We start from the raw sequence: 71,564 nt of genomic DNA on the forward strand, positions 1-71,564 counted from the left end.
GTATACATATCTGATGTACTTAGTAAGTATTTGTTGAGCAAGGGGGTCCCTTTAGATGGAGGAAGGCGAGTTCTCAAAGGGCCTCATGGAAGGAGAATGGCATTTGGGCTGGTCTGCAAGGAAAAGTATGACTTTTATAGAGAGAAGAGGGAAGGGAAGGGCCTCCAGGTGAAACGCATAGCACGAGCAAAGGCGAAGTGGCGGCAAACTGCTGGTTGAGGACAGTGGTTGCAACGCAAATCTTTGGAGACACCTGGGAAGACTCCCCAAGTACCTGCCCGACGCGGGAGGTGCGCCCCAACCAGTGAGTCGGCCCGGTGGGCGGGGCAGGCGCTGCGCGGGAGCCTCGGCTCCGCCCCCTGTGGCCCGGATCTCGCGCAGGCGCACTCGTGCTCGGGCCGGGGCGCCGGCCTATGCGGCCGGCTGCGGCCGCGTCGGGCAGGGTTCCCGGGTTTACGACGCGCGACAGGCGGCGGGGGCGGCCCTACCCTCCTGCCAAAACCTGTCATCGTTGCCCCGGAGCGGCTGCGCCGGGGCAAAAATGCTGCCGCCAGGCGGGGGCCTGCTCTGGCTTGGCCTGGTCCTGGGCTCCGTCGGATCCGCGGCGCTGGGCAGCTCGGCCACAGGTGCCTCCGGCGCCCTCGCCCACATTGCGGGGCTCCCTCCTTACTTCCCTGCCTACCTCCATCCTTAACTCCCTCGCTCCCTCCCTCCTACCATTCCTTCTTCCATCGATCCTTCCTCCCTTCCCTCCCTCCCACCCACCCACCATCCTTCCCTCCCGCCCTCTTTTTTCTCTCCCTCCCTCATCCAGGCTTGAGGCCATGGCCAAAGCCTAACCCTGCCACCCCGGACTGGGGCTTCTTCTGTGCACCCACTTCCACCCTCCCTGGCGTAGCTGGCTGGGTTGTCAAGGTGCTGGGGCCAGCCTTGGACCTCTGGGTACCCTAGCACCTACCCCGGATGGGGGTTGGGTGTCAGTGCAGGTGATCTCACTGAAGCCCCTCCTTCCTGTGCAGATGCTCTGAATGTCCTTTTAATCATCGTGGATGACCTACGCCCCTCCCTGGGTTGTTACGGGGACAAGCTCATAAGGTCCCCAAACATGGACCAGCTGGCCTCCCGCAGCCTCCTCTTCCAGAATGCCTTTGCCCAGGTATGTCTGGGCACCTCTGGGTGTGGGTGTGTGCCTCGTGCACTGAGGGCTGGGGCATGGTACTCATTGTGCCAGGCATCTCTTTAGTAGAGGGGAGCACAGTTTGGGAAATGGCGGCTGAACAAACCTGGTTGTCCACTGGCAAGGAAGCTTGTGCCTTTCAGGGGTGCTTCTCCTTGGGTGGAGGGTGTGCCCTGGTATACTGTGTTCAGGCTGGTCCTGCCCACCTTTCTTCCCCCAACTGGAGGTTGCCTGGTGCTGAGAAGGAGGGGATGCTGCCACAGCGGCCCTCCTTCCTGTGCCCCTTCATGGGGCCGCTCCCTAGACCTTTGCCTGCTCCGGGCACCCGTGAGATGCCATCATGCAGAACGACACAGTCATCTGCTGGATGGAGGGGCTGGGGCCTTCCTCTCTCGGGGAAGACTTCTTGCTGGCGGCTGGGTGAGGCCCAAATCCTGCTGGCTGGCTTTGAGATCTGCATGACTCAGCCGCCAAGCTGTTAGCCGAGGACCTGGGAGGTTGCCTGGTTACCTTTTAGCTCCCAGACTTTGTTTTCCTCTGAGGACGTGTCCCTCTGCTTCTGCTCCCTACCAGCAAGCCGTGTGCGCCCCGAGCCGCGTGTCCTTGCTCACCGGGAGGAGACCAGACACTACCCGCCTGTATGACTTCAACTCCTACTGGAGGGCACACTCTGGAAACTTCTCCACCATCCCCCAGTACTTCAAGGAGAATGGCTACGTGACCATGTCGGTTGGAAAAGTCTTTCATCCTGGTACTGCTTGCCCCTCCGAGTCTGGGCTCTCTCCATTTTCGTGTCTGAGGAAGGGGGTCCCCTCCTGGGGCTGGGGCTCGGTGGACACCTGGTTAGTCGCTGCCACCTTCGTGCAGGATATCACTTCTCAGCTTGGCTTTGTGTTCTCACCAAAAGTGAAAAAGGGTAGAAGGGCTTTTTCTTCCTTTTGGAAACTAGTCACGGTGCTGTTTGGTTCCTTTGGCTGCGTGGGGGGAAGGAAGGGCACTGGCTGCGGGGGAGGGGAGTGTTGGCTGGGCGTCCAGCTCTGCGCCTGACCCCCTGTAACCCGGGGTCCCTGGCAGTGAAGTGAGACCAGGGCAGCTCTGCTGACTTGCCCAGTGAAGAGGCTGTAAGCTGGCAGGGGTTGCCTGCCCGCTGTCTGTGAATTAGGTCAGAAAGAGGAGGGTAAGCTGGTACCCAGGGTCTCTAGGGTGCCAGGAGCCACCCAGTCCTGACCTTCAACACTGCCAGCTAAACTGGCTCTCTTTAATGCCAGAATGAGAATGCTGAAGCAGAGAGTTTAAAACTTTTTTGTTTTTAACTTGAAGTAAGGCATTATTATTTGACAGAAAGTTGTGGGACAAAAAGGGAAGTATGAACTAAAGAATATAAATTGGGAATTCCCTGGCAGTCCAGTGGTTAGGACTCAGCGCTTTCACGGCTGAGGGCCCGGGTTAAATCCCTGGTCGGGGACTAAGACCCCACAAGCTGCGCAGCGCGGCAGAAAAGAGAAAAAAAAAAAAGAACATAAATTGCTTGTATTTGCACCATTAAGGAGAGCTGTATTGTGATGACGTCCCCTGGTTCTGGGCATATTATTTTTCTGATTTGAGATTTTCCTGGATATACAACTTTATATTGTGGAAGGCAGCTGTGCTCGCCACTGTACCACCAGTGATGCACAGCTATATTGTGAGTGTTTTAGACATAAACATTTTCCTGCATGGTGACTTCGTGCCGTCACTTTTAATGGCAGGACAGTGGTCTAACAGAGACATGTACTGTAGTTTAGTCCCACTTGTTTTCAGGTCTCCTCTGTGCCGCATTCCGCCGGGATGAGCACCTCTGGAGGCAGAGTGAACCGCTGATGGGCAGTGGCACCGGGAATGCCGGCCCCTGGGTTCTAGTCCCAGTTCTGCCACTTCTTAGGTGTGCATTGGACCTGGGGCAAATCGTTCAACCTCTCCCAGCCTCCGATTCCTCCTCTGGGAAGCTGGAGGGCAGCGTGCGGTGGGGGAGCCTTGAGAGCCTGAGCTCTGCCCCGAGAAGCGCTTATCACGAGGGGCCGCAAAGTTGGGCCCAGTTTGGAAGATCTGTCAGGCTGTGTGGCCAAAAGGTCGCCAGCAAGTGCAAGTAGAACTTTCTGCAGTTGGTGCTCACACCTTGACACTGTGGCCTGAGCACAGCTTGAGAGAGAGACGAAAGGAGCAAACACAGCAGAGGGGAGATCGTGCCTCAGGAAGGGAGGCCTGACGGGGCCCGAGGGGTGGCGCCTGGCCTCCTTACCCCGGATAATTAGATTGTGGGGCTGTCTTAGCCCGAGAGCAAACACTTGGCCTGCAGCCCTCCTGGAGACACATTTTTCAAGCGGGTCTTTGTTCTCAAGACCCTGTTGTGTCGGGGAGGGGCCTGCTTGAGGCCTGCTGGGTGCAGCAGGCAAGGTGGGTTCTCCATCGGCGTCATTTCCCGCGGAGGAAATGGAGGCTCGCGGAGCGTGCCCGAGATTGCACGGGCACGTGGGGCAGCGCGGGGGTTTGGACCAGGTCTGTCAGCCCACTCTGCGCTTCCACTGTGCCTGTGGGGTTGAGAAGCCCTCCGCCCGCTGCCCCTTTGCCTCCAGTCCTGCCTGGCCAGGTGCTCGTCATTGGAGTCCCCGTGTGTCCCCGTACTGGTGACGCCCTTCTCCCGTGGCGCTGCCCACGCCACCCTCTCGGCTCCTCCCGGCTCATCTGCATAGGCGGTTCCTCCTTCCAGAGCCCTCGCCGCCAGCCCTCCCCGGACCTACGTCCCCTCTGTGCCCGGGGCTCCCTCACTCACACAGCACTTCTCCTCTCCAGACGGCTGGCAGTCCTTCCCCAGTGTCGCACGTTGTTATTTTGTCTTCCCAGGTAGACTGTAAACGGGTGGGTTTCTGCGTCATGAGAGAGCACTGAACCTGGCGTCCTAAGGCAGTGTCGGGGTTCGAACCCCAGCCCCCTTGTCTCGTGTCTGGTTGGCATCCGGCAAAGCACCCCCCTTCGCGGAGCCTCTCCTTGCCCAGCCAGCCATGGTTGTGCCCCTGCCTCTGCCGCCCCCTTTGTAGGGTGGGGCTCAGTACTCAGATAGAAGCCCAGAGGGTCGGTTTTCGTGGGCACTTCTCATCATCTGGCCTAGGCTCCTGATTTTATAGATGAGGAAACTGAGGCCAAAAGAAGGGGATGGCCCTTTCCCAGTTGTGTACAAAGTGTACATTTTGGTGGGGGAGGGCATTGAGGGACTCGCCATGCTTTATTTAATGACTTTCCTCCTTCTTCCCCCTCAAGGAGTGTCTTCCAATCATAGTGACGACTCTCCCTATAGCTGGTCTGTTCCACCTTATCATCCATCCTCTGAAAAGTACGAAAACACCAAGGTAAGGCCATGCAAGGGGTACTGGTCTGAAGAGGAGCCTCTTCTTCCCTGCCTAGCAAATTCAGGTTAACTACTGTGTGTGCAGCACGTGCGTCCTTTCCAGCTGGTTACGTGGTGGACTTTGTGGGTTTGGTTTGTGATCATGACCTGGCAGGGATGAGCGCTGGGATCTTGAGCATTAGGTCCAGTGGAGAGGTGGCTGCATTTTCGAAGCCGGCAGGGATGCCTTGCTCTAGAAGCTTATGCTGTAGTGTGCAAGACTCACTTAATGGCTCCTTCGTGCTCACTCTGGATAAGGCTCTGTGCAGAGGGTTCGTTATAGGAGATGCCGAGACATGGAAGGAAGAAGAGAGACCTGTGCTCTAAGCACCTCAGCCCAGATTGGGAGAAAGGCTTTCCGTCTATCTGTCTGTCTGTCTGTCTTGGGCCTAATGGATATGTTCAGGTGTTGAGACCTTTGATAGGGGCTTTAAAATTTTAAAGCATTACGAAAAAAAGGAATCTATAAGGAAACTTAATCTCGGTTCAGAAGAGCCCCCGATGTATAAATGCAACTAAAACTTACATTTAAGAAATTCAGGAAAACAGCTGGAGTGTTGAGAAATGACATGTTTCTCAGAGGATTTTAGAGCCATCGTGTGGAGAAGGGTGTGGATTTGCGGAGGTTGGTGGGGTGCAGAAAAGTGTTCTAAATTCATGACAACTTTCATTTCAGAATACAGTGAAAGCCAGCGGGCTCTGGCCCTTGGCTTGTGGCTTGAGTATTAAGAGAATGAGATCGGAAGACCCCATCTCAATGCGTCTGTTCCCTGAAGTCATCTTGCTACTTTTAGTAGTCTCACAAATGCCAGGTCCCTGTGCCCATGTCCCACGTCATTCTCAAGACGGTGGGTCTGACTGCACCAAATCCCTGGCGGTGCTGCAGACCATGTGAACGTGAGCAGGGGGGCAGATGGCGGCTGCCCTGCCCAGGGCGGTGTGGACAGGGCAGAGCTGTGAAAGGATGCTCCTCGGTGAGATGCCCCTGGGTATTTGTGAGGTAGAAGTCGTGGTCAAAACTGAAACTGGCCTTGTGGCCGACGTGGCCACTTTAAGAAACGAAGCGGTAGGTTCCATCCTGTGCATGGTGGAGTTGAGGATCTGGAAATTCCATGAACTGTCACTTTATCTAGTTAACTCTGACCCTGTCACTTATAAGCTTTAGTCTGTCATTGAAATTGAAAACAGATTTTTTTTTCCTTTCCCTAATGACTAATGATGTGAAGTATCTTTACATGTGCTTGTTGGCCATTTGTATATCTTCTTTGGGGAAATATCTATTCAAGTCCTTGGTCTACGTTTTTTTATTGTTGAATTAGAGACAGATTTTTTTTTTTTGATCGTGAGTTTACTTCGGTTTCCTTTAATTAATTATGACCTAGAGACAGAGAATGAACAACGAGAAGCGAACTAAGTTCTGCTGGATTTCTGGCCTCTGCCTGGAAAAGAAGAAACGCTTCTCTGTTTTACTTCTACTTCTATGTGCCCGTGTAGTCTGGATGACTAATACTTAATGTGCTCGAAATATAAACGTTAAATCCATTGTGGGGAACTTTCATGACTTCTATTTCTTGCACTTAAAAAGCTGACTTTGTATGTTTTGTTTTGGAAGACCTGCAGGGGACCAGACGGAGAACTCCATGCCAACCTGCTGTGCCCTGTGGATGTGGCAGATGTGCCCGAGGGCACCCTGCCTGACAAGCAGAGCACCGAGCAAGCCATACGGTTGTTGGGAAAGATGAAAACGTCTGGCAGTCCTTTCTTCCTGGCTGTGGGCTATCATAAGCCGCACATCCCCTTCAGATACCCCAAGGTGAAGAGCTGGCTGACGGCTGATCCAGCACAGCTGCGACAGCTGTGTCATAGTGAAGGTGGCCACGTCCTGCCATCCCTTGTCACCAGGGACGCCTGATGGCACTAGTATACTCAGTGGTATGAAGATGGGTTTCAGAGGTCAAGGCTAAGAAGTAGACTTAGGACACGTAGGAATCTTGTTAGAAACGCTTGGCTTCTACTTCCTCCACTGGAGGGTTTTTCGCTAGAAGTCAGTGAGTAATGTTGGGTTGGCTAGTGAGTCATCACGGAAAAGGGATGCAGAGCTGGCCACCGAAGCCTGCAGTAAGTGGCGGTCCTTGGTACAGAATTCCAGGAGATGTGAAGCCCTCTTCAGTAACTGCCTTTCCCCCTGAGCCCTGAAACACAGGGCAGCATGTGCCTCGTTGGAGGCTCGAATCCTGCACTTGCATGTGTATCAGTTAGAGTATGTAGTCTCTTCTTTTTCAGAATATTTTTCAGTTTTTTCCTATCATGTTTTCCCCGAGCCTGAGCAGCCCACCCTTTTGACTTTGCAAAGCATGCCCGTCACTTGCGATGGGCGTGGAGACCAGAGACGTGCTCTTTGATGCTGTGAGTGTCGCGCTTTGATTGGCCCAGGGGATCTCACCTTCCTAGCAGGAGCTGTCAGCCCCGCTTGATGGAGTGAGACCAACTTCTGTCTCTCGTGCAGAAGGAGTTAACCTACCAGGCCTGACTGTGATCCGTTGAAAGGCCTGCTCCTGAGGTTGACCCTTGGCCTGGCCTCTGGGAACCTGGATCTCGGGAGTGTTCCCACCATTCCCAGAGCTGCCAAGTGGCTCCCTAGGCCTGAGCTGTTCACGGAAACCCCTCCTTTCCTGCTTCGAGTCTGGGATTTTGATGTGTGCAGGCAGAGGGTGCCTGCGTGACCAGCCCCAGTAAAAATCCTGGGTGCTGAGGCTTTCACGAGCCTCTGCTTCCCTGGCAGCAGCGTTGTACACATGCTGTCACACAGCTTGTTGCTGGTGGAATTGCACGCATCCTGTGTGATTTCACCGGGGGAAGACTGGCAGCCTGTGCCTGGTTTCCCCCAGATACCCCCTGTGACAATCCCCTTTGCTGACTGTGGCTGGTATCCTTTCTCTGCAGTAATTGCAGCCGTGAGTAGGGCTGTGTGCGGACTCCTGTGTGCTCTCCCAGTGAATTTCTGAGCGTGAGGCTGATTTGGGGAACTGGCCACACCTCTGCACACCTTTTCTAGTTGGAGGGGAGGTGGCAACGGGAAGAAGAGGGCATCGGTCTCTATGAGGGAAGAGAGCTGTCGCTGCTCGGTTTGTAGGAAACCAGCCAACTCGTTTCATTACCACTGGCATCTCGTGAGAGTGCCTTTCAAGTGGGGGAGGTACTTGTGTAGACGCATCACAGGCTTAGAGGAGAGGCAGCGTAAACACCAGTAGGGGCCCAGCCTTGTGCCTTTGCCGGAAGAGTGACGGCCCGATGGCTTTGTGTGCTTTCCCCCCAAGGAATTTCAGAAGCTGTATCCCTTGGAGAACATCACCCTAGCTCCTGATCCCCAGGTCCCTGCCGGCCTCCCTCCTGTGGCCTACAACCCCTGGATGGATATCAGGCAGCGGGAGGATGTCCAAGCCTTAAACCTCAGTGTGCCCTACGGCCCGATTCCCGCCGACTTTCAGGTATCAAGGACGGATTTGGGGGAAGTATTGGGCACTTATGGCATGATGTCACGAGTGATGGTGCTTTTCTCGGTGGACATGCTCTGTCCCTTGTGTCTTGCTGAGAACTTTCTCTGTGTGAGGCGGCCTGTGGAGCACCGGGGTTGGGGCGAACGTGCTGGGTGGATAGAGAGTCTCCCCTTCAGCGTCTCCGCTTCCAAAGAAGGGGGTGTCTGGAGATCTGGGGACTTGCGGGCTGTGGGCCTGGCATGGGGAGAGGCCCTGGGTGACCCTCACTAACTGACAGGAGATGCTGTTGAATCCAGGTGACAGTCTGTCAGGTGTAGGGTGGTTGGCGACTCCCGTGCCACCCAGAACTCTCAGTTTGCTGGTCCTGGCGGGTCCCCTGTGGGAACGCCGACACGGGCATCCATTACTCTCAGGAGGTGGCTTGGTGAGCGGGGCCTTGGCACAGAGGGGGCTGGGGCACCAACACGGCCAGCCCTGTCCAGCTGCAGTGTCTGGGGTCCGTTTGCTGTGACGTGGGGGTGACTCGTCAACCCCACTCTCCCTGGCACGCAGAGCGCACGCTGAGCAACACTCTTTCTGGAATATTCCACACGCAGCCCTGCCTTTCTGTTAGCACGTGAATGCTCCCGCAGCCCGTCTACAGGGGAAGGAAGAGGGCAGCGTTTTCACAGTGCTTCCTGGGCCGCCTGCGTCAGAACCCCCACGAGGGCTCGTTAGAAGCACGGCATCCTGGTCCCACTCAGAGTCAGGGAGTTGGAGGCTGGGAGTGGGGCCCGAGAACCTGCATTTCCAAAAACACACACCTGGTGATTCTAATGCAGGCAGAAGTTTGAGAACCGCTGCCGTAGGCTACGTGTCGAGACAAAACAAAACCAGACAGACTGCCCAGGTGTCTCTTGCTCTCTGGCCCCTGTGTTTGGCCGGCAAGGGTTTGAGCGAGGAGGGCCGCGCCACCCTGCGTCTCGGGTGGCAGTGGTAAGAGTTTGAGAAGCAGCGGGCCCGTCGGTCTGTTGGGTTCCTACTTCCCCCCGCAGGGGTTCTGAGAGCGGGGTTTGCTGGAGTTGCAGCCCCGAGGCTGCGCCTGGACATCGCGTTAGCGGCAGTCGTTCCCGATGACCCTTTACATTTTGGACTGCACACCGGGAAGGGTGCTCAGCGTTTTGTGTGTGCTCTTTGGTCCCTGTGGGACCCTAGCGGGGGGCCTGCTGTCTCTGTTGTCCAGGTAAGGACACTAGAGACTTGCCCAGATCACGCAGTTACTGCGGAGGAGCGCCCCCTGGGAGGTGCGATGCCAGAGCTCCCACGTTTGTTTCGCTGGCTCTGACCAGTCTAGGTTCGAATTCCAGTTACCCCACACCGGCTGCATGGCTGCTGACGAGTCATCCTATCTCCCTGAGCCTCGGTGTCCTTATCTGCAAAGTCGACACAAGATGGGGGAAGGTTTTCCGTGATGACAGCTGCTCTGAAGGTTTTCAGTGGGGACCACAGTGAATGTGGGGGGGGGGTGTCTAGGGCAGTGTCGGCTGCACGGCGAGGGTGCCTTCCCGATTGTCTCAGCCCCTCCTCTCACCACGCCCGCTGGTGGTGTAGCTGCCCAGTTGGACACACAGATTCACAGTGACCCAGAGGACCTCCCTGGTGTACTCGTGTGCTGATCCCCGCCCCACATTCACCTCGCACTTGGCCCTGCTCATCATCCGCCTGTAGCTCTGGGTCTCGAGCCTCTGGGTCCTGTGCCCCCTTCAGCCGTCAGCCCTCTAACTCAGTGCCGCGTGCGTGAGCCTGGGGCCACGCGGGGATCACTGGTGTGTGGCCCCCTCTCCCCCGTGTCCAGCTCCCCTCTGGGCTTTGCTCCCTCCCTGGATAGCTGAGGCCCCGTGGCCGGTCACTTACTCTTCCCGCCAGCTCCTGAGCACGCGTGTCCCTCTATCCTCGTCCTGACTGTAATACCCTGACCACAGGACAGTCCGGCCACCCTGTCTGCTCTCAAGCCCGCGTCCTGAGGCAGGGACATGCTTGCATGCCCAGTCCTCTGCTCGGCTCCCTCTTGCCCTCTGCAGCTGCTCTGAACCCTCACCACTCCCCTCCAGCCCCTCCCGTCCCTCTGCCCCCACATCCTCCCACCCCCGCCCCCCCGCTCTTCTGCCCCGTCTCTCAGCAGATGACTATACTTCCTGTTTCAGAGGCAGAGGCTGGTTACCAGTCTGAGGAAGGGGAAGGCACAGGCTGAACGTGGGTACACATCCTGGCTGTGCCCCTTGCCAGCTGTGTGTCTCTAGGCAAGTTAATCAACCTCTCGGAGCCTCGGAGTCCTCCTGTGTAAGATGGAAGTGGTAATGCTCAGCTTCCGGGGTGGCTCGGAGGATCAGATGGCACCCAGCAGGTACTTGGTAAACGGGAGCTGGAAATAACCTCCCTCACTTGTAGCCAGAACTGTGCGTGCCTGTGTGCTGAGCTTGGGGCCTTCTCCCTGGTCTCAGGAGAAGAGCAGCAGGGACTCGGCCCCTCCCTACCCCGTTGCCCCTCCTTGCCAGTCTCCTCCCAACTTCCGTGCAGCCGTCCATCCCATCTTCAGAAGTACCGCCTCCCTGGGCCCTGCCTGTTTCTTCCCCTTCCTGCCCCTTCGCCCGCCCTCCACGGGAGAATGAGTGCGACGTGCTCTGTTCTGCTGCGTCTGTGGCCTCACTGCCCTTTCATTCTTCGTCCACCTCTGTGCGGCCTCCTGCCTCTGCATCCCACTAAGCGTTCTCTCATCTGGGTCAGCCCTGATCTCACTGGCAAATAAAATCCAGCCTCGGGGGTCCTGACCGTCCCTGAATCCCTGCTGCCCTCTCACTGTTGAGAGAGCTACGCCTTCTGGAAATGTCTGCTCCTGGGCTTCCTCGCCAAGCCTCCTGGGCCCCCTCCACTGCAGGCCCCAGGGCAGGCGCCTCGTCCTGTGTCAGCTGCTTAGGAGGTGCTGCCCTCCGGGCTCAAGCCCAGGGCCGCCCCCCGTGTTGTTTGTGCTCTTCGCCCCCAGCCCTGCCCGCCGAGCCTGCTGTGGATGAGCCCCGGGACAGCCTCTCCAGCCCCACGCTCCTGATTCCAGATGCGTCTATCTGTCCACTGGTTGGTAGAGGCCCCGTGTGGCTGCACCGCCGTTCCTGCTCTTCCTTTTCTCCTCCTCCTGCGCCCCCGCCCTCTCCGTGCCATTGAATCGTGCTGCCAGCCTAGCGAGAAACCTGGCGTTCCCTTTGGGGTCCTCAGCTCCTTTCCCTCCCCCGCTCCTACCCCATCTCCCTAAATTCCTCTTCGGCACCACTTCGTGGACCACCGCAGTGGTCTGGTCTTGGTTTGTCGCTTCAACGAGCGACCGTGGAGGTTGCCCCGTGCGCGCAGCGCTGATCTATTGCTGGTTCCCCTCGAGCCCCTGGCGTCTGCTTCTGGCTCTCGGTGGGGGACCCTCATTCGCCTGCAGCCCAGATTGTGTCACTTCCTCTCCTTGGGTGACCTCGGTGCCTTTGCTGGCCTCCAACCCGAGACCTCCACTCCGTGGATGGACCCTCTGGGTCCGTATCATCTGGCCGTGACCTGCCTTTCCAGTGTCCTGTCCTGCTCCCCGGCGCTCCCATGTGACTCTCCAGCCACACTGGTCAGCTTGCTGGCCCAAAACGTGCCCTGGCCTGCGGTGACTCCACACTGTTCCCCGCTCTGCAGCCCCTGCTTAGGGCATCCGACCCCGCTTGTCTGACTGCCAGCTCCTTTCCTCAAATGCTAACTCCTCTGTGAAGCCTCCCCCGATTTCCCCAGGCCGACTTGAGGGCTCATCCTCCAGGGTCGTCCCTGGGCCTCACCAGTAATGCACCTTTTCTTGTCTCCATTCCTGTCCTCAGTGGACGGGTGGCTCAGTGAGGTTGACGACCACATCTGTTGCTTCTCCTGTCTCCAGGGGCCCGCATAGGAAGGAAGGCGTACCCTTGACTAGTACACAGCCATCCTGACAGGTGTCTTTGGTCCCCAGGAGGACTGAAGTTCCCCAAGTTACAGACTGGAGACTTTTATCTACCAGAAGCTAGAAGTAGCCAGGGTTCAGCATAATCCTTCTAGAAGGTTAGATGGATATCCATTGTCTTCACCACCTGGGGAGAGGGGGCGAGTCTCATGACTGTTCTCACCGCGGGTCCGGCTGACAGGACCAGCTGGGACACACGGAAGCTGGGGCTGGTCTGATGGCTCGGCGGTTCCCTCGCTTCCCCCCTGTGGCAGGGGTAGAGGACTCATCTTTTTCTCTAAGATTTGTGGACAAGGCGGCGGAAGAGTCAGCCCAGCAGAGGCTGCGGCTCTTTCACGGAGCCTATCTGCTCCGGAAGCCGCTCTGGGGTGGGGGGTCCGTGGGGGGTGGGCTGCTCTCCCTCCTCCGCCACCGTTGTCCTGCCTGTGGGCAGTTTGTTGGGCCGGAAGCGCACGTGCCAGCCACAGGCTGTGAGGGAAGCGGCTGCCATCCACTGGGTTACGAAGAGCTCAGGGGAGAGGCCCACTCACGGCCGTTGTTAGAGTTGAGTTGCGTCCCTCAGGAAGATCCGTGGAGGTCCTGAGCCCCAGGGCCTCAGAATGTGGCCTTGTTTGGAAACAGGGTCATTGCAGGTATGACTGGTCAGGATGAGGTCATGCTGCCGTGGGCTGGCCCCTGACCCAGTATGGCTGGGGTCCTTGTGAGAAGCGCCAAGGATTGTGGCCACCGCCAGAAGCTAGAACGTTCCTCCCCTGGAGCCTTCAGAGAGGCTCTGCCGACACCTTGAGTTCAGACTGCTGGCTTCCAGAACTGGGAGGCGATCTGTTTCTGTTGTTTGAAGCCGCCAAGTCTGTCATACTTTGTTAGAGTGGCCCAGGAAATGAATACAGCTATATGGTACCTTTGGTGTGACCCTCAGCAGACTTTGGAAGGCTGAGGGGTCAGTTTCTGTGTACATGGGTGTCTCCTGGGACCCACAAGAGTATGTGAAGGAGACAGAAAGGAGTAGTAAGTGGTACATCCACGTGCTGTGATCTGTGCCCTAAAGTGAAAACTGATTTGCTTAGCAAAGAATCCTCCTTGTGGACGTGCGGGTTTCGCTGTGGCTGTATGGGGTGGCGGTGGGGGTGAGATGGCAGGGAATGGAGTGTTCCGTTTTGGCTAAGAAGGTCATCAAGGGCACCCGAGGGCTGGGGCCCGGGAGGGGTGCTCAGGCGAGCACTGTGGCTGGGTATGCCGTGCACTTTAACTTGCAGTCACTCTCACTATTCTTCTTCTTTAAATCGCAGCGGAAAATCCGCCAGAGCTACTTTGCCTGTGTTTCGTATTTGGATACGCAGGTTGGCCACCTTTTGAGTGCCCTGGACGATCTTCAGCTGGCGAGCAGCACGATCGTGGCGCTCACCTCGGATCACGGTAAGCCTTTTGAAATGCCCAGGTGAGTCGCTCAAAGCATTGGACCTTTTCTGTGGAAACTTTCCTAGGCTACCTGAAATAGGTGTGTATTCTCTTTTGTGAACCAGCAGTGCCCTGAGTCTGGAGTCTTGGGTGCCTTTATGGCCACCTTGTTAGTCCTGGGACTTCTCTCCATGGAGGCGGGCCCTCTTTTGGGTCAAAGAAGCATCTTGGGGCCTTGGGTGGTGGAGCTGGGTGGGTGGGGGGACCTCGTAGTAACTGTTGTTTCTTGGTGAGCTCAGCGGGAGCCGTCCATTTGTGTGGGGAGCCCCTTTGACCCATTTCTAACCTAGAGGGTTGGAGGAGTTTTAGTTTCTCTTACGAAGATCCAGAACAATCCTGGCAGAGCCCAACAAGGCCCTCAGACCCGACTTACCCCTTCCACCCCAGCCCCGCTGTCCGCTCTGCCAGGAGCCTGGGGTTCACAACTCTGTGTCTCTTCTAAGGCAGTTTCTCACTTTTTCCAAAAGTGGAAACATCTTAAAAAAATTCTTTTTAATTTTGGCCAGGGTGTGTTTGAGGCCAGTGAACCCCGGTTATCCTCCCTCACCCCCAAATTGTTTTGAAGCCAGTCTCAGGTGGTTTAGTTTTCTGAACAGTATTTCTAATAAATTTAGCTCTTTTTTTTTTTTTTTGCGGTACGTGGGCCTCTCACTGTCGTGGCCTCTCCCGTTGCGGAGCACAGGCTCCGGACGCGCAGGCTCAGAGGCCATGGCTCACGGGCCCAGCCGCTCCGCGGCATGTGGGATCCTCCCGGACTGGGGCATGAACCTGCGTCCCCTGCATCGGCAGGCGGACTCTCAACCACTGCGCCACCAGGGAAGCCCAAATTTGGCTCTTTTGAAGTTTAACTACACTGCCGTCATCCTACCTAGAAACAGGAAAACAGTTCTCTAATATCGTCAAATATGAAGTGGGACAGTGTTAGATCATAGCATGTGCTCACTGTAGCGAGAAAGAAGTATGCAGAGCACATCATGTAGGGCCAGAGCACCCTGCCCTTCATCCCACCTGCCCAGAGCTAACTGGTGCTGACGGATCGGGGGTCCGTCCACCTGCCTTCAGTCGTGCATATACATGGGGCTGTATGTCATGAGTGTGTATGTGCGTAACGTATCGTCGTGGGATGTGGCAGGATTGATTGTGCTTGTGTCCTGTTTCGTTGCCTGGCTTGTTTCTTCCACTTAATGTCATAGACAGTTCTCCGTGTCATTTCTCACAGGCCTACCTCGCACCTTGTAAAGACCCGTATTGTGAAGTGTGGAGGTGTAATTTTTCACCGTTTGCCTAATGATCTGCCATCCCCTTCCGGGCCGTCTTCTCAGCGCCCAGTTTTCTCCCCCGGTGCTTCCACAGTCCACTGCACCCCCGTGAAGGCAGGGTCACTCGAAGCTCGCTTTGGTTCGGAGGCAGCTGTAGCTGATTACAAATGGCCCTTCTCAAAAGGCCCTCCTGGGACTGCCTACATCCGAACCACAGAAGCCTTCTTGAACCCATGCACAGCAGCTTTTTGTAGTTTGGGTTACTTTTTAATACGAAATACTCAACATACAGTCTCTTTTATATTTTTCGTATCAAAAAGGGCACTCAAACGTGCAGTGATTGGAAAGTTCCATCTCGGGGTATTCAAACTATCTTTTGCTTTAAATGAGGGTTGGGGGTGGTTTTTAATCCAGGTTGAGGGTCTGGAATCAGAAGTTATGTTTCCTATTTTTAGAAGTTGAGCGGTTGTGCCACAGTCTCACAGCGGCCGTTTCGGTGGCACGCGCCCTCTAGGCGATCAGGTTTTGCTTCCTCTGGCTTTAACAACAGGGAATGAAATGGCGTCTAACTGAAACGAGCAAGCCACGAGGTGATTATTCTTTTTCTGTCATTCTGTGTGCTTTTTATGAACCAGGGTGGGCTCTAGGCGAACACGGAGAATGGGCCAAATACAGCAATTTTGACGTCACTACTCGCGTGCCCCTGCTGTTCTATGTTCCGGGAAGGACGGCTCCGCTTCCGGCGGCAGGCGACAGGCTTTTCCCATACCTCGACCCTTTTGATTCCATCTCAGAATCAGTGGAGCCAGGTATGAAAATTCAGGAGTAATGCTGCTTGACTTGGCCTTCCTGTGCGCGGAAGGGGAGTGGCAGGCCCAGAGCTAACGAGCATGGCCCCTGTCCACAGGGGCTTGGAGAGGGGGAGGGACAGAGGAGCAGCTGCCGCCCCCAGGATGGGGAGGGCTGTCGTAGAGGTGACGGCAGTGTGCTCTGAGCTCAGAGGAGGGGGTAGCAGACTCCACTGGGGCAGGGGCTGCCTGCTTACCGGTGAGCAGAACTCCGTCACCTGCTCACTCCTGGCCGGGCCTCAGCTCGGCAGCATCTCCAGCTGCTGAAGCACCGGCTCTGTCAAATCAGTGCTTCTGCTTTTGCCGTCCCCAGGAGCGAAGGGCAAGTTTACTTTGACCTCCCTGTCCCTCCTCCCAAGCTGGTCCTCTCCAGGTAGCGTCAGGCCCCTGGCTATCCTGGTCTTTGTCTTCCAAAAAGCTCCAGTTTGAGAAAGCACTTCTGGAAACATCACTTGGACAAGATGGCCGTCCCTGCCATGGGGGTCGACCTGTGTGGGTTCTCTGTGAGTTGTCTCCTGACTCGATCTGCTCAGCGCAGAGATGAGTCGTGTACTTCAGGTGGCATTTGCCCTTCTTGGAGCGCTTTTGCTGTGAACTCTGCTAAACCAGGTTGCTCCCTTTCAGGACTTCTGCATTTAATCCATCGTGTTAACGTCTAAATCCTGTACTTTCTATTGATTCTTGTTTAAATTTTTCCTGGTTCTGGCCCATCATTCTGGCCTTGCTGGATCTTCCCGAGTTTGTTTTCTACGGCCCAATTTTATTTTCCACACATTTAATTTCTATGTGCTGCATGCACTGTCTTCTTTCATGTCGTTGATAAAAATGTTAAACGGTTTCAGGGCATGATTATAGCCCTTTATTTGCTGGGAGAAATCTGACAGGTTGAGAATCCTTTCTGAAACTTCAGTTGGGAGGTGCTCAGGTTGTAAATTGATGTAACTGCACTGTCACCCTGCTTATTTCCAAATTTTACCTCTAGCCTGTATGTCTTCCCTGATCTTTGGACTTGGATCTCCAACAGCCTGTCCCAGTTGGCCAGTCTAACGTGCCCAAAGCTGACCATTTGACCTTTGACCTTAAGCCTTTCTTTTGACGCTCTTCCCCATCTCAGGAAGTGGCAGTGGTTGCCCAGGCCACAAAACCATGGGGCCATCGGCCCCCGTCTTTCTGTCATGGTCTGTATGCGGTTCGTGGTGTGTCAGCAATTGCGCCTGTCGCTCTCCATTCAGAATATGTCCACACCACTCCCCCACCGGCCGTCACCACCGTGGACCACACTGCCACCGCCTCTTGCTAAACCCTCCTTGCGTGCGCCCGTGGTCCCTGGAGTTTTTCCTCGGTGATCCTGACTTTAACAGCCACAGCGAGCCTGATAAAACCCAAGCCAGGTGGTGTCACAGCCCCGCCCTGGGGCCTCCTACACTCCTGTGTCAAGTCTGAGTAAAAAGTCCTTACGGTGGCCGACAAGACCTGTCGTCCTCTGGGACCCCGCATCTCCCTGGCCTTGTGTCTTTCAAGCGTCCGGGACGGCCGTCTTGTACACTTCATGGCGGCCTGTGCCACTATTAGTGATGCCAAGCTTGACGGCCTGGTTAAGGCGGTTGTGTCAGCCAGGTCTTGCCCTTGTAAAGGTATCTTTTAAAAAAGCTTTCTTCACCTTTTTTCTTTTTACTTTACTTACAAACCAAATGCGTCAGAAATAAAATTGAGCCGTATAGAGCAAGCGCTTAATGATCCAGAAAGGCTAGAATGATGGTCCAGGGTCACAATAAATTTTAACAGGAGTCAATGTAAAGACTTTAAAGATAAGTCACCCATAATGAGATACCATTTCACACCCATTAGAAGGGCTGCTATCAAAACAAACAGCAAACAACAGTACTGGCAAGGGTGTGGAGAAACTGGAGCCCTCGCACATTGCCGGTGGGAATGTAAAATGGTACAGTCGCTGTGGCAAAGAGTCTGGTGGTTCCTCAAAAGGTTAAACATAGAATGGTCGTGTGGCTCGGCGGTTCCACTCCTAGGTATATGGCTCACAGAATTGAAAACAGGCATTCAAAGAGAAACGTGCAGAAGAATGTTCATAGCGTTAATTAATAGCCAAAAGGTGGGAGCAACCTGAGTGTCTATTGACAGATGAATGAATAAGCAAAACGTGGCGCGTCCATACAATGGGATATCATTCAGCCTTAAAGGGAAGGAAACTCTGACATGGGTGGACTCTCTGAAGACATGCTGCTAAGTGAAAGAAGCCAGGCACAAAAGGACACATACTCTAGATGTGTCCACATACACATGCCTAGAGTAGTCAACACATAGAGACAGAAGGTAGCAGGTGGGTGCCAGGAGCTGGGGGTGGCGACGGGGAGTTGTGCAAGGTGAAGCGAGTTCTGTGATGGATGGTGGGGCTGTACTTAATGCCCCCGACCCAGACACTACAAAATGGTTAAGGTGGTAAACTTTATGTCGTGTGTATTTTACAATAATAAAAGGGCGATGGATCAAGTGCAGACTTCCAGAAAGGAGTGATCCGCGGGGTGATGCTACCGTGAGGCTCGGAATAGCCTGTCCTCAACAGACTTCTCCCCAACGGTCTGGGCCTCCACCGATGACCCTTGCCTGAATCACTTAAACACTGGTGGGTCCTAACTTCAAATCGTGTTTATAAAAGTGCCAGCAGGCTATCGGGTGAGGTGTTCCTGAAACTCTTGGGCTAAGAATAAATGCTGTAGGAGAACAGAAGTCGGCGTGTAGGGCCTGGGCGCGCGCTCTGCTCGTGCTGCCTGGCTGCAGCAGGCTTCTGCGCTGTAACCCCCTCCGCCGGGCTGCTTCCTCTTTCAGGCCGGCAAACCGGGGACCTCGTGGAACTGCTCTCTCTCTTCCCCACGCTTGCGGGACTTGCAGGGCTGCCTGTCCCTCCTCGCTGCCCCATCCCCTCGTTTCACGTGGAGCTGTGCCGAGAAGGCCGGAACCTTCTGAAGCATTTTCAGGTCCGTGACTCGGAAGAAGATCTGTACATCCGTGGTAATCCCCGTGAGTTGGTGGCCTATAGCCAGTACCCCCGGCCTGCGGACTCTCCTCAGTGGAATTCTGACAAGCCGAGTTTGAAAGATATAAAGGTCATGGGCTATTCCATACGCACAGTAGACTATAGGTATACTGTGTGGGTTGGCTTCAATCCCCGGGAATTTCTGGCTAACTTTTCAGACGTCCATGCAGGGGAACTGTATTTTGTAGCTTCTGACCCTTGGCAGGATCACAATATGTATAATGACTCCCAAGGTGGAGCCCCTCCCCGATCGTTGACGCCTTGAGTTTTGCCAACCGCAGAGGGCATATATAACGCTCTCCTGTCCAGCTGGTGAGAGAAGGAATTACACTGGTTATTTCGTGATTACCTGTAATATTGGAAGCAACCCCAGGGGTAGGCAGTCAAAACAGGCGTCAACAATTTGGCCTCAGAATACGTAACAGCCGAAACTTTTGATTTGTCTTTATAGTTGGTAATTGGACTGGGCTGAACCTCTTCTTTCCTTTTTTTTGGAACACTCATAGCTTATTTGTTGAATGAATAAGTACAGAGTGAGCAAACTAAAATTGTCATAAGTTTAGCTATCAAGACCGTAATAACTGAACATAACACTGTACTCAAGAAATACTTTAAGTATTTGTGAAATTTAGTGCATTTCAAAAAGTAACCACATGTCAAATTAGGTGTGACACAAAGTTCCTAGTTCTTTTGTTTATAATTTAATAATATATCTTATTTAGCCCAATATATTCAAAATATTATATCAACATGTAATCTAGGTTTCTTTTTAAAATGTAAAATAATAATGCTAGATGCCAGTGCCTTAAAGTCTAGCTTCAGTTTTTCTAAGATCACAAATTTTCAAATCTCAAAATAAAATATGCATGAAGTGATTAATATGGAATTTCTACATCAAATAATAAATAATCTCACTAAACTAGAGGCATGAGATGTATGAGAAATTCAGTTAAAACTTTTCAGAGACTTTATGGCCCAAATAATAATTTGTTAGCAAGTAATATGACCTTTGAACCCAAAGGCATCTATTAAAAGGTATCTTTATTCACAGTGGAAAATAGTTACAGGCATAACTGTATCCATGAATTGAGTCATTCAAAACCATTAATGTTCTCCTTCTCTAGAGATGGTTGGTTGCAAACATCCATTTATCCAGGAGACAGGAAATAGTCTACTTTTTAAGTGCTGATTAAAGACAACATTAATTTTGTTAAATTCTAAATTATTTTGAGAACTGTGAAAACTTTTCATTAATATAATATTAGGTGATTTCTAATCCCCCAGAATGTGGTTCTATATTCCCTAAATATGAAAGTAACCAGAAAGGCAGGTGGTAGTAATAAGCTTAGCCTACGTCATCTTAAAAATGATGGAGTATTCACAGGTCATATTCACAACACGTTGAAGTTGATTAATTATCAGTAGTCACCAGAAGAGTCAAGCACTCTCTTAATAAACATCTAATGTAGTCCTGTATCAAAGTAACCTTTAGTAATTCTTTGTTTACAAGTGCTGCTTTGGTATTTAAATATTTGTGAAACAAAGTACGGCAAATTAAGCTACTGCACTGTGTTAAATTGTAAACAAAAAGGCAAGATATTATAAGATTACTTCAAATCAGTAAAATTTCAAATACAGATTTTTTTTTACTAATTAGCCTACAGTGGAGGCATATATGGTAACACAACAATCTTCTAAGCGATTAAGTGACAGTGTTCTGGCAACAATTTCTGCTTGAGGAGTGGAGGGCCCTATTCCTCTCTCCTGATCCCGAAGCTCGAGTCTCTCCTGGGAAGCCTCAGCTTTGTAGATGGTTTCCTCCAGCCTTTTCTTTCTCCTTCTCCATCCTGTCTTCTTTGTCACTCACATCACTTCCACTAAGAATCTTACAATCAGGTCAAATTCCTCATGATGTATTTTCAGCGTACTTAGCTTCATCTCCTACTGCACGGTTACAACGAGAAGTTTTCACCCAGGCTTTTATTTTGCATTCATGGTTGACTATTATATGTACACGGCATCATTTTTTCTCTCTCTATTTTCTTGAAGCACAGTTTTAGTATCAAAAATCTCCAAATTAGGGCTTCCCTGGTGGCGCAGTGCTTGAGAGTCCACCTGCCGATGCAGGGGACGCGGGTTCGTGTCCCGGTCTGGGAAGATCCCACAGGCCGCGGAGCGGCTGGGCCCGTGAGCCATGGCCGCTGAGCCTGCGCGTCCGGAGCCTGTGCTCCGCAACGGGAGAGGCCACAGCAGTGGGAGGCCCGCGTACCGCAAAAAAAAAAAAAAAAAAAATCTCCAAATTCTACTCTTGCTGAAGGCGTAATTTGAACCGTGCCAAAGAGAGCAAAGTGACATGCATTCTGGCCATCACTCACCCACGTGACCAAAGCCACAGCTGGGGCTGGGTCTGCTTTGGGGTGTTTCGCGTGTAGATCTGGCTCTGCTGGAAGTGCTTCTGTGTCCTCTTTTCTCCGCGAGGGCGTAGCCTCAGAATGCTCCTTAGGTTTTCGCTTTTCTTGGCCTCCCTTTATGAATCTCTCCTTTTAGAAGCGCGGCTGCATTTCACATTCAGGGGCGTGCTCTTCTAACTCATCTCACGGGCGACGGTCGCTTTTTGTGTTTTTGACACTGAACCCAATTTAGAGCCGCTTGTGCACGTCTGCAGCGTTCACTGGGATGAGCGGCTGCTCTCTGGTTTTCACACTTCAAAGCCAACCACATTCCTTATCTTGAATCGGCTTTGAGAAACCATGTCTTCGTTGCATCACGTAACTTTTCTCTGATCCTGCTGAGCTGGACACGTTTTATTAATGGTTCTCAAGTCACTCTTTGTAGACTTGAGCCAGGGGTTCTTTTATGCAGTTTAGTTGAAACCCGGACCAGTAATCTCAGAAATTTTGAGTGGCCCTAAACCAGTGGCTCAGAAACACGAGGGTCCTGCCTGCAGAGCTTCCGCTTCAGGGTGTCTGGGCTGAGGCCTGAGAGTCTGCACTTGGACACATGACACTGCTCCTCCAGAGAGTGCACTTGAGGACCACTGCCCTAGGTATGTGCTGGCCACTAGCCACTAGGCACATGTGACTATTTAAATTTCAATTAATTCAAATGAAATAAGCATTTCAAAAGCACAGTCTCTGTCACACTTGCGATATTTCATGTGCTCAAGAGCCAGTGTGCGTCGTGGCTACCGTAGCGGATCTACAGCCTTTCCGTTGTGCCGGAAAGTGGACGAACGGAGCTGCCCCAGATTAACTCTGGGCCGATCCACCCGGCTGTTGGCGGGTTCCTCCTATGGGCTGATTCTCTACTCTGTTTGCCCACAGAGACTTGTCCGGTAGTGAACCACATACGTCTGGTTTAAGCTTAGCGCAGGGAGTTCCCTCTGGCAATCGGTCTCTTCCCCTCCACTCCCACCACCATCATCCTAGCCCTTCGCACCTCCTTCCCACGTAGTTTACCTCCCCCTCCTCTTTCCTCCCCTGCTCCCAAAGAATCCATGTGTCTTCCTGAAATCCTTCTTTGGTCCTGCCCTTTAAGAACACCGTTAGTGCCTACTACTGGGTCTACACAGACCTCCGCTGAGCAGTCAGAGTCTTCCCTGACTCCACAAAGCCCCTTTCCTCGGCTGACCAGTTTGCACACTGGTCCCTGACTGTCCCTTGCCGATCCCTGCCTCCCTGCCCACCCTTAGGTTGTCCCGTCCTCCCTTCACCACCCACCCATCCATCCATCCATCCATCCATCCATCCATCCATCCATCCATCCATCCATCCATGATCACTCTCCACCACCCGCTCCCATGCCCCCACTTCCAAGAGGCTGAGGGGTTTGAACTCTCTAGATTGCATCATGGGATGAAATAAACATCGCTGAGGAATCTTGTGGGCACCTTACTTTAAAAGTATTTTTTTCTGATTGTAAAATTAACATGTTAATTTTAGAAAAATTGGAAAATACGAATGTAGTAAAAGGTAAGAAGATGCATCAGTATTTTACACCAAGAGAGTCACTTAATATCTTGTCTTTTTTGGGATGTAAATTTTTTACACTGTTACGGTCATACCGTGTGCTGTATCGTGCAATTTTATATTCCTATTCTTTCACTGTTACATGTGGTTATTACAGGTTTTTGCAAAGATACTTTATACTGGTGGTAGTATATTTTATTGTGTAATTTCATCATTATTTACTTAACCTTTCAGTTATTGGGAATTTAGTCAATTTCCAAATTTTCAGTATTGTAAATAATGTTGTGATGAGCAACTTTGTGAATAAAATGATTTTGTGTACTTCACATTACTCCCATAGGACGGGCTCTCGGTGCCAAATTGCCAAAAGCATCTCGACTTCAGTCCTTGCCCCACTCTCCTGCTCCCTTAAGGTAGTAAAACTGAAAATAAAGCAAACAAGCATACAGAGTATACAAATCTTGAAAACAAACAAAACCCCTAACCCTCACGGTAACAGGTGAAAGTGGCATCCTGTACGAGCTTTGAATTCTTTGCTTATTAATGACCTCGATCCCCGTTCTCTCTGTACGATTGTTGGGCATTTGTATTTCTAGTTGTGTGAATTTGCCTTTAAATTTTAGGTTTCACTTTTATAAGTAATCAAACAAATTGCTCTTTTTCTTACGTGATTTTTTTCCTGTCTTTTCCTATTCAACATGGAGACCCTTGCCGATCTAGAGATTTAATAAATATTCATATTCCTTAGCTTTTCTTGTGGTTGGTTTTTATACTTAATTTACCCTGTCTCTCCGCCCCATTATCAGAATAGTATATGCTCATCTTGTAAAATTTGGAAGACGCAGGAAGTGGTGAGGATGAACAGAAGCGCGCATCCAGAGCGTGACCACTGCTGCCGTGGGGACATGGCTTTCTGCTCTTTCTCCTGCCCACGTCCACGTGCACAGATACGAACACGTTCACCTTGACATAGCTCACATCTACCACGTAGAATCCCTTGTCCAGCTGTTTTGGTCTAAAGTAACGTTAGCCTGCTTTTTCATGCTGTTGACAGTTCTTGGTTTGCAGTTGTCATGACTGCACCACCATTCCTACATTAATCTCTTTTTTTGACTGAAATTCTCAAATTTTTGTATGCATTTTAAAAAAATGGTGGTAAGATACACATAACATCAAATTTACCATCTCACACGTTATTAAGTGTACAGTTCTGTGGCGTTAAGCACAGTCACATCACAGCGTTATGCCGCTGTTGCCAGCATCCATCCTCAGAACTCTTCCTCTTGCAAAACCAAAACTCTGTCCCCGTCCAACAGTCACTCCCCATTCTTCCTCTCTCCCAGCCCCTGGTAGCTACCATTCTACTTTCTGTCTCTCTGAATTTGACTACAAACCTCATATAAGTGAAATCACACACTTATTTGCATTTTGTGTCTGGCTTCTTTCACTTAGAATATCCACTACGTTCACCCATGTCGTAGCAGGTGTCTGAATGTCCTTCCTTTCAAGACTGAATAATGTTCCATGGTGTGGATAGACTGCATTGTTTATTCATTCATCCCCGATGGGCACTTGGGGAGTTTCTGCCCTTAGGCTATTGCGAATAATGCTGCTCTGAACATGGGTGTACAAATACCTGTTCGAGTGTCTGCTTTTAATTCTTCTGGGCAGATACCCAGCCCATGCTCATCTCTAATCACTTAAAAATGGTGGGGAGGGGACTTCCCTGGTAGTGCAATGGTTAAGAATCCGCCTGCCAGTGCAGGGGACACGGGTTCGAACCCTGGTCTGGGAAGATCCCACATGCTGCAGAGCAACTAAGCCCGTGCGCCACAACTACTGAGCCTGCGCTCTAGAGCGCGTGAGCCACACCTACTGAAGCCCGTGTGCCACAACTACTGAAGTCTGCATGCCTAGAGCCCGTGCTCCGCAACAAGAGAAGCCACCGCAATGAGAAGCCCACACACTGCAACGAAGAGCAGCCCCCGCTCGCCGCAACTAGAGAAAGCCCGTGCACAGCAACAAAGACCCAATGTGACCAAAAATAAATAATAAATAATTTTTTAAAAAAATGATGGGGAGTGTGCTGAGAGATGAGCAAGGTTACACCCCGGCTACAGAGGGCAGGATTTCTCTGAACTCTAGCAAGGGCTGGCCCTTCCCCCTCAGGCCAACCTCAGTGATGCCGGCCAGGCGCCCCAGCTGTCATACCTCACTGTGTGAGAATTTGGGGGCACACTTTCCTAAATGAGGCTCAGCCCCTTCTTGCCCAAGTCCAACCTGCAGGTTATAGCTCCTCTGAGGAGTCTCAAGGTCTGGCCTGGGCTCGGGTGTTGGGCTAGAACCCAGCTGCTCCTTTCGGCCTCCACCCAGGGTCTCTTTGGGCCTTAGGTACAGCCCGTTGTGGTTGAACCTGCTCTCAGCCTAGCCCCTTCCCGCCCCGACGCACTCGGTGTCCCCTTGGCTCTTCTGTGAACGAGACCTTGAAGCTGAGAGGGCTGTCACTACTTGGGGCCCTCGGGTCACCCACACTGTTGCTGTGATGCTCAGAGCCCTCACTGCTGTCGGGACTTGCCCTCCACGTGCTAAGGAAGCTCCTGCTGGGGCAGGGGCTGCCTTCCTGTCGAGTGTCTGATGTGGTAGGGAGCCCACCTTCAAGGGCTTTTCTTTGGGACAGAGTTTCCTGCCCAAGATCCCTGGCAGCCAATGGCACCAGTCACCGGAGGATGTCCTTGTTTAGCACTGGATTCCGGACGATGGTTTTAGGCCTCTGATGGGGAAGAGTCCAGGCTGGAGGAAACCAACGTGGCTTGGGTTGGCTCTGACTGAGGTGTCTGGGAGACCACCTGCGGGTGCCCACACAGGATCACGGGCAGGGGAGCAGAGACCCCCTGCCGGGGGGAACAAAGCCACGAGGTCTAGTGTACTTGGCACTTGCTAGGAAGCAAGAGTTAGGATGCGGACAAAGGGAGGGGCAAAGGCCAAGGGTTAATAACCGCTTCTGCTTTTTCCTGCCTGTGACAGTCAGGGACTGTGATTTCTGCCGGTAAGATGGTTTGCAGCAGGACCGAGGCTGACATATACAAAACCCTTGTCCTAATTTATCGTCGTTTCGAGTGTGTTTTGGAAAGAACCTTTTGCAGGTGATTTGTATTCAAAACGCATTATTTACTTAACAGGTTTTATCAATTAATCTCTTCCACACTATTGAAAAGGTGGCCTTGTAGGTGTGTTAAGTGCAGCATGAGGTATTGTATGAATAAATCATATACATTTGCCATTATCAGTGTGTGAAATTCTTGCTGCTACTTCAGGACTGCTCGCTGCTGCCTTAAAATATCAATAAATGGAGGCTTTTAGCAGACCTTAGTGCCGCAGTCCAGGTGTGCAGCCGGGTGAGGGCAGTGCAGGTGCGCCGTGGGACGGGTGCAGGAGCTGGGTTCGTGGTGGTGAGGGTGAGTTGCACTAGAGCGTAGAAGCGCCTTTCGGCGTGGTGATCCTTGCCCTGCAGTTAGAGACTCCCCAGAAAGGAGGAGGTAGGGTGGCCAGTCAGGTGAGCCTGTGTTTAGGGAGACCAGATACGCAATAGCGACTGCTTAGAGGAGGGCTGACTTGTCTTCTCGAGGAAAATGGGTGAGTTCCTGGGGTCCCAACTGGAAAAGTCACCCTTCAGTACCTTGACTTAAAAGTGCCTTGGTGAGGCTTTCTCGTGGATGGCCTTCAGTGAAGATTTGGAAGGTCTTTGGGGATGAAAGTGAGGAGACTGGAAGACACGCCATCCATTTCCAAATGGGTCAGGACAGGCTGGATGGATTGGGTGACCCTAAGCAGGTGAAGTATGTCCCATGTATTTATTTGCTGGCTTGTTTACTGTGACCAGGTAATACACGTGTGTGGTACAAAGTTTAAAAGGCACAGACGTGTGCAATGAAGAGTCATTTTCTCTTCCATCCCGTCCCCAGCCTCTCCCCCCGACCCCGCGCTGTCCTCTGAGGCAAGCATGGTTACAGATTTCTTGTGAAATGGTGAAATTTGAGAAGGATGAACGTAGTTAGTCCTAACAGAGGGGGCGGGGGCCCAGATCCAAGGTGCTGGGTTGGGGGGTGACCCAAGAAAGCAGTCACACAGGCAAACCTTCAGCATTTTGGCCAGCAGCTTGGTATGGGGACCTCGTGTGACATAGCTGCGGGCTACATAAATGGGCGTCCAGGAAGAGGGAGGTGGTCACCCCACGGCCAGCCAGCACCTGGAGAATCGTGTTTAGCCGGGGACCTGCACCAACAAAAGACACAGCGTGTCCTGTGAGGCAAACAGCTGAAGGAGGAATGTTCAACTTGGGAGAGAAATGACTTGGGAGCAGGCGGAGGGGGGCGATGGGGACCAGTGCAGGGCACTGTCTTGAAATCTCTGCAGAAGCATCATACGAAAGTGAGACTGGACACGCTTGCTAAAGGAAGGGGCCCAAAGGAAGAAGCAGCACTGACGCTGGAGGGAGACAGATGGCGGCTCAGTGGAAGGCTGAACTCTCCAACAGCGACTCAGGGTTGGAAGAGCTTGCTCCTAGGTGTGGTGAGCTCTCTGTCACCTGAGGTATGTAAGCAACACCTAGGCCGGTGGTTCTCAACAGGGGCGATTCTGCCTTCGGTGACATTTGGCAATGTCTAGAGTCACCTTTGGTTGTCACAACTGGGGGCGGGGTGCTGGCATGGAGTGGGGAGAGGCCAGGGCTGATAGGACGCATGCGTAGGACAAAACCCAGCCGGCCCCCCAGGGCAGGAGTGTCGAGGTCCAGAGACCCTGGCAGGCAATCATTTGCCGGAGCAGGACAAACTCCCAAAACCCCTTCTGTCTCTGACACTTTTATGATTCGGGGAATACACACTCAATTATTAAAATAATGTGCTGACTATATAAGGGGAGTGGCCCTTTGCAAATAACCCTGAAAACAATCTTTCAGGAGGGCAAGGAGCTTTCAAATACAGATGAAGATTTTCAAACAACAAAAAAAGTTTCTCTGGTAGTAATTGATTGAATTTCTCCTTTCTTCCTGTCCAGAGAGATTTTTCCCATCTCAGTTTTCTCTCTGATCGCAGAGGAGTTATATATACTAGGTAATTTCTTTTAAAAAATAAGATTGGATTCCTCCCCTATTGCGAAAGTATTTACATATTCATCACAGAAAAATTAGAAAAATGTACAAAGCAAAGACAATCTAACTCCACCGTTAACTCGGCATAGCCCTCCCTTCCTGTGCACAATATATGCAACAATTGGACGCTGTTCTGCATCCTGTTTTCCTCCATACTGTTTTACAACCTGCTTTTCACGCTGCATGATTTCTAAGGTCTTCCCCAACCCCAAGTTTCTATGTATAACACGATGTGAGCACGTGATGCTGTCTCCTGGAGGACAAAGCCGGAAACCTCGGTGTGTCCTTCGTCTCCCGTGGCACCTAATCCATGTGAATATTTCTACAAAGGTTAACATCAAGACTGCTGCTCTTCCCAGCCTTGACATTCATACCGTCCATGCCACCATCTCCAGTCACTTGGACGCGCAGCCACTTCCTAAGGGATCTCCCCCTCCTGCTGCACTGCAGTCCAGTTCACACAGTTCTGATCTTTGCAAAATGCAAATCTGATCGTGTCACTCTTTTCACCTCCCTCACCTCCAAATGTTTCAGTGGCTTCCCAAGTGAAACAAGGACATTCAGAAAACACTTCAACCTGGCCTTCGTGTAGACCCTTCGTGGTTTGGCCCCTACAGACCTGCCATGTCTCCCCCATCCTGACTCCTCTGTCCTCAAGGCCAGCTGGACCCTCCCGTCCCAAGAGCATCCTTCCCTGCTGCATCATACCCACCCCACTCCCTCGTAGCCCTCAGCTCACTTGTACTTTCACACTCATTTCGGGAATGACTTCATTTGTATCTGTTTTCACGGGAAGCTCCATGGGGGTACAGAGTGTCCATTTTTGTGCCCTTATCTCCTAGTGCCTAGCACATGGTAGCACACACAACAAATGTTCGTGGGATAAATGAGCACCTGTGTAAGTATTAATGTAACACTAAAGGATTAACTTGTAGAAATGGAATTTCCAGGTCAAAGGCACGTGTGGAAGACATTTGTCATAATTTTGGCCACCAGCATAGTAAACGTCTTCCTCTGCTGCGGCAATTCCCCACGCTCTTTTTTTGGGGTGGGAGGCACAGCCCACTTGCCATCGGAGTAGCAGAAAATATCCTCACCTTCCCTGTGGCTTCCTTGTGGCTCGAGAGCGGGTATACAACGTCTACCCAGCTAAGCAGACACACTTCTCCCCACCTTGCCGTAGGAGACGAGGGTGGCATGGCCCAGCACACAGGCTCTGCGCTCACAGCCGGCAAGCAGCGGTCACCCGCGTCCCGCAGGGACAACGGCAGTGTCATTGCCAGACTGCTCTGTGGTGCGATTTTGGTTATGGTCATGGCAGCTGCCTGGTCACCTACGTCCCTACCTAAGCCTGAGACAGCAGTCTTCCCTGGGACTCAGTGAGTTACTCAATAACCTGGAAAAAAGAAAACAAGCCAGAATTTTTTCTGCTTAAGTTAACCAGAGCCAGCCAAGCAGCTGGGGCTCCTGACTCATGCAGTCTGTGCACGTGACAATCTGGAAGCTGGTGCCAAACTGGCCTCCAAAGAGGTGGCCCAAATTTACACTCCCATCAGCAGAGCAGGGTACCCGGGTTGATACCTCTCCCCTGGTACACCTTCTGTCACTTTGCAGTGACCTTGTTCTCAGGAAGGGGGCATTTCCTATTCACTTCTCTATGCTAAGCTTCTAACCCAGTGCCTGGCACATTTTAGGCACATACATGTTTGCGAAATGAATGAACGAAAGGAATTTCTAAAAAAGAATTTGAGGAAGACCGAAGGCGTCTTGAGGGCATTGAGAGAGACTCCGGGTTGGGAGGACGCCCAGGCAGCTCCTTATTCCACGAGGGGGCGCTGAAGCGCAGAGCCCGGAAGCCGCAGGGCCAAGGACTCGCAGGTACCCGAGCGGGCAGGCCTCAGACCTAGGTCCGCGCGTCTCTCCTCCCGCCACCTCCGATCCGGTTCTCCGTGGCCCCGCTGCAGGGGCTGCTGCGTGGGCATTGTTCCTCTCCTTGGGTCTCCCCACCCAGGAGGTAGATTTCAGCTGAAATAATGTGCAAACGAGCCAACTCAAAGCTGTGGAGCCGCCAGAATATCAACTTGCGAAAGGGGAAAGGCTGGTGACCCACCCGTTCGGAAAATTGCCTTTGTACGTACCTGGAAGGCGCACACGTGTGTGTGTGTGTGTGTGTGTGTGTGTGTGTGTGTGTGTGTGTGTGTGTGTGTGTGTAAGGATCAAGCGCCGGCCCCTCTATGGCCATATTTTTCGTTTCCCTTTATTCTTTGTATTGCTTTCAAATCAAAGGGAAGCTGTGGCAGAGAACCTCTTGCCCCGAGCTGCATATATGAAAATGAACAAGGTTCTGGGAGCCGTGTGTTTTCAATAATGGATCGGCCGTGCCGCCCTTGCTCGGAAATGAAGCGAGACTGTTGCTAGGTTGGAGGTAAGAGGCAAGGGCTGGGGGTGGGAGTACTAATTCCAGCGGTGTTACCACATCTCCCCAACTATCCGTTTAAGCATCACCACCTGGTAGAATAAGAATCAATTCCAAGCCCAACCTTCTCTCTATTTAAAGGATTTTTTTTGACGTTTTCATCATCACGGCTTGATAAAGAAAAATATTCACAAAGCCGAGTCCGTTTTGAAGAGAACGTCTGTAAAATTGGGTCAGCAGACACGTTGCACGTTGGCACACAAGATGAAATATAACCCTGGTCTGGTCGGAGCTTCACAGCCGCAGGGAAGAGCTTTGTTTCCACGTGGCGCGCTTGGATTTGTGCCTTTCGGCTGCGATCCTCCCACCCAGCCGGGGCCCCGGGGCCTCCGGCGCCGCTCCTCCCTGCAGCCGCCTGGGCCTGGCTCGGGCTCTGGCCGGCGGTGGAGACGGCGTGCGGTTCCTGGGGCGACCACTGGAGGCCGCTGTGGCACCAAGAACACGCGGAGGGCGCCCAGCTGGCGGAGAGGGCGTCTTCTAGAAGTAATGACTCTCACACTCGCACACCGACTGTTCTCGAATTCTAGTCCAGGATTTAAAAGACACTGTTATGAATTAACGAGAAGAAAAGACTCGGCAGATGAAGCGCGGGTCTCGGATTCCCTGGGGTTGTTTTCTAACTACTCTCTAACTCATTTTCCCCCCTCTGGGACTGGGTCTCATTTGCACGCCATGAGATGCAGGCTTTATATATGGTGAAAATCCCCCAATACTTTTGCAAAGCAGGATATCTTACTGTTTTCTCCCTCAACCAGTTTTGGCGGCAGGTGCCAGCCACCAAGTGGGCTGCAGGAATAGGGTTGCCTGATAAAATCCAGGACGCCTGGTTAAATACGAATTTCAGATGAACAATGAATACATTGCTTACTATCAGTACGTCCCAAATATCGCATGGGTCATACTTAACTAAACAATGATTTGTTGTTTATCGGAAATTCCAACTTAACTGGGAATCCGGGATTATGATTTGCCAATTCTGGCCACCCTCCACGGGCAGGGTGACTCGGGTCGGGTAGCAGTGAGCTGCCCCGAGGGGACTCAGAGCCTGGGAGCGGTTAGGGCTGAAGCCAGGCTCCAAGAGTTCTAGTCCAAGGTGAGCGGTGATAAGTCCATGTGTTCAGACAGAGAACAAATAGGTCCTTAGACCCGCCTAGCGGTTAGGAGTCTCAGAAGCAGCAACTGGAGGGAATACTCTACTTTTCTCTTTTTGTTTACTGCCCTCGCTCTAACACCTACACGGGCACACCGGTTTCGGGGGACTTTATTCCGAGCTCCATTGAGTTCAACCACTGGTCACCGGGTTTGGGCTCTGGGAGGCCCTGTGCATACAGGATGCATTGATACAGGCCCTGCCCCTGGCGTGGGCACCCAGACCCCTCAGTGGAAGGATCAGCAGTGATTTAACTCTGGGAAGCCCAAGAAGGAGGTGAAGCCTGCCAAGGGGCATTTGCCTGGTATTATAGGTGGCAACATAGGGCATTTTGAACGGGGGGCTCCTGAAATCACTGGGGTCCCAACACATTCATGTCCACATCTCCAGACTCTTCTCAAGGCTCTCCCACCTGGTTGGAGGGCTCCAGGGCTCAGTGGGGATGCACAGCCATGGAATTTCTATCTTCTGGTCTTGACAACTAAATCAGATTTCCCAATGAGCCCCCCACCTCTGGTCCCCTTTTTCGGGTCAGCTTGGACCTTCAGGTGGCCAAGCAGAATTCCCAGGAGGGTCCGAGAGAGCCCACACAGATCCGAGTTGATCCTATTCTGCCGCCTGAAGGCTGGATGACCTTGTGCAAGCCACGCCCCCTCTCGGGCCTGAGAACGTGTCACGCCCGGGCAGTGTCTGGCATCTGTTCCAGAAGTATGTCCCCTCTTTTTTTCCAAGCTCCATGAGATGAGGGACCTTCTGATGAATCTGCACACTCCAAGCTGCCACTGCTGGAGTAGAAACATTAAGAGGGAAGGGGGTCGCTGGTCAGGGAATACTTCTGCTAAAAAGAAGCTACTTAATGGAATAATGACTTTGTAAGTATTAAGGTCTCTGACATATTTATAACATTTCTTCATTGTTTGCCTGGAGGTTAGGGACTATGTTCCCATCTCTGTCCTCCCAGTCCTGAGATTGAAGCCTTGACCCTTATCCTGCCCGTGACCCATGGGGTGACCTGGGACAGATCTCCTTCCTGGGCCTGGGTCTCCCCATCTGGGGCCAGTCCTTCCCAGCTGTCACACTCAGGAGTCCTGCAAAAGGCCTGCTCTTGTCCGCGTGGGAGCTGTGTTCGCTATAAGCAGCAACGTAATCTCCTGGGTTTATTTTCCTTCTTTCTTTATAAACTAGACTTGGATGAGTTGAACTTCAAACCAAACTCACACACACACATTTCCCGACTTCCTGGGGCATATCTTCCTTGTCATATCTTCTTTACCACTGCCCTCTCACACTCAGCACTCAGATCAGGGCCTCACGAGTGCTTGAAAAAGTATTTGTTGCATCACTTTTTTGTTTGTTTGTTTGTTTGCGGTACGCGGGCCTCTCACTGTTGCGGCCTCTCCCGTTGCAGAGCACAGGCTCCGGACGCGCAGGCTCAGCGGCCATGGCTCACGGGCCCGGCCGCTCCACGGCATGTGGGATCTTCCCGGACCGGGGCATGAACCCGCGTCCCCTGCATCGGCAGGCGGACTCTCAACCACTGCGCCACCAGGGAAGCCCTGCATCACTTTTTGATCACTCTCTGAGAGCTTGTAAGAGAAACCATGGCAGGTAAGAATGGGCCCAGATTTGAGAGTGTGAATTCTGACTCCACCGCTGACTAGCTTTGTGGCCTTAGGTAAGTGCATTAACCTCTCTGAGTCTTAGTCGCGTCATGTGTAAAATGGGATGATACACCTGCCTGTCTCACTGGGTTGTTTTCAGGATTTGCTCAGACCAGTGAACTGTACAGACAACTGTCCAAACACAAAGCCTCAGAGTGGTTATGCTACCGCAATATCACCCTGCGTGTGGACGGCCCTTGACCTTGGGTGTGTCACCTTGGGGGTCGGTGGTCATGCTGACACTTGGACCCTGGTCTCCTAATCTCTGATCCAGATGGCTTTTGGTTCACTAGTTGTGGTCTCATCAACGTGACCTTGACAAACTATGTACGCACGTAGGAGAAAAGGTAGACTGTTTTCCCGCTAGGAATTGGGAGCCTCGGCTTTGCTGGTTCCCAGCATCCTCGCTTTTGCCACTGGCCTGTGCTGATCAAAGCAGGCCAAAGGTGGGGGTGAGGGCTCAGAGGCCAGGCCCTGTTTGCTAAAGCATTTCCTCTCGTGGAAGGTTCCTGCTGTCTTCGTCGTCGTGTCCCGCTCAACCTGCAGCCTAGAGCCCTTTCATTTTCTCCCTTTTGTCTTGATGCGCTGCAGCTGTGTGTGCTGCAGACCCGCAGCCTGGAGGGGGGAGGGGCCCGCTCTTTCCACGCCTCCACCTTCCAGGAGCCGCCCAGACCAACATGGGCAGCTTTGTCTCCGGGGACAGTCGGAAGATTCCCAGCTGGGCCGGGGTCCCTGCCCCAGCCCCCTTTGCTGCTCTTAACCCACTAGGGTTTGCCATCTCTGCTGCGTTTATCTTGCGAATCCACTTTCCCAAATCTGTGGCCTTAGATTCCATAAGAAGAGAAGCTGCAGCATCTGCAAGCACTTTGGCAAATATGTGAACGAGCTCTAGGCTCATGTGTGAGGACTCGTGAAGAACAGGATCGGCTCTGGGACACTTTTTTGTTCTTTTCTTAGCCAGCCGCTCCCCCAAAGGCCACTGGAAGGAGAGACCGAAATAACTCCCTGTGTCTAGAGGAGTTCATTCCCTCCTGAGTTGCTTTTCTCAGCCCATCAGCAGAGAGTACCACCTCTTCCTGGCCAGGCCCATGCTAGCCTCAGCTCTGGCTGGGCCATCAGATCTGGGCTCTGGGAGTGCCACAGTTCCCAGCTCAGTGCCTGGGCGTGGGTGTTTGGGGCGTCAAAGGTGGGAAGAGCTAGTCAGATTCTGCCAGCTGCTACCGAAGTCAGAAAGCATGGCGATGTGTTTCAGAGAGGTTCTCCATGCGGTCCAGAACACGGGTGGTGAACGGGTCTCTTCTTGTATACCAGGCCCTACTGGCTGCAAAAGGCTGCCCAGAGTGAGGCTTGAGAACGTTTCTGAGGATGCGACTGGGCCCAGAGGAAAAGATCAACTCACCACGTCTGCGTGGACGTGGGAAGAGGAGGGCAAAGCAAGTGTTTGCCAAATCACATGCCAGTGAGGAGATGGGGCTTCTCGGCTGAACTCTATCTATCTATCCAAATATATGCATCCAAAGATATATATACACATACACGTATGTTCTACTTATAGTGCATATATGTATATATTTGTGTATGTATTTGTTTATGTATGCATTTCTATATGTATATTTGCATGTATATATTTGCATAGATATAGCTATAGATTTGGGGGGCTGGCCAGGGCAGGCCAGCAGGCTGGAGATGCAGGGAAGAATTGACGGTGCAGCTCAAGTCTGAAGGCCATCCAGAGCAGAATTGCTTCCTCTTTGGGGGAACCTCAGTCTTTTTCTTTTAACACCTTCAACTGATTGGATGAGGCCCACCCACGCAATGGAGGGCAACCTGCTTTACTCAAAGTATACTGATTTCAGTGTTAATTACATCTAAACAATACCGTCACAGAAAATGTAGAGCAACAGCTGAGCACCATGGCCTAGCCAAGTTGACATATAAAATTAACCATTAGAGAGGTGATCTCAGGAAACACCTGCAGAGGAATACAGAAATGCCACAAGGCAGAAAGCAACCACCAAAGTGTGTGTTATGAAGTCAGTTACCACTGTGGACAATGGCCGCTTAATCCCTCTGGAGATCTCTAGGTACCAGAGTAGAATACCTGCCTCCAAGTTGTCCTGCCTAAGGGATGAAGGTCTAGGTCGTTCATATACTGACTCCCACCAGTCATTGGTTCAGAGCTGCTTCCAGCACAGGGTTAGTTCCTCATCCTTCAGGCCTGCCACGTGGGCAGGGGAAGCAGACGCTTGTGTTCAGAGATAGCACTCAGGCAAAGAGATGCAGATGCTGGCAGCAGGAAGCAGGGCCAGCGTGCATGGAAATGCTAAGGGCTGAGGGACGTGGATGGGACACAGAAAATATCTACAAAACCAGAGAGAATGATACGTTCTCAATCTCTCTCATTGAGGGTTTATAACAGTAAAGTGAGAAAATAGAAATGAAAGGACTGGAATTTTAGTCTTTATAAATGAGGTATAATTATTTAATTAAAAAGCTAGAAATTTCAATGAACCTAAATACCGTATTTCTTGAATATTCCATTTAACCAAGATCCTACTGACAGGTGCCATGTCAGGGTAATTCCTATTCATCTTTCTGGTCTCAGAGAGAATGTCATATTTTCTCTGTCCCCTCTGGCTAGGTCAGGTCCCATGTTATACACTCTCAAAGCACCCTGTTCTTTTCCTTCAGAACACTTCCCAGCTCCTTAAAGGAAGGAACCATATCTTTCTTTTTTACTATTGATACCCCATCACCTAGCAGAGTACCTGAAACATAGTAGGTGCTCAATAAATATTTGACCAAAAAAATGAAGGGGATATAACAGAAAGCCTTTCTTGGAATCCATTACGCATTGGCAAATGCTGTAAAATAAATTCATACAGTGACTCGAACCGGGATCAAAAGGTATCCTTGAGAACCCGCTTTATGAAGAGACAATAATGGGGCTTCCCTGGTGGTGCAGTGGTTAAGAATCCGCCTACTAAGGCAGGGGACACGGGTTCGAGCCCTGCCCCGGGAGGATCCCACATGCCGCGGAGCACCTAAGCCCATGCACCACAACTACTGAGCCTGTGCTCTAGAGCCCACGAGCCACAACTACTGAAGCCCGTGCACCTAGAGCCCGTGCTCCGCAACAAGAGAAGCCACCGCAGTGAGAAGCCCGCGCACCGCAACGAAGAGTAGGCCCCACTCGCCGCACCTAGAGAAGACCCAACGCAGCCAAAAATACAGAAATAAATTTAATAAATAAATAAATGTATAAAATAAAAACAAGAGAGACAATAATGACTTCTCAACATGGCAGTTCTTGGTTAGTAAGTGGGTGTTTTTAAAGTACTTGAGTGAAGTCCAAAGCTTAGAATTCTTAATTCCAAAGAATTAAAGTCCAAAATTTCTTCTCTCTAATTTCTTAGTCCGCTCAGTCTCAGTCACAGGTACCCTCCACGTCTGGGTAGAGTAGGGCTTTCTTCAGCAGCCGCCACCTGGGCTGCCTTCGCCCGGAACGGATATCGTTCCTCGGAAGTTGGATTGGCCTCTTGTGTGCTCTGCCTTTAGGAGTCCCGTCACTGCGGCCATGCTGGTCTTCTCAGCACACATTTAATCGGCCACACCATGGTAAGGAGTTGGTCTTTATCCCAAGTGTGCATTGGATCCACCGAAATATTTTAAGAAGGAGGCCGTCGCGATGCTTGGGTATGAATTTTAAATAGATTCTTTTGACTGCGGAGTGGAGTGTGATTGGAAGGGGAGTTGAGATAGGTGGAAGAAAGGCCAGTTACGAGACTTGAAGAGGCCAGGTTAGAGTGCGTGACAAGATGGTGGCCTCGGCGATAGAGGAAGTGGAGGAATGGCTTTAAAGATGTTGGGAAGTAGGGCTTCCCTGGTGGTGCAGTGGTTGAGAGTCCGCCTGCCGATGCGGGGGGCGCGGGTTCGTGCCCCGGTCCGGGAGGATCTCACATGCCGCGGAGCGGCTGGGCCCGTGAGCCATGGCCGCTGAGCCTGCGCGTCCGGAGCCTGTGCTCTGCAACGGGAGAGGCCGCAACAGTGAGAGGCCCACGTACCACAAAAAAATAAATAAATAAAATAAAGATGTTGGGAAGTAAAATCAGAAGTACTAATCTGCTGTGGAGGATGAGAGAAAGTTCTTTTTTTCATGCAATGACTATGTAGCGCTTTTTCTTTCTTCTTCCTCCCTTCCTCCCTCCCTCCCTTCCTCCCTCCCTCCCTCCCTCTTTCCCTCCTTCTCTCCCTCCCTCCCTTCCACCTTCCCTCCCTCCCTCCCTCCCTCCCTCCCTCCCTCCCTCCTTCCCTCCCTCCTTCCCTCCCTCCTTCCCTCCTTCCCTCCCTCCCTGCCTCCCTCCCTCCCTCCCTCCCTCCCTCCTTCCCTCCCTCCCTCCCTCCCTCCATCCCTCCCTTCCTTCCTTCCTTCCTTTCTTCCTTCCATTCAGTCATTGAAAAACATTTACTGAATGCTGCCTACATTGACTCTATCTTTCAGAAACTGTGCTCTGTACAGCAGGGAGATAACAAGAGGCATCTGCTCTCAAGGAACTCAGTCCAGTTGGAGAAGCTGGGAACAGTTTCAAACAACTATGTGATCATAACAATTTCTTCCATGTGCTGACTCCTCTACGCTGTGCCAGGCACTTGACAAATTGAGGAGTCTTTTGACCTTTGGGTGTGTATTTATTTTATGTGGTTTCAGTGACTGTTTCAGAACATGTAGCCATTTGTAACTCTGATGGAGGCACTGGGAGGTTGGTACACAGGAAGGAATCTAGCCCAGCATCTAGCATCTGCAGATTCACATGGTTTTGCCCTTCTCTACCCATTCCTGCCCACAGAAAAGCTCTAATTAAGGATTCGAACGTGCCCATTAAATTTCCCAGTGATACATCTTTTTTGTGGGAGCCCTTCTCTGAACCCCAATTCTATAATGGCAAGTATTCTGGGAATCATAGGTGTCCATCATCACCTCTGACTTTCTACTCGTCCCGAGTGGGAGACCAGGATCCTGAAAAAACTCTTGAGCAGAGCGTGACTATGATTCACTGGGCAGGAGGAGAGGACCTGTTCCCCTTCTTTATCCCAAGAACGTCCTGCAGATATTTCAACAGTGGAAACAAAGAATAAGGAGGGTTCATTCCCGCAAGCTCCTCATGGACCCCCGTTGGCCCAGCCGCTGAGAGTTCCGGTGCCCCCATCTTTCCCCCAGCTTCCTCTCAGCCCCCCTTTCTCCCCTCATCTCTCGATGCCCTGAAACCTTGATATTTAGAACTTAAGTCTGAGTAATGAACTTTGGTAACAACCAGTCGAGGGTGGACTCAACCCAGTGACCTCGAGGGGAAAGAAGTTTTTCTAAGTGACTTTTTTCTTTTAGGTTTTCAAAGGAACGGGTACTGGACTTTTCATTTCACACGTCACAAATTTGCATCTTCAAAAGCTGGGAAACGTCAACACCTTGGGAAAGTAGAGTGGAAAATCTGTGGACATCTGCTCTCATGGACCAGGCCATCACTAGGCTTTAGGGCCCACGACCCGACTTAGGGCCACCTTCAACCTTCTTAGCTTCGCATAACACACAAGGCCAGGCAGCACATTCCCTGAATTAGGCTGCCAGTAAAACCAGAACCTTGTTTCCACAGAAAGTCAACAATGAGGCCTTTGTGTTTTACTGGAGCGAGACAGGCTTGGAGGAGCTCGGCTTCCCACGGTGGGCTAACACCTTCGCTGGGGCCTTCGTCTCCAGCCCAGGCCCACAGAGATGGGCGTCAGCATTCCTCAGGTATTTCCTGAGGGCCCCTCTCACAGTTCCCTCTCAACGTGTGCATTCATGGCCAGGTCATTTATCCTGCCTGCCACCTTGGGCTGATGAAAATGTTGCTTTGACTTATGGCTTGAGCACTTCCTCAGAAAGTTGGGGACCCCAAGTGAGTTCCACTCCTAACTTTCTTCATGGAAAGGTTTTCATTGTTTATAGCCTGTGAATTTTGGCTGGCAGCCAATGCCGAAGCCAAGAGGAAGACTTCCTCTGTGGGTTTCTGCCTGCGTCCACCACCATGATAAATATGTGATGTTATTGTCAGTATATTTGACTTTCTATAAATCCTTTCTTTGTCTGGGAGGACATCTGTGTGGTTTGCAAGTTCATACATTGTCCTCTGCTGTTCATTGGCAATCATGGATTCATTTAATTATTAGGAGATTAATGCCACCTCTTTTTGAGCTCTAATACATCACGTGGTAAAGAAAGCCCAGGCATTTTTGGATTAAGAAGGACTACCCTTCCACCAGACCTCCCTTATAATTCCTGGGGAATATGAGTCAATTACACTAAGACTTAGAAGTACAGAAAAGACGAACTTTCTGTGGGGTGGGGCTTGGTAGCAAATAATAGAATTATTATTTTACTTTGAGGACAGTTGTCTTTTGGATTATAACTGAGAGGCGTTGTAAAATCTTTTCTGACAATCTTTAGAAATAATAGAAATGGTCCTGCCTGGTATGGTTTAAGCATTGCACTGTTGCAATTTAAGGGGATGCAGTGATGCTGTCTAGATACCTAGGTACCATCTCAGGGTTTCCCAAGAGCAGCTTCTTGGTTGGGTCACCACATTCTAGAGAAGTGAGTAAAAACAGAAACTTGCTATTACTGGTTTATTATAAAGGGCACAACTGAGGAAGAGCCAAACGAAAGAGGTGCATAGGGCAGGGTATTGTGGGTGGATAGGGGGTGGCACGGAGCTTCCGTGACTTCTCTGGGCGTGCCACCCTCCCAGCACCTATGTGTGTTCACCAACCAGGAAGCTAGAGAAGTGGTTTTTAACCTTTTTTGAGTCACGGGCCACTTCGGGAATCTGAATTTTTTTTACTTCATAGCCCCACATGGTCATACATACCAGTGCACACATTTATACATATAACTTCGTGGAATTCCTTGAACTCCTAAAGACCTATCCTAAAAGGCCATGAACCCCAGGTGAAGAACTCCACTTCTGCAGGCTGGTTCTCAGTCTTAAGCTGTGTCATGTCGGGTGCCAGAAGTGAGGACAGACTCGTGCCAACTGAAATACTAGGCAGTGACATTGCGAGCAACGAGTCGGAGAATCTGTAACAGTACTTCCCTCTTTCCAGTAGCCAGAATGTTTGTGTGTCTCCTTCTTGGTATCCAGAGACCTGGCAAGCAGAATCATTAAGCCAGCTGTTGCTTGGAGAGGTGGGTGGCCTGGGGGTGGGCATTTTTTACTCCAGCACTGAGGGAGCTCGGTGCTCTGTTCCTGTCTTGAGCAAGGATCATCTCCTTAGCAACCCCAGATCCAGGATTTCTCTCCTTCAGATGGTGCTGGCTATGCATGACAACTTGCACTTCTCTGAACTTGGTTTTCCAGGCTGGTCATCCCCCTTGATGGACTCACTCTTTCTTTAGACAGCACCTGTGCTCTGGAACCCTGGAGCCATGTCTGACTGTGAAACGGTGCTCACAGTCTTAGCTTAAAACTCACAGGTATGGAGCGTTCGTGAGAGCAGGGGATGGACCCAATCCCTGGTTCACAGCTAGAGGTTCACAGCTAGAGGTTCACAGCCTCTAGCTGTCCTAGGAGCTTGCAAGAAAACTGGAAGGAACTCCTGACAGTTGGATGTGGTCTGTGGCCTTCATGTTTCCTTTGTGTCTACCTCAGCCCTGCGGTAGAGTTGCACTTGAGACAGGAGAGGACGGCAGTCTTGTATAGTCAGAGAGCCTGTGATCCACCATGTCTCTCAAATGACTGATTCAGAGCATATATATGCATATTCTAATATGGTGTGTTTGTACTGCAGACCATAGTTCCAGCCACTTTGCCAAAAATCCATCTGTACAGTGTGCCCCATTGGCTTCCATATTTGAAGATCCAAGGTAGCCTGCAGAATGAAGTGGTTGAGTGCCAACTTGGGGGAGCGGTTCCATGGTGTCTTGAAACATTGATATTTGGGTACTCTCTGATATCCAAAAACATCTTCATTGACTAATGTAACCTAAGATGGTAGAAGGATACCTTCCTAAGCCAACATGAAGACTCCGTTGGCCTTTTCTGAACCCTAATGGGGCAATGTTATTTTGGCACGCAGGGAAACCTGAGAGAATTGGTATAGTAGCGATGCCTGAGAAGGGAACCTGCAGCCCAGGCTTTTATTCACCAGTAGGGTGAACTGGACATCTGGAAAGATGAGTATCTCAGAACAGTTATTACCTCCCTGTCAAAAGTTTGATAGTTGAGCTGAGGCCTAATATTTCTAACAATAAGAGCAAAATGTTGCAAACTAATGACTGACTTGTCCTGGAGGAAAAGGAGTGTCTGTGCCACAGAGCACTCGTCCCTGGGGCACTGCCTTGTATGTTCATTCTTTAGACTAGCCTTACACCTCATAAATCTGTCAGTCATTTCAAATAAAATTTCTGTTTGTGTCGGGCGAACCATTTCCAGCATTTTATCAGAACGATCTGGCAAACTGGTAAGGCAATGAAGACTGTATTCCACATTGAAATAAGGAGAGAAAGTGAGTTTTTATCTTAGCTGATCATTTCTTTGCTACCTCTAATGCTGCACACCTATTAAAAAGCTAGTGTCACAGTTCCTTCAGTTTGGAGAATTTAAGTTGAATCTTCTCATTTGGGTTGCCATCTGGTGTGCTACTAACAGTCTCAGAGAGTAAGAGGCCATCTGTTAATACTTTTTCCAGGAAGCTTTTTATAGAGCAGTGAAGTGGCAACTCTCAAAAACACATTGTAATGACTTACAAGATCTTGGGTATCTGTACAAGTTGAGGCTGATGTCTTATTTCTACCAACGGTATTTTCTTCCATGGAGGAGAGACAGAGGAATCAATAAATATGGCGTATTTGCATGCAAAAAAATGCTTATCCCTAGTATGTGGAGAGCCATGAGGCTACCAAGTTATTGGTCTTATGGTATTTCAAAAGGAGGATTGTAAATATATACTGAGAAGTAATAACAATGATGATGGTGTTGGTCATCATTGACTGAACAGTCACCGTCTTCCGCCCACTGGGCCAAGTACTTTATGTTCATTATCTTATTTTCTCAACCATGTTTAAAATTTTTGCTCTTAGAAGATTCCCAGTATATTCAAAATAGACTTTCTTTTTTGCATTTGAGGTAAGCCAGTGGTGGAGATATCAACGTCACGACAAAGTTTAAAAACTGACTTGAAGAGCAGTTGGGACAAGGCTCAGGTGTCCCTCTGTGTTCATTCAGGCCACGGGAGGAGATGTACACAGGGACACATTTTAGGTAAGTCAGCTTGTCCTTGTTAGACAGTATGATTTTTGGAGGATTGGCTAAAGTAAGCAGTAATATTTAAAATATCTGTTTTATTTTTGTTATGTTTTCTTTTACATTTACTGTTTATGTCTTTTTAAAAAAAAACCACTTCGTTAAAGCTGTACATATTCAATATAAACAACTTGATGAGTTTGGAGACAAGTATACACCCATGAAACCAACACCACAATCTATGTCATAAACACACCCAGTACCTCCAAAAACTTTTTACCACCATCTTTATTTACTATTATTTTTTATGATAAGAACACTTAACAACAGATCTATCTTCTTAGCAGATTTTTAAGTATACAACACAGTACCGTTAGCCTCTGGAACTGGGGAAATCAATGTTTGTTGTTTAAGCCATTCAGTTTATGGTACTTTGTCATAGCATCCCAAACTAAGACAACCACCTTTTCTTTGTCCATTCATCTGATAATGAACATTTAGGTTGCTTCCATGTCCTGGCTATTGTAAATAATGTTGCAATGAACATGGGATTACAGATATCTCTTTGAGATCCTGATTTCAATTCCTTTGGATATATACCTAGCAGTAGGATAGCTGGATCATATGGTAGCTCTATTTAGTTTATTGAGGAACCTTGGGACTTCCCTGGTGGTGCAGTGGTTAAGAATCTGCCTGCCATCCAGGGGACACGGATTTGAGCCCTGGTCCGGGAAGATCCCACATGCCGTGGACCAATTAAGCCCGTGAGCCACAACTACTGAGCCCACGTGCCACAACTACTGAAACCCATGCACCTAGAGCCTATGCTCCGCAACAAGAGAAGCCACCGCAATGAGCAGCCCGCGCACCGCAATGAAGAGTAGCCCCCGCTCGCCGCAACTAGAGAAAGCCCGCACACAGCAATGAAGACCCAACGCAGCCGAAAAATAAAATAAGTTTATTAAAAAAATAATTTATTGAGGAACCTCAAAACTGGTTTCTATAGTGGCTGCACCAAATTACACTCCCTCTGACAGTATGGAAGGGTTCCCTTTTCTCCACATCCTTGAAAACACTTGCTATCTTTTTTCTTTTTTTTTTTTTTTAATAATAGCCATCCTAACAGGTGTGAGGTGATATATCATTGTGGTTTTGATTTGCTTTTCCCTGGTGATTAGTGATGTTGAGCACCTCTTCATGTCCCTGTTGACCATTTGTATGTCTTCTTTGGAGAAATGTCTATTTAAGTCCTTTGCCCAGTTTTTAATTGAATTATTTCTGGTTTTTTTGCTGTTGAGTTTTAAGAGGTCCTTATACATTTTGGGTATTAACTCTTTATCATATACATGGTTTGCAAACATTTTCTCCCATTCTGTAGGTTGTCTTTTCATTTTATCGATTGTTTCCTTTGCTGTGCAAAGACTTTCTAGTTTGATGTAATCCTCCTTGTTTATTTTTGCTTTTGCTGCATATGCTTTTGATGTCATATCCAAGAAATCATTGCCAAAACCGATGTCAAGAAGCTCTTTTAGGAGTTTTACAGTCTCAGGTCTTACATTTAAGTTTTTAATCCATTTTGACTTTACTTCTGTGTATGGTGCAAGATAAGGGTCTAATTTCATTCTTTTGCATGCAGATATCCAGTTTCCCCAACATTATTTATTAAAGACACTATCCTTTCTCCATTGTGTATTCTTGGCATTCTTTGGAAGATCCGTTGACTGTATATGTGTGGGTTTATATCTGGGCTCTTTATTCTGTTCCATTGGTTTATATATCTGTTTTTATGCCAGTATCATACTGTTTTGATTACTGTAGCTTGTAATATATTATGAAATCAGGAAGTGTGATGCCTCTAGCTTTGTCCTTGCTCAAAATTGTTCTGGCTATGTGGAGTCTTTTGTAGTTCCATATGAATTTTAGGGTTGTTTTTTCTATCTCTGTAAAAAATGCCACTGGGATTTTGATAGGGATTGCCCTGAATCTGTATATTGCTTTGGGTAGTATGGACATTTTAACAATATTGATTCTCCTAATCCATGAACACGAGGTAGCTTTCCATTTACTTGTGTCTGCTTTAATTTCCATCATCAGTATTTTATAGTTTTCAGTGTACAAGCCTTTCACCTCCCTGGTTAAGCATGCTCCTAAGTATTTTCTTCTCTTTTGATTATAAAAGTAATACAGGTTCATTGCTGAAATTTAGGGAAATATAGCAAAAGTTATAAAAAGGAAAAATCACTAATGGTCCTATTAAAATCATCATCACTTTTAACGTTTGAAAGACAACTTTTAGTTCTTTTTCTATGCTCTTCACACCATGCCCACCCTCCTAACAAATGAGTCCCTCTTTATGTGCCATTGTAGTAACCTGCAATATTTCTTCAAGACACTTACTGAAATCTGTAGTTATATATTTATTTGTGTATTTGTATGCTGAATACATGTGCTGTACCGGAGTGTAAATGCCACAGGTCAAGTTTGTGTTCTTGTTCATGACTGTATCCCTAGAACCTACTAGAGTGATTGTTACATAATCGGTGCCTGATAAATATTTATTGAATAAATGAACTTATATATATGTGATTTAAAATCATATAATTAAATTTTCTTTTATTAAAATATCACAGTTTCAATTTCAATTATGTTTAAAATTTTTGTACTCTTAGTGGCTTCCCGATACATTCAAAACAGACTTTCTTGTTATATTTGAAGTAAGCCAAATGGTGGAGGTACTTATATACTTAAAATATATAATATAAATATATATATATTTAAATTGAGATTATACTTTAATACTACTTTATAACATGTTTTTATTACTTTACCCTGTATTGTATTTTACTTGACAATATATTGTATTTTGTAACTATTTTTATAATTCTGATATTTTTGTCAGATAATTTTTGATGTGTGGTACTTTATCGTATAAGATAAATGGACCAGGATTTTTGACACTGTTTTTAATATTTTGTTCCTGTAAGTACTGTTGTATGTTTTTTTCACTTTTTGAAAATTGAAGTATAGTTGGCTTACAGTATTGTGTTAGTTTCAGGTGTACAGCATAATGATTCAGTATTTTTGCATATTATATTCCATTATAGGTTATTACAAGATAATGGGTATAATTCCCTGTGCTATACAGTACATCCTTGTTGCTTATCTGTTTTGTTTTGTTTTGTTTTTGTGGTATGTGGGCCTCTCACTGTTGTGGCCTTTCCCATTGCGGAGCACAGGCTCCGGACGCGCAGGCTCAGCGGCCATGGCTCACGGGCCCAGCCGCTCCCCGGCATGTGGGATCTTCCCGGACCGGGGTACGAACCCGTGTCCCCTGCATCGGCAGGCGGACTCTCAACCACTGCACCACCAGGGAAGCTCGCTTATCTGTTTTATATATGATAGCTTGTATCTGTTAATCCCATACCCCTAATCTGTCCCTCCCCTTTTCCCTCTCCCATTTGGTAACAACAAGTTTTTTTTTCTATGTCTGTGAGTCTGTTTCTGTTTTGTATACACATTTGCTTGTTTTATTTTTTAGATTCCACACATAAGTGATATCATATAATATTTGTCTTTGTCTGACTTTTTTCACTAAGCATAATACTCTCTAGGTTCATCCATGTTGCTGCAAATGGCAGTATTTCATTCTTTTTTGTGTCTGAGTAATGTTCCATTGTGTTCCATATATATACCATATCTTCTTAATCCAACTGTCTTGTTTTTGGTTTCATTTTTTAGTATATTTTTTATTGACGTGTAGTTGATTTACAATGTTTCAGGTGTACAGCAAAGTGATTCAGTTATACATACATATATGTGTTCTTTTTCAGATTCTTTTCCATTATAGGTTATTACAAGATATTGAATATGGTTCCCTGTGTTATACAGTAGGTCCTTGTTGTTTACCTATTTTGTATATAATAGTGTGTATCTGTTAATCCCCAATTTCCAATTTATCCCTCTTCCCCTTCCCCTTTGGTAACCATAAGTTTGTTTTCTATGTCTGTGAGTCTGTTTCTGTTTTGTAAATAAGTTCATTTGTATCATATTTTTAGGTTCCACATATAGGTGATATCATCTGATATTTGTCTTTCTCTGTCTGATTTACTTCACTTAGCATGATAATCTCTAGTTTCATCCATATTGCTGCAAATGGCATTTCATTCTTCTTTATGGCTGTGTAGTATTCCATTGTGTATATATATATATATATATATATATATATATATATATATATATATATACACACACACACACACCACATCTTCTTTATCCATTCATCTGTCAATGGACAGTTAGGTGGCTTCCATGTCTTGGCTATTGTAAATAGTGCTGCTATGAACATTGCAGTGCATGTATCTTTTTGAATTAGGGTTTTTGTCTTTTCTGGATATATGCCCAGGAGTGGGATTGCTGGATCATATGGTAGCTCTGTTTTTACTTTTTTAAGGAACCTCCATACTGTTCTCCATAGTGGCTGAACCAATTTACATTCCCACCATCAGTGTAAGAGGGTTCCCTTTTCTCCACACCCTCTCCACCATTTATTCTTTGTAGACTTTTTGATAATGGCCATTCTGACCAGTGTGAGGTGGTATCTCATTGTAGTTTTGATTTGCATTTCTCTAATAATGAGCGACATTGAGCATCTTTTCATGTGCCTGTTGGCCATCTGTATGTCTTTTTTGGAGAAGTGACTACTTAGGTCTTCTGCCCATTTTTTGGTTTTTTGATATTGAGCTGTGTAAGCTGTTTGTATATTTTGAAAATCCCTTGTTGGTTGCATAGTTTGCAAATATTTTCTCCCATTCCTTAGGTTGTCTTTTCATTTTGTTTATGGTTTTCTTTGCTGTGCAAAAGCTTTTAAGTTTAATTAGGTCCCCTTTGTTTATTTTTGCTTTTGTTTCCATTACTGTAGGAGAAGGATCCAAAAAGATACTGCTGTGATTTATGTCAAAGAATGTTCTGCCAATGTGTTCCTCTAGGAGTTTTATTGTATCTGGTCTAACATTTAGGTCTTTAATCCATTTTGAATTTATTTTTGTATATGGTGTGAAGGACTGTTCTAATTTTGCTCTTTTACATGTAGCTGTCCAGTTTTCCTGGCACCACTTATTGAAGGACTATCTTTTCTCCATTGCATATTCTTGCCTTGTTTGTTAATGGACCGTGGATGTGTGGGTTTATTTCTGGGCTCTCTATTCTGTTCCATTGATCTATGTGTCTACTTTTGTGCCAATACCATGCTGTTTTGATTAGTGTAGCTTTGTAGTATTATCTGAAGTCTGGGAGGGTTAAACTTCCAACTTTGTTCTTTTTTCTCAGGATTGCTTTGGCAATTTGGGGTCTTTTGTGGGTCCATATACATTTTAGGACTATTTGTTCTAGTTCTGTGAAAAATGTCATGGATATTCTGATAGAGATTGTATCAAATCTGTGGATTTCCTTGGGTAGTATGGCCATTTTAAGAATATTGATTCTTCCAATCCAAGAACATGGGATATCTTTCCATTTCTTTGAATTATCTTCAATTTCCTTCATTAATGCTTTATAGTTTTAAGTGTATAATTCTTTCACCTCCTCAGTTAGGTTTATTACTAGGTGTTTTACTTTATTTTTTGATGTGATTTTAAATGGGATTTTTTTTTTACTTTCTCTTTCTGATATTTCATTATAAATGTATAAAAAATGCAACAGATTTCTGTATATTATGCTTGTATCCTGCAATCTTTGCTGAATTTATTTATTAGTTCTAATAGTTTTGGGGTAGAGACTCTAGGATTCTCTTTTTTTCTGTGTGAGTTTTTTTCTTGCTTATTTGTAAGCACTCTTTGCATATTGAGGTTACTGACCCTTGTCTGTCAAATATATTACAATTTTTTTCCAAATTTGTTATTTCTCTTATTCTTTTTTTTTTTTTTTTTTGCGGTATGCGGGCCTCTCACTGCCGTGGCCCCTCCCGCCACGGAGCACAGGCTCCAGATGCACAGGCTCAGTGGCCATGGCTCATGGGCCCAGCCACTCTGCGGCACATGGGATCCTCCCAGACCGGGGCACGAACCCGTGTCCCCTGCATCGGCAGGTGGACTCCCAACCACTGCGCCACCAGGGAAGCTCTCTTATTCTTATTTATGGTCTTGTTGAAGTAAATAAATTTAAAACTTTTATGTAGTCAAAACTAGCAGTCTTTTCCTTTATATCTTCTACCTACTTATGCTTAAAGAATTATTCCTTCCCCTGGGATTAAATATTCACCTCAATGATGTCTAGCTTATTTTCCCCCAATGGTTAAACATTTCACATTTAACTATTTATTTCATAAGGTATTTATAATGGTGTAGAGGAGGAAAAATAATTTTGCCTCTGCCCTTCTAGATTCTTGGATGAGACGCTCCTGTAATAAGAAACAGATTAAAAGGAGGAAAATGATTTTAATTATGTATGCACATATGTAGGTACAGGAACCCCACAAAGATATGAGTCTCAAAAAGGCAGCCAGGCAATTCAGGCTTATATACCATCCTGGGCTAAGGAAAGGGACAGGGCTCTGGGGTTTCAAAGGGGAAGAAGGCCACTCACAGGAGGGTGAGAAGAGGAAATATACGGTAAACAGAATTTTCCCTGCCATGTAGGTAAGCGTCTCAGATGAAAAAAAAAAGATCTCTAGTAATAGCTCCCTTCCTGGTACAGACCCCTTTCTAATGTAAATGTCTCTTACAAAACGGTAGCTTCTACTCTGTTTTTAGAGCTTCTCCTGTGTCTGCAGTTTCTCAAAATAATCAGCTCAAAATAATCCTTAACAAAGAGTCATATTTTGGGGTGGCATATTCTGCTACTCTTCAATGGCCTATAGTGCAAGAATACTGATTCACTTTATTTTTCCCCATATTGAACCAATTCTACCAGCTCTATCCAAACTCTTTACTAGCTTAGATTTCAAATCCCTCTTGCTAAAATCTTAGTCTACCCTTAATATTCTAAAGGTTTTATTTGTGAATGGGATTTTCTTTTAAAATTGTATTTTCCAACTTGTTATTGCTGGCATACAGAATACTCTAAATCCTGTACATTTATTTTATAACCACCTAATTGAATTATCTTAAGAGTTCTTATAGTTGATTCTCTTGTATTTCTAAGTAGAAGCGGAGTGTGATAACATCTGAAAATATGATCATCTTGTCCTCTCCTTCGCAGTATTACCTTCATTTTTCTTGCTTTGCTATGTGTATATCTATGAATAATTATACAGAATTGGGATCATATAGAACATAAAATTTACATACAAAGTATATCTTCATTTAATATAGTGTGAGCATTTCCTCATTGGTACCTTATTACTTTAAGAAAACCCTAAATTTAATATTTGCATAAAATTCCATTGCATGATATACACTAGGATTTTAAAAATTTGAGAGGCGCTTCTTTAAATTTAACTTTTGACTTTGAAATAATTTCAAATTGACAAAAATTTGCAAAATAGTACAAAGGAGTCTCATATTTCCTTCATCCAGTTTCCTCAAAAGTTAACATCTTACATAACCATAGTATAAGTATCAAAACCAGAAAATTAACATTGATACAATATTATTAACCAATCTACAGATGTTACACAGATGTTAACAATTGTTCCACTGATATCTGTTCTTTTTTGGTCCAGGATCACGCATGGCATGTAGTTGTCATGTCCCCTGCATCTTTTACGATCTGGGATGGTCCTTTAGTCTTTATCTTTACCGATTCTGAAATTTTGAAGAGAACTGGCCACTTATTTTGTAGAATGTCATTCAAGCTGGGTTTGTCTGACATTTCCTTGATTAAATTCATATTTTGCATTTGGGGCAAGAATGCCTCAGAAGTGATTCTGTGTGCTTCTTAGGGCATGATATCAGGAGGTGCGTGACGGTGATACGTCCCATGCTGATCATGTTAACTTTGATCATTTTTTGCCGGCTTTCTTCACTGTAAAGTTAGTATGCTTCCCTTAGTAATAATAAATATCTTGTGGTAAAATATTTTGAGACTATGTAAATATCCTGTTGCTCATCATAGTTTCATGCACCAATTTTAGCATCTGCTATTGATTCTTCTTAAAAACGGTGGCGTTTGCCAAAGGGTGATTTTCTATGTCCATTATTCTGCCTATATTTATGAATTGAAAGAGCTTTTCTTTCTACCTCATTTATTTATTCAATCAAGTATGTATATGTCAGTATGAACTCATGTATATTTATTTTATACTTCGGGTTATACTACTTTATTTTGTTGCTCGAATTGGTCCAACTTTAACCGTTGACTGCTCTTTCAGGTTGGCTCCTAAATTCCTTTGACATATCCTCATCCTTTTATTCTTCGAGCATTTCCTACTTTCTGGTATACAAGATGCTTCAGGCGCATCTTGTACATTTACCGCCCCAGTCCATTTCTCCAAGGAGAATGGTATTCAGAAATCAGGATCTGGGCACTAGGTGTGGTCATTGCCATTGGGGTCATTGCTTCTAGGTCCTCTCAGTAGATAGAGCTAGGAAGAACATGTGTGTATACACAGACACACAACATACACACATTCAGATGCATATTGTATGTCCTGCTAAGGAAATATGTTCATGATCACATGTTATTAAGAACGATTATTAGGAACTCATGTGGATTTTAACAAATGCCCTCTTAACACCTATTAAGATGGTCATATGGCTTTGATTCTGATGTGATGAATACTAATCATAGATTTTTCTAATAAACATGTAAAATAAAACCTGCCTGGTCCTAGTAAACAAGTCTTAAAAAGTTATTATTTTTCAGGAATTGCTTTGCTGATATGTTATTTGGAGTTTATACTTCTATATTCACAAATCAGGTGGCGTATTAGTTCTCAGTTTTGATGCTTTGTCAAGTTTGGATATAGAAGTTAAGGTGGTTGGTTGTATTTGTTTCCGATGGCTGCTGGACCAATGATCACAAACTGGGTGGCTTAAAACAACAGAAATGTGTTGTCTTACAGTTCAGAAGGCCAGAAGTCTGAAATAAAGGTGTAGAGATGGTTGATTCCTTCTAGAGGCTCTGAGGGGAAATCAGTTCCATGCCTCTCTCTCCTAGCTTCTGGTGGTTGTGGGCAATTCTTGGCATTTCCTGACTTGCAGATGCATCACTCTAATTTCTGCCTTCCTCTTCACATGGCTTTCCCCTGTTTGTCTCTCTGTGTCCTCTTGTCTTCTCATAAGGACACCAGCCATTGGATTTAAGACTCACCCTAAATCCTGAATGATTTCATCTTGAGATTCTTAACTAATTGTAACTGCAAAAACTCTATTTCCAAAGAAGATCACAGTCTGAGGTTCCAGGTGGACATGAATTGGGGGGTGAAGGGTGGCGCTATTCAACCTGCTACAGTGGCTCAGTGAAATTCAGTGGATAAAATTTTTATTTTATTTTTTTGCAATTTGGAACCAGTAATCTGAAAGCTAAGTGTGAGGTCTTTATACACAGCATTTCTCACTTTAAATCACTGATGCTTGAATGTACCATAGTCTAATCTTTGGCATTCCTTTGTTGTTTAGGCTGTTTAGTGCCTCAACCATCTTTATAGTTTTTTCCTTGGTTAATTGTGGTTTCTCATATATAAACCTATACACCACATGTAATTCAAAAGTGTTTATATGTTAATCAATGCAGCAGGGTATATGTATGATATAGATGGATAAGGTTATAAATATTGGCATCTGGCAATAAGCTGACATCTGGTGTGTAGTACCACCAGATACTTTTTATTAATTGATTTATGTTCATAATTGGTTTATGCGTACTACATAAATATCACTCTTATTTTTATTGAAAAATTAACCATACATTTGTAATGGCTTTAATAGGGATTAAATTCCTCTCATCAGCTCATATCATACTAAAGAGCTGCCGTTCTCACCATATGTCATAGAAAGGTGGCCTCAAATGTCAGTCCTGATAGTGTCCCCAGAGGGGCCATTCAAACTCGTAAGATGAGTTGAATTTCAATGGGCATATAAGTCTCCTGCCAGACCCAGGGAATAACCTGAAGATGCCAAGAAGATCAAAGAGTGGGAGTCTGGCAAGGTCTGCATGGAGCATGTGCGACAGACGGGGATGTGGGAGGGAGAGTCAGTGGACCAGGGCCAACTCGGGGAAAGGCCATTCTGTTCAGGAGGGAGTGCAAGCCCCTGGCTTCTCTTGCAGAGACCACTTGAATGGCCCAAATCTTTTCCGCCTCTGCTTTGGTTTCTATCCAGCCTCATCAGCAATGCCAGGGATGCTTCCTCCACAACCCCACCCCCACCAGAGGATCAAATCCCAGTTTGTGGCCCTGAGCTCTGAACTAGGAAATACGGGAGAGAAACCTATGACACTTGGAGGCTATCTGGCCAGTAGGGGTATTTAATCCAACCTCATCCAAACCCTTCCTAACAGAAGACCACCAGTCAAGATTGAGAAACTGAGTTGTGTACTTTCTCTGAACATTCTCCCTCTACTTTTAAAATGAATACATGGTAGGTGCTCAATTCATGTTTAGTGAGTAAATACTTCTTGACTTCCTCTATCGTACCTGGCACAAAGCTGAGCGCACGGAGGTAACTGGTCACCATTTTCTTGAGCACCCTACTGCGTGCTGGTTGCCTACCTGAGTTATCTCACTTAATCCTCACAGTAAAGGCAGATGACGGCCACCTCAGAAGCTACTGTGAGCATTAAGGGATAGAATCCACGTAACCCACTTACCGTAGGGTGTAGCTATTATGAGACTGATTTTATAGATGAGGAAATGGAGGGCCAGAAAAGTTAACAACTTGCCCAAAGTCACACAGGAAATAATAGACTTGGGATGACAGCCTGACTTTATCAGGCTCAAAGCCCGTGTCCCCACTGTTTTATCCTAGAGGGAAATGGGTTAGCTGTTATGGAATAAAGAGCCTCTTTAAAGGCTGTCTACCCCAGGAGCACATTAAGCTGGTTATCTGGCTGTACTATTTTGCTGATTAATTTAGTAATTGCTTAAAGCCAATAAAAATGATTATGGTAAACTTTTAAAGTTTCTGGAGAAAAGACGGTTCAATTTTGGCACAGTGGAACAAGTAGGGGAGAAGCAAAGAGATGGAGATGAAGGGAAGCAGAAGCCTTCATTGGCTTGCCACGTGCCTGTTTTTCAAATTAGACATTCCAAAGTCTCCCATCAGGGTGGTTTGGTGTGTCCATCTAGGCAGTTTTCCACTGCTTGGAGGAGACACAAAAGCTTTTGTTCATCATGAAAGAATTTTCTCCTTCCCATCTACAGTAATTGCCAAGAATGAGCTCTGTTACAGTCATTGCAAAGAAGAATGATGACCTTTCTTTGCCCAATGCCACGTCTTAGAATTCAGGACCAACGTGAGACACTGCAAAGGCAGCAGCCTCCTGTGTGGGTCAGTGGTACTGTGGTTTGAGTTGCCTTTTAGATCATTTGTCTTCGGGGAAGGTCCAGGATGCTTCAGCCACTATAAAGAATTGTGTGCTTTTGAAAAGGGCCATACACCTCCCTTCTTTTTCAGATGCAACATCTGAAACCCAGAGAGCAGGAGGGATTTGGTCCATGTTGCTCAGCAAGAGTGGCAGAACCAGGACTTGAACCCGGATCTTCTAACTTCTGTGGGGAAACTGAACTTAACCCAACTTCACTGAGGAATGTCAAAAGATACAACTAACCATACGTGCTGGATAAACTGTCAGGGGAAACTGGTAAGGAACTGTGAAGAACAAACGTCAAAGTCAGCCTGATAATTATGAAAAACGACATCAGAGTAACTACTGTCAAGGTAACTACCGATGTGAATTGAGTATGTGCTGCTCGCTGAAAGTAGGGTGATGGATAACGACTGTAGCTTTAATTCCATGTAAACAGGTCTGAACAGCTACTGTAGCTTTGGAGTTACTTGCTAGCTCCCTGCAGGCGTTCAAGGTATTCGCTCTGCTCAGCGGTAATGGTTACAATCAGCTCATTCTATACTGAGGAATTGGCATGCTCCTTTGGGTCTTGCATTTTTCTTTTCTTTTCCTCCAATACTTCCAGGCCAGCAAACTGCACTACAGATGGCCTTTTCACTTCTTGCCTGATCACTATTAAGGATCCAGGAGTTTTTTTCAGGTAATGAGGGAGTAGTCCTGTGGGCAGAAACAAAACCAAACAACACATCTTCCCTCACTTCCGCAAGCTCCTCAGTTCCCTCATTCCAGTCATCTGTGAATTGGGAAGAATATTGCTGTTTTATTTGGGAGGCTGCTATCCCCTGCTGGATACTGGACAGGCTTCTTCCACACAAGAATGCACCAATGCATGGGAGGTAGGCTGAAAAATGGCTCCTTGAGACATCAGGCCCTAATCCCTTGGACCTGGAAATGTTACCTTATTTGAAGAAAGGATCTTTGTGGATGTGATGAAGTTAAGGATCTTGAGATGAAGACATTACCCTGGATTATCTTTAGGTGGGCCATTTAGGTGAGCCCTAAATGCAGTCACATGTATCCTTGTCAGAGGGAGGCAAAGGTGACACACACACACACAGAGGAGGAGGCAATATGGAGATGGAACAGAGAAAGATTTGAAGATTCTAGTTTTTTGAGGATGCAGCCACAAGTCAAGGAATGCTGGCAGCCACCAGAGGCTGAAAGATGCTGAGGACAGATTCTGCCCTGGAGCTTCCGGAGGAAGTGTGGTCCTGCTAACCACTTAATTTCAGGCAAGTGAAACTGATTTCAGACTCCAGAACTGTAAGAAAATACATTTCTACTGTTTACGCCACCAGGTTTGTGGTAGTTTGTTATAGCATCCACGGGAAACTAATATAGTCGATTACTCACACAGTGAACAGCACAAAGATTCCCCAAGGTGAAGGGCTCAGGTTCAGTTTAGGGCAAAACAGCAGTGAGGTGATGGTGGATGGCTTCAGGTTTTTATGGTGGTGAGAGGGGGTGGAGCTGGGGTGGGAATTTGTGTGCAGAGGCTGGGCCTTTCATGGTTTGAAATTCCCACTGGTGCCCAGGACAGAGCACTGAACTTGCTCAGATATGGGGCCAAAGGGAAAGGAGGAGGAATGGGGCTTGAAAGCTCTCAGCAGTCAAAAACCATGGGACTTCCCTGGTGGTCCAGTGGTTAAGACTCTGCTCTTCCAATGCAGGGGGCGTGGGTTCGATCCCTGGTCGGGGAACTAAGATCCTGCATGCTGCATGGCTCAGCCAGAAAAAAACAAAACGAAACAAACAAAGCAGTCAGAAACCAAAACTCAGTTAGACGCTGATCACAACGACCTAACTCATAGAGTTGTTGAGCGTTGAGTTAAAACAAGTAAAGCCTTTAGAACAGGGTTGGAGAACAGGGCTCTGCACAAATTAATTTCTAATAAAGATTAGCTGTTATTATTTTTACCATTTTTTTTCAGTTTCCTAAGCCAGTACTGGAGTACTCAAGAAGCTGGTCCTGAGCTCTCTTTTCCCTCTCTACACTTCCTCCCCAGGGTGATTTCATCAATCCCAATACCTTTCAATGATACACAGATTTACCGCTGCCGTGGACCTCTCCCCAAGCTCCAGATTACAACATCCAATTCCCTACGCACCATCCCTACCTGGACCTCTAATAGGCATCTCAAGCTCCGTAAGTCTTCTCCTAACCTGAATCCATGGTCTTCCCCTGCAAATACTGTTCCTCTAGCCAGTCTTCCCTACCGGATTGATTCACACTACCATCTTTCTGTCGTTCAAACCAGGAACCCGGAAGTTACCCTTGACTCCCCCGAACCACTCCAATCATCACCAAGCTCAGCTGATTCTACCTTCTCTCTGTCGCCACTAGCTACTTCATCTCAGGCCCTTAAAGTGCATCAGTCCCGGGACCCCCATCACAAGTCCCCAAGGAGACCAGCTCTGAATCTCCCTAGATCAGTGGGCCTCCATCGTGGCTGTATTTGAGAAATACCTGTTTTTTGGTTTTGTTTTTTTAAATTACCACGCCATACCCTGGATAAAGTAGGTCAGGATCTCTAGGGTGGGGCTCAGACATCAGAACATATAAAATCCCCTCAGGTGATTCCAACATGCGACCAAGCTAGAAGACCACTGTGTTGGACTTTAGGTGAGAAGCTGGACCCTGATGCCAGAGCAAATAGACAGAAGAAACTTCAGTGCTGGCTGTGTTGGTACCACATGGCTTCCCAGCTGCCAGCTCTTCTGGCTCTTGTGGCCCAACGGCAAATACTCCTTTTCTTTTCTTTCGAAAGTATTTTATTTTTATTAATTGTGGTTTAAAACCCGTAACATAAAATTTACCATCTTAACCATTTTTAAGTGTGTAGTTCAGTAGTGTTAACAATATCATACCTTTGTGCAACAGATTTCTAGAATTTTTTCATCTTGCAAAATTGAAACCCTATACCCATTGAAGAGCAACTCCCTGTTTCTCTCTGCCCACATCCCCTGGCACCTACCCTTCTACTTTCTGTCTCTATGAATTTGACTACTCTAGGGACCTCACAGAAGTGGAATCATGTAGTATCAATATTTGTCTTTCTGTGACTGGCTCGTTTCATTTAGCATAACGTCCTCAAGGTTCATCCACGTTGTAGCCGGTGTCAGAGCTTCCTTCCTTTATGAGGCTGAATAATATTCCATTGTAGGTATACTGATTGCCAACCAGTTGTCCAAAGTAGTTGTAACACTTTACACTCCCTCCAGCAGTAATGAGAGTTATAGTTGCAGTGGATATATTCTCAAGGGGGTTAGGGTCAGTGAGTTCTCTATGATTTTGATGAGTAAGTATATTCTGGATGATCTTGGGGACCACACATAAGTGAACTGTGATACGTGGCTTCCGTGTCTGCTTTAGCACTGGTATTGGTGATTGTGATCAATGCAAATGGCAGTGTTTCTCAAACTTGAGACCACAGAACATATTCTCAGGAGTCCACAGATGTGTTCTTGGGGTCTTCAGGTTTGGAAATCACCTTTTATTCAATATTTAATTTAATCCTTACAATCACCTTATAAGGTAGGTACTATATTGACCCCATTTTACAGATGAGGAAAACGAGAGTCAGAAAGAGAAAATGATTCACCCAAAGTCACACAGCTAGTGAGCACTAAAGACTCAAGCCCAGGTCTTATTGCCAAGCATTTTATGATTACAAAGCACTAACTAGTAAGCTACCTTCACGAAGACACTTCTTGTTGATCTATTTTTTTAAACAGCTTTATTGAGATATAATTCATATACCATACAATTCACCCATTTGTAGTGTACAGATCAATGACTTAATATATTCACAGAGTTCTGCAGCTTTCATCTTAATAAAATTTGGAATATTTTCAGGACTCCAGAAAGAAACCCTACACACCACAGTCATCACCTCCCAATCTCTCTATCCGTGCCCAGCCTTAAGCCACCAGTAACATCTTTTCTGTTTACGGGTTCGTGTATTTTGAATATTTCATATAAATGGAATCTTATAATACATAGTCCTTTGTGACTGGCTTCTTTCACTTGGTTCATGCATTGTTGTAGTATCCATTTATTTTATGGCCAAATTATATTCCATTGCATGGATATACCACATATTATTAATTCTTTCATCAGTTGATGAACATTTGGGTTTTTCCCACCCTTTGGTTATTATGACTAATGCTGCTATGAACATTCATGTACAGGTTTCTGTGTGGACATACTTTGCATTTCTCATGGGTATGTACCTAGGAGTGGAATTCCAGGGTCATATGATAACTATGTTTAGCTTTTTGGAGAACCGCCAAACTGTTTTGCAAACTCCTGTGCCATTTTACATTCCCACAAGCAGAGTATGAGAGTTTCAATTTTTTTCACAACCTCGCCAACATGTTATTATATGACCTTTTCATTATTTCTATCCTACTTAGTGTGAAGTGATATCTCATTTTGGTTTTGACTTGCATTTCCCGGATGGCTAATGACGTTGACCATCATTATGGTCACGTGGTTATGTGCTATTGACCATTTGTATATCTGCTCAATGAACTCTTAGTATAATATTCTCAAAGATATTTACATCTAGACACAACATAATCGAATTATGCCCAAAGACAAAGAGAGAATCTTGAAAGGAGCAGGAGAGAAGTGACTCTTCACTTACAAGGGATCCCCAATAAGGTAAGCTGATTTCTCATCAGAAACCATGGAGGTCAGAAAGCAGTGAGATGACATTTTCAAATGAATTTACTGAAAGGGAAAAAAACGAAACAAAAGAAGCTACTATCAACCGTGAATTACGTATACAGAAAAAAATATATCATTCAAAAATGAAGGAGAAATTAAGACATTCCCAGATAAACAAAAACTGAAGGACATCATTGCAAGCAAACCTTCCCGACAGGAAATAATGAAGGAAGTCCTTCAGGCTGAAATGAAAGAAAACTAGACTGTAACTTCGATCCACATGAAGAAATAAAGGATACTAGTAAAGGTAACTACATAGGTAAATATAAAAGACAGCATAAATGTATTTTTGTTTGTAACTCCTTTTATATTCTATATGATTTAATGGACAACTGCATAATGTGATCATTATAAATACACGTTGAAGGGCACAAAATGTATAAAGAGACAATTTTTGATGATAATATTATACGGGGAAAAGAGCCACGAAGAAGCAAAGTCTTTGTACACTATTGAAATTAACTTCGCACTAATCTGAACTAGGCGTTTATAGATTAAGATGTTAATAGTAATCCCCAGGGCAACCATGAAGAAAATAATTCAAAAATATAGAATAAAATAAATAACAATGAAAAAAATTGTACACTATAACATATATATTTAACTCAAAACAAGGCAGTAATGGAGGAATTGAGAAACAAAAAATACGGGATGGGGAGGGTGGGAGGGAGGGAGACACAACAGGGAAGACATATGGGAACATATGTTTATGTATGACTGATTCACTTTGTTATAAAGCAGAAACTAACACACCATTGTAAAGCAATTATACCCCAATAAAGATGTAAAAAAAAAAAAAAAAAGAAATGTAGAAAACAAACAGAAAAATGGCAGACATAAACCCTACCTTATCAGTAATTATATTAAATGTAAATGATTAACACAATTAAAGGGCAAAAATTAGTACAATTGACTTAAAAATCACATTATCCAACCATAAGCTGTCTACAAGAGACACACTGTAGTTTGAAAGCCATTAATTAGTTGAAAGTAAAAGGATGGAAAAAGATATGTCCAGAAATGGATAAGCTGATCCTAATATTCACATGGAAATGCAAGGGATCAAGAATAATGAAAACAATTTTGAAAGAGAAGAACAAAGTTGGACGACACACACTTCCTGGTTTTCAGACAACACTGCAGTAATCAAGACAGCGTGGTACTGGCATAAAGATAGATCTATAAATCAATGCAACAGATTTAAGAGGTCAGAAATAAACCCATACATCTGTGGTCAATAGATTCGCTATTTCAGTGAATGGTGCTGGGACAGCTGAATAGCCACATGAAAAGAAGGATTTTTGACCCCTTCCCCACACCATATATTATACGAAAACCAACTCAAGATAGATCAAAGGTCTAAACATAAGAGCTAAAACTATGTAATTCCTAGAAGAAAATGAAACGTAGTTATAAATCTTCATGACCTTGGACTAAGCGACGGCTTCTTATATATGGCACCAAAAGCACAAGCAACCAAAGAAAAAATAGATAAATTAGACTTCATCATGATTAAAACCTTCGGTGCATCGTAATTAAATTCTTTGGAGAAAATATTTACAAATCATATATCCGATAAGGAGCTAGTATCCAGAATATGTTTTAAAAAATACTCTTTCAACTCAATAAGAAAAAGACAAATAAAAAAAAAGTGGGCAAAAGATTTGAATTGACATTTGTCCAAAAAGTTATAGAAAGGACAGTGAACTCATGAAAAGATGCTCAATATCATTAGGCATGAGGCAAATGCAAATCAAAACCACAATTAGGTACCACTTCTAGACACGACCAGACACATACTAGGATGGCTATAATTTTTTCTTAAATGGAAAATAACAAGTGTTGGTGAGATTGTAAAGAAATTGGAAGCCTCGTGCCTCACTCTTTAGAATGTATATTAGTGCAGCCACTGTGAAAACCAGTTTGGCAGTTCCTCAAAGTGAGTGGCTATATGACCCTGCAAATCCAGTCTTAGGTATCTACCCAAGAGAATGGAAAGCATATGGCCACACAAAGACTTGTACACAAGTGTTCATAGTAGAATTAGTACAAATAGCCAAAAAGTGGAAACAACACAAATGTCCATCAATTGAAGAACAGATAAACAAAATGCGGTATATATGTACAGCCATTAAAAGCCATGATGCCCTCATCCATACTACAGCATGGATGACCCTTGAACACATTATGCTAAGTGAAAAAAGCCAGGCACAAAAGATCACATGTTATATGATCCCATTCATATTAAAGGTCCAGAAAAAGGAAGACTGCAGAGGCAGAAAGTAGATTAGGGTTTGCTTAGAACTGGAGCAGGGGAGGGACAGAAGAGGGTAGAAGGTAAGAGCTAAAGGGTCCAGGATTTCTTTCTTTCTTTTTTTTGACATCTTTATTGGAGTATAATTGCTTTACAATGGTGTGTTAGTTTCTGCTGTAAAACAAAGTGAATCGGCTATACATATACATACATCCCCGTATCTCCTCCCTCTTGCATCTCCCTCCCACCCTCCCTATCCCACCCAGGATTTCTTTCTGAGATGATGAAAATGTTACAAAATCAACTGGGGTGATGGTTGCTCAAATCTGAATATACTAAAAACCACAGAATTTTCCACTTTAAATGGGTAAATCGTATGGTCTGTGAATTTTACCTCAATAAAGCTGTTATAAGATCAACAAGAAGAACCTCCAGTGAGGGTACACTCTATTGATTTAGCCTGGGTCTTGTGCCAAGGGTCTGGGGCACCTAGACTGACAGTCCCACTGAACTATTTCCAGTGTGGAAAGAAGACATTTCCAGTAAGGAAATTGGGGTGCCATTACTGAAAGATGGAGGGATGGATGCTTAAACTCCTCCTGTGAATTATAACTTTACTTGCAATAAAATCTTAACATATTACACTTGAACTACCAGGCCCTAGATGACCTGTTTCCACCTGCTCCTCCAGTGCCATCTCCTACCCTCTTCCTTTCCCCCTTCTCCTCCTCCTTCTGGCTGCTCCTTAGACAACCTAAGCTTGTTTCTGCCTTGCCATTTTTATCAGCTCTTCCCTTTGCCTGAAATGCTTTTCTTCCCCCAGTATTTGCGTGGCTGCCTCCTTCTCTTCATTCAATTCTCAGCTCAAAGGTTATCTCTCGAGAGATGCTTTCTCTGACCACCCTCACTCCGGTGCTGCCATTGTGCTATTTTGTCTTTATAGTCACTTTGCTACTCTGTCTTCAAAGTCGTTTTCATTATTTGATGATATTTCTATTATGCTAATGTGTTTACTTCCGTCTATCCTTCTTCCTTGATAGAATGTAAATCCCACCGGATCAGGGATCATGTTGGTTACGTTCATCATGTGAGTCTCAACATCCAACATGGGGCTTAGCACATAGTAGAACCTCAAGAAGTGTTTGTTAAATGAATAAGTAATTGAAAAACCCTAAATTTACTGAGATGAACTTTCTACATCATATGTTATCACATTTTTGGACACAGAACAATGGAAAGGAAGCTGCATGGCGAACAGAACCCTGAAGAGAGAAAATATTAGGAAGTTGGGAGCTTGATTATAATCGTTCTATGGAGTAATAGTACTAGAACTTGCAGGAATCCGTAAAGAATAGAAATCAGTGTTGTGAACGGGACCTAGGGAGCCATTCTTGGGCATGCTGCGGTCTAACACATTCTGTCCCTCATCATTTTCGCACACTCAGGTTCAGTCCTCTCTCTCCGTCTCTGTCTCTGCCATATTGATGCATCTAACAGGGAGCTAACTGAGGCCCCAGCAACTATATATTTCTTTGTTCCTGGAGGCACCTGTCCGCATTACTGTGCATGGAGACGATTCCAATTCCTTTGCCTCTTCAAAATCTTTCCAGCTTGTGCCAGTCTATACTCTGCTGCCGGGTATCAGCATGCCCAAAAATCTTGGTTGCCATCCCTCTCTTGGAGACATCTGTCTTCTGGAAGCTTCTACCACAACAGAGTTCTAGTGTCTATGGCAATCTTCGAAATGGTTACCTGGCTCAGAGGCTCCAGCCAAGCTGAAAAAGGCAACCTAAGAAGGAATGTGAAAGATTGACAGATTGATGCTGCTTAGCTGGTCCTGAGTTCCGGGCCAGCCCTTGCTTCTGAGTGAATAAGTGTCAGATGTCCCACCTGTACCAAAGGAATTGTAACATACGCATGCTCACCCATGGGCCATCCAGAGGTGAATGTCCCCCTGCATTGCGCTACCTTCCTATCAGCCTCTTGCTCAAGCATGAATAAACAGAGCCGTCATCCACACACCTACGGAACAGCTGCTATGCAGTATCTTGGTGTTCACCATCCGTTTAAAGGGGCATTGTTTTCATTCAGTGTTTTATTACAGTCACAACTTTCATTCAGACACTGTTTTATTACTCATTGTGGCCTTGTTGTGAGTATATTTTTATTCTGCTTTTTTCTGTTGTTACATAAGCAATTTTTATTACACAAAATTTGTAAACCTGTCATTGTCGAGGCTGTGTAATATTCTATCTAGTTCTAGTGGTTTCAACCAGGGAAAATATTGTCCCCCAGGGGACATCTGGCAACGTCTGGAGACATTTTTTAAATTGAGGTATAATTGATATATAAAATTACATTGGGGGGCTTCCCTGGTGGCGCAGTGGTTAAGAATCTGCCTGCCAATGCAGGGGACATGGGTTCGAACCCTGGTCTGGGAAGATCCCACATGCCGCGGAGCAACTAAGCCCGTGAGCCACAACTGCTGAGCCTGCGCGTCTGGAGGCTGTGCTCCGCAACGGGAGAGGCCGTGATAGTGAGAGGCCTGCGCACCGCGATGAAGAGTGGCCCCGGCTCGCCGCAACTGGAGAAAGCCCTCGCACAGAAATAAAGACCCAACACAGCCAAAAATAAATAAATAAATTTATAAAAAAAAAATTACATTAGGGGCTTCCCTGGTAGTGCAGTGGTTGAGAGTCCGCCTGCCAATGCAGGGGACGCGGGTTCGTCCCTGGTCCGGGAAGATCCCACATGCCGCGGAGCGGCTGGGCCCGTGAGCCATGGCCGCTGAGCCTGCGCGTCCGGAGCCTGTGCTCCGCAACGGGAGAGGCCACAACAGTGAGAGGCCTGCGTACCGCAAAAAAAAAAAAAAATTATATTAGTTTCAGGTGTATAATATAATGATTCAATATTTGTATACATTGCAAAGCGATCACCACAATAAGTATAGCTACCAGCTATCACCACACATAGTTATGACATTATTTTTTCTTTTCTTTTTTTTCTCCTTGTGAGGAGGACTTTTAAGATTTAATCTCTTAGCAATTTTCAAATATGCAAAACAGTATTATTAACTATAGTCACCATGCTGTACATGACATCCCATGACTTATCTATTTCATAACTGGAAGTTTGTACCTTTTGAAATGGGTGAAGGGGGTCAAAACGTACAAATTTTCAGTTATAAAATAAAGGGGCACTGCCTTTGGATGCAACCAGTGACGAGAACCTGGGCCCAGGAAATCCTCACACCAGCATAGATTTCCCACTGTCCTAGCAAGAAGATCTTGGAGCCCCATAGACAGCCCTGTTAAACCATAGGTCTATGGACGAGACTGTTGGAATGCAGGTTGAAATCTGATTGTGGAAGAGAAGACAGGAAAGTGGAGGTATATCGTAGTCCAGCTTTTCTAGGCCTGAGACTGAAGCCTCCTCCATGAGCTTGCTTCCCCCCTTTGCCTTGATGGAAATGAATTGCTCCTGTTCGCACAAGCTGCCCGTTTCTGTTTTCAGGTTGGATAGGAGCCCGTGGAAGAGCAAGACCTCCGTGGGCAACTCTCTGGGCTCACCGGCCATCAGTTTCCTCCTGTCTTCCTCCCCCTGAGGATTTGGCGGGCCTAGTGCCACACTTGGACCTATGCAGAAAGAGCCCCACTCTGGTCCCTGTGGTTTAGATGGCCTCACTTTGAGGAGGAGACAGTGGAATCAAGGAGATGAGCCCACACAGAGCAGCTGGCCCTTTTCTAGACCACACAGTGGATACCTGGGAAGCTGGAATTCCTTGCCTAGATGGCTGCAAGCCCATTTCCAGAGCTTTCACAAGCTCCTTGCCTGTGTCTGTCTCCCCAGGGACACATGCTGCAGTTGGTGTGGGCACCTCTGTGCCCGAGGGGTGGCCAGGGGGCAGCTATTTGCTATCTGGGGGCACTGGAATGGAATTTAGAGGCATGGGCTAGTAAGTGCACATAAACACGTGTGCAGCCCCTCACAGTGAGGGGTGAGCCCAGAGTGAGAACGGAAGCCGGGTAGGTGTGGGGTCGGTTGCAGGGGGCTGGTATTCTATATTGAGATGTAGAACTTCGAGTCCAAGAGCTTTACGTTTGAACCTGGCCTTCCAGGTTGTCATGAGGGTATTATTTGTTGAGGTATAAAGATAGGATATTTTGTTAGCTGTAAATCTTTCAGAAGAAAACATAGGAGAAAGTCTTCCTGACCTTGGGTTAGGCAAAGATTGCTTAGATATGACTTTTAAAAAAGCAAGCACAATCAGTAAAAGGCAAAAATTACAAATTGGAATTTATCAAAATGAAAAACGTAGGCTCTTCAAAAAACATCATTAAGAAAGGGAAAAGATAACAGAGAATTGGAGGCAATATTTGCAAATATTATGTCTGATAAGGAACGTGTACCCAATATAGGAATAGAACTTTTACAATTCAATAATAAGACAATCCAATTGATTCAACTAAAAATTCAACATAGAACATTTGTGAATGAATAGTGAGCACATGAAAAGATACTCAACATCATTAGTCATTAGGGAAATGTAAGTCACGGCATCCTAATGCGTACTTCACACGCACTAGGAGGGCTGTATATATATTTAATGGGAAATAACATGTTGGTAAGGATGTGGAGAAATTGGAACCCTCGTACATTGCTGGTGGGAATGTAAAATGGTGCAGCCACATTGGAAAACAGTTTGGCCGTTCCTCTAAAAGTTAAACATAGAGTTACCATATGACCCAGCAATTCCATTCCTAGGTATATAGCCAAAAGAATTGAAAATATTTGTCCAAACAAAAACTTGTCCACAAACATTCCCAGCAGCGTTATTCATAATAGATAAAAGGTGAAAACAACCTACATATCCATCAACTGATGATGGATAAACAAAATGTTGTATAGCCACACAATTGGACATTATTCCTCCATAAAAAAGAATGAAGTACCAATACATGCTCTGCCATGGATGAACCTTGAAGACATTATGCTAGGGACTTCCCTGGCGGGCCAGTGGTTAAGACTCCACGCTCCCAATGCAGAGAGCAAGGGTTCGATCTCTGGTCAGGGAACTAAGTTCCTGCATGCTGCAGGCAAAAAAAAAAAAAAAAGAACCACAAAACAACAACCAAAAAAAATAACAAACAAACAAACCAAAAGAAAATATTATGCTAAGTAAAAGAAGCCAGTCACAAAATACTACAACTTGCATGATTCCATTTATATGACATATCTAGAGCAGGCAAATCCGTAGAGACAGAAAATAGATTAGTGGTTGCTTAAATTTGGGAGAAGGGTGGGGATAATAAATAGTGACTGACCAGGCAGGAGAGATCTCTTTGCAGTGGAAGAAATGTTATAAAACTGGAGAGTAGTGATGGTTGCAAAAATATAAATTTACTACAAATCATTGAATTGTGCATTAAAAGTGGCTGATTTTATAGTATTTAAAATTACATCTCAACGAGGCTGTTAAAAACACAAACCCTGAAACCACAGGCCTGCCTAGGATGTGGCAAAGTTGAATTTAGAATTCAATTCTAAATCAATTGAGAATTTCTAATTCTAATGCTAATCACAGTTTTGTCCTTTGCTAATTGCTCATGGTAATCTAGATTTCTTCCTGATCTCTGTGAAATAAGCTTGGAACAGCCTCTGACAGTGGAAGCTGTTACTTAAAAAAAAAAAATACCATCCTCACCTGACCTCTTTGCATCATTAAAAACCACACAAACCCACACCTATTACAAACAGACAGCTGAACTTCCGCCTGTAATGTGTAAGTGACAAGGTGTGCGGCCCCAGCACAGCAACAGTATTTCTAAAATCTTGCCTTTGTTCTTTTGCTTTCAGTATTCAGGATATGGAGCTGGCAATCGGGGGAGTTGTATGTGATAAAGCTCAATCTATACTGCCCCTCCGGAATGTTTATTTCTTCCCATCACCCAGACAGCCTAAGCAATCTATAGTATAATTGTATTCTGCCGTGGAGCTAACAGCAATACAATAATGCAGACCTTCCAAATGCTTAATGTAGTCATTAGCTGTGCAGTATAGTAGAAATTCGTGGATGTGGTAGAGGGTTCGGGAGAAGCTATTTTTTAAATGGAGATAAATAGCAGAACATCTGCATCCCTCTGCCAGGGGACCCTATTTTCCTTTCTTCTCTAGGAGTTTGGAATTAACTCCAGAGAGAGCAGTTGAAAAATTAGTGTCGGACTGAACCAAAATACTCCAGGAAGGGGTGTCAGGGATGGGACGAAACGCCCTCCTCCAAGGGCACAATGGCTGCTTCCTGCAGCCAACAGCGGCACCAGGCACCACCACAGGTTGGGGAGGCCCAGGAAGGATGCCAAACCCTTCTGCTGCTAAGGTAGGGGAGTGAGGTAGCACTTGTCCTGCTGTTTTAAAGTACAAGCGCCTCCTAGCAAATAGGAGACTCCAGCTGTAGGAAGAAAAAAGTTGGAGAGAGAAAAAATTAGTCCAAATACAAAAAAGAACATTGAGGGCTTCCCTGGTGGCGCAGTGGTTGAGAGTCTGCCTGCCGATGCAGGGGACACGGGTTCGTACCCTGGTCCGGGAAGATCCCACATGCCGTGGAGTGGCTGGGCCCGTGAGCCATGGCCGCCGAGCCTGCGCATCCGGAGCCTGTGCTCCGCAACGGGAGAGGCCACAACAGTGAGAGGCCCGCGTACCACAAAAAAAAAAAAAAAAAAAAAAAGAACATTGAGATGCCTTTTCTTAGGGGTTTGATTGTGTTTTTATAGAGCAGTGCTGTCCTATACAGTAGTCACTAGTCACATGTGGCTATTTAAGTTTGAATTAATGAAACGAAATGAAATGAAAATTTCACTTCTTCAGTCTTGCCACATTTCAAGTACTCAATGGCCACATGGCGGCTAGCGGCTGCCATCTTGGAGAGTAGATATGGAACATTTTCATCATTACAGAAAGCTCTTTGGAACAGCGCTATTTAATCTAGGATAATAAGAAAAGATATTTTGTCTGGTTCCACCTATTTATTCTATAAAAAGGGCAACATTATCTGCTGAGGAAATATGATTTTATGAGGTTAAATTTGGCACAAGAGGCACTGTGGATATGTGTATAGCTCCTGGCATTTGTCCAGATTGGAGTCCTCACCCTCAGGCTCTCATCCTAGAGTTCTCAAACCTGACTGCACCTTAGAATCACCTGGAGAGATTTCAAAACTCCCAATGCTCAGGCTGCAAAGCTGACGAATTAAATCAGAATTTCTGGGGAGTTGGATCAGGCATCAGGTTTTGTTTTTTTTTTTTACGTAAACTTTACTTTAGAATAATTTTAGTTTCACAGAAAAATTGCAAAGATAATGCAGGGTTCCCATATACCCCACACCCAGTCTCCCATATTATTAACATCTTACATTAGTATGGTACATTTGTCACAGTTAATAAGCCAATACCAATATATGATTATTACTAAGATCCAGACTTAATTTAGATTTCCTTAGTTTTTACCTAAGTTCCCTTTTCTGTTCCAGGATTCCATCCAGGACAGATATATCTGGGTAAATATCTAGAAGCACAATTAGTGGACTGGATGGTAAGACTATGTTCAGCTTTGTAAGAAACTGTAAGAAATTGTCTTCCAGAGTTGTATCATTTTGCATTCCCTCCAGCAATGAATGAGAACTCTTGTTATGTGACATCTTTGCCAACAATCGGTATCGTCAGTTTTTGGATTTTGGCCATTCATACATTTTAAGTTATCCAGATGTATAGTTTACCTACATTTTAAATGGGTACATTTTATTTTATAGTTGGATGGTATACAGCTGTGTAATCACAACCACAATCAAGATATAGAATACTTCCATTGCCCTAAAAGATTTTCCTGTGCCTCTTTCTGGTCCATCTCCACACCCTACTCCCAGTGATCTGCCTCCCATCACCATAGATTAGATATATTTTTCCTAGAGTTTCATAAAAATGGAAACACAGTACATGTACTCTTTTTGTGTTTGGCTTCTTTTGCTAACACTAATATTTTGGTGATTCATTAATGTTGTGTGGATCAATAGTCCTTTTTTAATCGTGTAATAGTATTCTATTGTATAAATACACCACAATTATTTACCCATTCATATGTTTTGGAATATTTGAGCTGTTTTCAATTTTTGAGTATTGTGAATAAATACGCCGTGAACATTTTATATTTAATTCACTTGGGTAAATACTTAGCAGTGGGATTGCTAGGTCATAAGTTAGGTGTTTCTTAACATTTTAAGAAACTGTCAGTTTTTCAAATTGGATGTATCATCTTACATTCTCATCAGCAGTGAATGGGAGTTTTAGTCACTTCACATCCTTGCCAACACTTGGTATTAAAAATCTTTTTAGTATTAATTATTAGAGATGCTTCACGTGGTTTTAAATTGCATTTTTTTGATGATTTGCGGTGTGGAATATCTATTCGTGTGCTTGTTGACCATTTGTATAGCATCTTTTATGACTAGTCTGTCCAAATCTTTTGTTGATTTTCTAATTGGGTGGTTTGTTTTCTTATCATTGTCCTGTAAGATTTGTTTGTACATTCTGTATACGATTCTTTTTGTCAGATATATGTATTATAAATATTTTCTCCTTTCCCTTAACTTGATTTTTCATTTTGCTAATGTTTTCTTTTGAGGACCAGATACTTTTTAATTTGTGAAGTCCAATTTGTCAATTTTTCTTTTATACATCATGCTATTTTCATCCAATTTAACAAAATTTTGCCTACGCCAAAGCCACAACTATTTTCTTGTGATGCCTTATCAAAGTTTCATAATTTTAGCTTTTATTCTATAATCCTTTCATGAATTAATTTTGCATGTGGTGTGATGTAAGGGTCAAGGTTTGCTTTTTTCCATATGGGCACCAGTTATTCCAGCATTATTTGTTGAAAGATTTTTTTTTCCTATTGAATTACCTTGGCACCTGTTGAAAATCAATTGGTCATACATACATGGCTCTATTTCTGGACTATTCTTTTCCATTGATCTATGCATGTATCCTTATGCCAATACCACATTGTCTTGCTTACTGTGGCATTGCAATTAAATAGGGTAAGCCTTCTAAACTTTTTATTTTTAAATGTTCCTTTGGATATTCTAAGTCCTTCCATTTCTATATAACTTTTAGAATCAGTGTGACAATTATTATTAAAATATCCTGTTAGGGTTTGATTGTGATTAGGTTGAATCTAATGATCAATTTGGGGAGAACTAACATCTTAACAATATTGAGCCTTCGTCCCACGAACTTGACAAATCTCTTTGTTTACTTGTGCCTTTAATTTTTCTCAAAAGTGTTTTGGGGTTTTCAGTATACTTATTTGATTAAGTCTATCCCTCATATTTTCTGGGTTTTTTAAATCCCGTAATAAATTGTATTGTTTTTTAAATTTCAATTTCTAATTGTTTTCTACTAGTATTTAGAATTACAACTGGTTATTACATAGTAACCTTGTACCCTTCGACCTTGCGAAAATCACTTACTAATCCTAGTTAACATCTTATAAGTTTCTTAGGATATTCTGTGTACATGATCATGTTGTTTGTGGGGGAAGGAATTTGTTTATATATATATACTTATTTATTTATTTTCCCATATATTTCACTGCCTTATTGCAATAGCTAGGAGCTCCAGTACAGTGTTGAACAGAAGTGATGGCAGTAGACATCCTTGCTTGTTCCTGATTTTAAGGGAAAAGCAGTCAGCCTTTCACCATTAAGTATGACGTTGATTTTAGTGGGGTTTTTTAACATGTTTTTTTTTAGATTGAGGAAGTTCCCTTCCATTCCTAGTTTTGTTGACAGGTTCAATTATGAATGGATGTTGAACTTTTTAAGGGCTTTTTCTCCTTCTGTTGAGATGGTCTCATGGTTTTCCTTCTTTAGTCTGTTAAAATGGTAAATTACATTAACTAATTGCTGAATGTTAAATATACTTTGTATTCCTGGGATAAACTCCATTTGGTCATGATCTTTTTTTCACGCTCTTGGATTTGATTTGATAATGTTGTCTTAGAAATGTATAGCTATGTTCAGGAAGGATATCTACCTGGAGTTTTCTTTTCATTTAATGTCTTTACCTGGTTTGAGTTTACTGGTAATACTGGCTTCATAGAATTAGTTGGGGAGTTAGAATAGGAGATCCTCCTATTCAATTTTCTGGAAGTGTTTGAATATAAATTTTTAAAACATATTTGCTAAAGTTTACCTCTGAAGATATCTGGGCCTGGAGTTTACTTTGTGGGAAGTTGTAAACAGCTCTTCAATTTCTTTAATATGTTCAGCACTTTTAGGTTACATATATCTTCTTTATGAGCCTTGGTAATCTGTGTCTTTCAAGAAATTTGTCCATTTCATCCAAATTGACATACATATTGGCACAAAGTTATTCATACCATTTTTCATTTTTATTTTTAATTTTTTTAAAAAAATGAGGAATAACTGAGCTGAAATTTCAATACTTCCTTTTCCAAGAGTCAGTTTCATCATCTGTAGAATTAGTAATTGTACTTGTCTATCCTCTGAGCTTAGTGCAGAGTAAGCACTCAGTAGGAGTTATCAGTACTACTCCCACTTCAACAGCAAAGGATTGCTATGAAGATTAACTAAGTCAATAGATATGAAAGACGTTTCTAAATGGCAAACTGTTATACAA

The 71,564-nt window shown here is 46.2% G+C and overlaps 1 protein-coding gene across 6 annotated transcripts; it reads left to right on the top strand.

The window, feature by feature from the left end:
• Nucleotides 1-411: 411 nt before the first annotated feature.
• Nucleotides 412-32,746, top strand: IDS (iduronate 2-sulfatase). Of its 6 annotated transcripts, XM_060137411.1 has the most exons (11): nt 412-626; nt 1,020-1,156; nt 1,751-1,928; nt 4,472-4,560; nt 6,211-6,411; nt 7,916-8,086; nt 13,376-13,502; nt 15,439-15,612; nt 18,496-18,644; nt 27,085-27,261; nt 32,179-32,746. In XM_060137411.1, the coding sequence occupies exons 1-11, from the start codon at nt 542-544 to the stop codon at nt 32,320-32,322; spliced, it is 1,632 nt and encodes a 543-aa protein (XP_059993394.1). In that variant the 5' UTR covers nt 412-541; the 3' UTR covers nt 32,323-32,746. The 6 variants fall into 6 exon arrangements, with proteins under 6 accessions (XP_059993394.1, XP_059993396.1, XP_059993393.1 ...); XM_060137413.1 differs by lacking the exons at nt 18,496-18,644; nt 27,085-27,261; nt 32,179-32,746 and adding an exon at nt 24,432-25,682; XM_060137410.1 differs by lacking the exons at nt 27,085-27,261; nt 32,179-32,746 and having other exon boundaries at nt 18,496-19,205.
• The last annotated feature ends 38,818 nt before the right edge of the window (nt 32,747-71,564 follow it).

This window comes from Lagenorhynchus albirostris, chromosome X, assembly GCF_949774975.1.
Source record: "Lagenorhynchus albirostris chromosome X, mLagAlb1.1, whole genome shotgun sequence".
Classification (NCBI taxonomy): Eukaryota; Metazoa; Chordata; class Mammalia; order Artiodactyla; family Delphinidae; genus Lagenorhynchus; species Lagenorhynchus albirostris.

What these genes read in the sequence shown, in the direction of transcription:
- IDS (XM_060137410.1), top strand. Translation starts at nt 542, where the DNA reads ATGCTGCCGCCAGGCGGGGGCCTGCTCTGGCTTGGCCTGGTCCTGGGC. An exon ending in CGATTCCCGCCGACTTTCAG is followed by an intron (nt 8,087 to 13,375) that starts GTATCAAGGACG and finishes TTTAAATCGCAG; the next exon opens with CGGAAAATCCGCCAGAGCTA. An exon ending in GGCGCTCACCTCGGATCACG is followed by an intron (nt 13,503 to 15,438) that starts GTAAGCCTTTTG and finishes TTTATGAACCAG; the next exon opens with GGTGGGCTCTAGGCGAACAC.